The sequence below is a fragment of the Cetorhinus maximus genome, chromosome 13, assembly GCF_964194155.1.
Source record: "Cetorhinus maximus chromosome 13, sCetMax3.hap1.1, whole genome shotgun sequence".
NCBI classification, from domain to species: domain Eukaryota; kingdom Metazoa; phylum Chordata; class Chondrichthyes; order Lamniformes; family Cetorhinidae; genus Cetorhinus; species Cetorhinus maximus.
The window spans coordinates 7446157-7518245 of record NC_135891.1 but is presented as its reverse complement, the minus strand read 5'-3'; the positions used below and the strand labels follow the sequence as shown (position 1 = coordinate 7518245).

General features: G+C 42.9%; 1 protein-coding gene across 2 annotated transcripts; it reads left to right on the top strand.

The window, feature by feature from the left end:
- The first annotated feature begins 25585 nt into the window (after window positions 1-25585).
- On the top strand, window positions 25586-68293 carry oser1 (oxidative stress responsive serine-rich 1). 2 transcript variants are annotated; one of them, XM_078554896.1, is made up of 4 exons: window positions 25586-25981; window positions 57586-57694; window positions 65466-65585; window positions 67453-68293. In XM_078554896.1, exons 2-4 carry the CDS (start codon window positions 57615-57617, stop codon window positions 68168-68170), a joined length of 918 nt encoding a protein of 305 aa, XP_078411022.1. In that variant the 5' UTR covers window positions 25586-25981; window positions 57586-57614; the 3' UTR covers window positions 68171-68293. The 2 variants fall into 2 exon arrangements, with proteins under 2 accessions (XP_078411022.1, XP_078411021.1); XM_078554895.1 differs by lacking the exon at window positions 25586-25981 and adding an exon at window positions 44636-44744.
- The last annotated feature ends 3796 nt before the right edge of the window (window positions 68294-72089 follow it).

The window sequence follows — 72089 nt, the reverse complement described above, 5'->3', positions numbered from 1 at the left end:
GCTAGGCCAAGCAGTGTGTTTGTTTTTCCCAAAGGTTACTGATAATATTAGCACCATGCAATGATTTATGTTATGAGAAAAGTAAAGTTCCAAAGACATATAGGAACAATGGAATTTGCATTAAAATGGAGAAACATGTAGAAAGGAGATTGAGGTTATGTGTTAGAGAAGACATTGATAGATTTACCAGAAGTGTGAAAAGCCTCCTGTAGTTGTGCATTAAGCTGCTGTCTACAGAAACTGAAGCTGAGAAAAGCAACTTTGAATTCTACTCTCCAGGGTATTGTGTTGATTTGCTCGGATTTGTTTAAATCTATTTCTTTTACCACTGCCTTAATGGGGGTGTAACTGGAAACCAGATTATTAGGGGTTTTTAGGAGTTATTATAGTAGTAATTTGTAGACCTATGTATGTGCTTGAAATCTTTTCTTTTGTTAATAAATGTTTAATTTAGTTTTCTAAAAATCTCTGAAGTCGTGGTAGACTTATTCCTTCTGAATTCAAGGCACGCATCTCGAAATAAAATACAACTTGCAAAACCGTTGTGATCGCGTGATTAAGTTTCCCTCGTGGATTTGATCTGCCTGGCACACATCATCTGCCGCATCATATCAGCGAAGTTAAGGAAAGATTTGCAAAAAGGGTCAGCGACTGGAGCGGGTATCAGTGAAAGGCTGGTCAGCATGGGAAAACTCCATTACTGCAACAGTTTAAAAAATCAAGGCACACCTCCTAAAAGCAGCTATGGATTCCAAATTCACCATGCCACACTGATTTGGGCATATGGAAGAGCCAGGTCAAACACAGAATTGGACACGTTGAAGGAAGAAATTTTTCAGCTTTCAGATTGGACAATAAGTCTGAGGCTCAACAAGTCAGTACATTATTGTACTTTATTGGAGCAGTTGCCAATGATGTTATAGCAAGACAAGAGATAAGTGAAACATCAAAAAAAGTCAAAGATGTTTTAAAAGCCTTTGATAATTATTTTAATTTACAGAGTTACAGGATATTAGAATGAGCCAAGTTCAACAAAAGGGTCCAGAAACCAGGTGAACCAGTAGATGTCTTTATCAATAACCTGCAATGACTTTGTAAATTTGGTTATCTTAAAACTGAGCTGACACGAGACCACCTTGTAGTTGGTGTTACTGATGACACCCTATCTGACCTACTGCAATCCAAAGAAGACTTAACTTTGGAGAAGACAATAGAGTTGGTGAGACAAACCATAAACAAATTAGAGCCATACTCAGAGGAGAAGAAAAACCATGGCTCAGAAAACCCCAATGACCGTACAACTCATTAAACAAAAGAATGTCAAAGACACTCCAGGGAAGAAGACACCTAACGGAACAAAAGTTCAAAAAGCCATCAAACCATGCCACCAAAAAATTCCACAGGCATGAACAGTGTCCTGTAAGCACTGCAGGCAGCTTTCATTGTAAAAGGTTTGGACACTTTGGAATGATGTGCAGAAGTAAAACCTCTCAATACACAGAGGATAACAAGAGAATCTTCTCACACAAGGCCATCAATGAAATTGAGGAATCTCAATGTCAAGAAGAACAAAAGTGTACCTGGGGGAGATCAAACACCCAAGATACACATTCTGGAATGCAGATATTTATGTCAATGGACATTTAACTAATTTCAAATTGAATAGAGGAGCAAGCATGACAGCCTTGTCAGGCAAAGAGCTGTGGTTATTAATATAATGGCCGAGGACAACTGAAACCCACTTATATTGTAATTTGAGGGATCAAATTACAAGTCATAGGCATGTTGCAGGCAACGCTCCAATACAAGAACAAACAGATACTGGAAACATTGGGTTGAATCTTCCGGTCGGCATGTGAAGGGCGGGTCCGACACGCCGACGTGTAAAATGACGCGTGATGACATTGGGCGTGCGTCCCGACGTCATCGTGTGTCATCTCGATATTTCGTTTGGCGAGCGTGCACTGGAGTCGGCTGTGCGCCCACCGAAATGTCAACGGCCTATTAAGGCCATTAAGAAAGTAATTAAAGTATTTAAGAACGCTGCCCATCCAACCTTAAGGTTGGCAGGCAGGCTTAAAGCCCAAGTAGCCTTCGCGTTTTTCAGGAAACCTCATCCACGGGCGGGATGAGGTTTCCTGAAGCTTTTATAAAACAATTAAATAATTTTTCCCTACTTCACAAACATATCCCAACTCAGGTGACACTGTCATATTAGGGGACATGTTTAAATAAATTTTACCATCATTTATTAAAGTTTTTTATTGTCTATTCAATCTCCCTGAGGCAGCTCCGTGCCGTTACGCTGGGAGAGCCTTAATTGACAGATAGCGATCGGCTCCGCGCCCACCCCCGTCTGCTCCCGCCCAGCCCACCCACCATAGGAAAAATTCTCCCCATTATATATTTTTTTATTCATTTACGGATTGTGGGCTTCACTGGCTCGGCCAGCATTTATTGCCCACCCCAAATTGCCCTTGAGAAGGTGATGGTGAACTGCCTTCTTGAACCGCTGCAGTCCCTGTGGTGTAGGTACACCCACAGTGCTGTTAGGGGAGGGTGTTCCGGGATTTTGACCCAGCGACTGTGAAGGAACGGTGATATATTTCCAGGTCAGGATGGTGAGTGGCTTGGAGGCGAATTTCCAGGTGGTGGTTTTCCCATGTATCCGATGCCCTTGTCCTTCTAGATTGTAGAGGTCATGGGTTTGGTAGGTGCCGCCTAAGGAACCTTGGTGAGTTGGTGCAGTGCATCAAGTAGATGTTATACACTGCTGCCACTGTTTGTCTGTGGTGGAGAGAGTTAATGTTTTGTGAGTGGAGTGTCAATCAAGCAGGCTGCTTTGTCCTGGATGGTGTCAAGCTTCTTGAGTGTTGTTGGAGCTGCACTCATCGAGGCAAGTGGAGAGCATTACATCACACTCCTGACTTGCACCATGTAGATGGTGGACAGGCTTTGGGGAGTCAGGAGGTGAGTTACTCGCTGCTCGATCCCTAGCCTCTGACCTGCTCTTGAAGCTACAGGATTTATATGGCTAGTCCAGTTCAGGTTCTGGTCAATGGTAACCCCAGGATGTTGATAGTGGGGGGTTCAGCAATGGTAATGCCATTGAACATCAAGGGGCAATGGTTAGATTCTCTCTTGTTGGAGATGGTCATATGTTATTCACAATCTGGAATTCTCTCTTCCGAGCCGAAATGCCTGTGTAGACTTCAATCTCATCAAGGCGGCAGAGGGCATCACTCAACAGACATTCAATGATGATACCAGATCTGAGCCCCTCAAACTGCACTGAAGATCTGGATTGAGAAATCAGCGTTGATTTTTTGACACTCTTCACAGAGGTTAATAATCTAGCCCTTTTCCAGGAAAATGGCCAGGAGGCAGAGAGTAAGCTTATTCTCACCAAGAGTTCATGAACCAATGAGTGAATACCTGAGTGCAACCATGGGCAAAATCGTCCCAGATTTGCACTAAGTGCAGTAGCGGGCAGGTAAAATGACATTTTATCCACCAGCTGTGATGGCAGGTTTTCATGCCGTTTTGTCCCAAACTCACCACATTATTTACACATTCCCAGGAAGTATGCCATTTTCATGGCGGGTGGGCTCCAATTCGCCTGCCACGCCAGGCACCACATTTGAAGTGCAGTCATGCTCAGTGCTTCCAGCCCAGGACTGTAGCAAAGAAAACATGACCCCGACAGGCAAGGCGACTGCAGCCCTCGGGCGCCCTTTGGACAACGTGGAGGCCTGCTGTGATGTCCTCTACCCCTGCTCTGGCCGCAGGAGGGGCAGCAATATTACCACTACGGCTTGGTAGGTGATGGCAGTGGTGGCAAACAAGTCCAGAACTAGAGACACAACTGAACCAGACAATGTCCACCTCTTCCATGTTGGAAGACGCTGACCTTACTGCTACACCAGGGTTACTGGAATTTGTGGGAAAGCAAGATGTGGATCAAGTGCCTTCCTCACAGCTTCCAATTCTGCCTGAACAATCATTTCCAGTGGCAGCAGTTCAGGGTTGCCCAAGAGATCATGAACAAGAGGTTACAAGGATTTATCACTCCAGAAATAAAGAAAGATAGACAAAACCATCAAAAGCAACCAGGGTGAACTCAACAGACAAGGACAGGGAACATATAAAATGCAAAGAAAGGGATAATCCCACAAATACCAGTCATGTAGGAGAAACATCGGATCGATGGAGGTATAACAGAAAGGAAAGGAAAAAGAGAATCAAGTCTAGGTCCAGACAACAGAACCATCCATTATACATTTGGGAGAAGCAGATGTTGAGTCACAAACTGACAATGTACAAGATACTGCAACTCTCACCGAAGACCAACCAAATAAAGCAAAGAAGTCCCAAGGGGGGACTACCGATCTTACAAGTCTGACAAGTGTGATCAGGGTGAGTCGTGAAACCACCAGGCCGATTATATCTATTAAGTCAGAGGCTTGGGGGAGGGATGGGGTAGTATGTAAATCTAAATGTAAAATATATTTGGATGAAGACTTGGTGGGGGGGGGGCGGCTGATGTAGTATTAGGGTGTTCAGGGTTGAAAGATTTAATGTGTGGGACTGCAGAAACAGTACTGTCCACACGATGATGTGAGACACACATGATCAAGAGTCCAGAGGTAGAATGTTTAGACTGAGTAACACATAGTCTTGTATATCTGTTATAGTTATGTTCATCCAATAAACCAGTTATTGTTCAGACTTACCTATGTCTCAGCAATCATTCCTTAGCCAGTCACAACCTACATACAACGTAGCTGTGGTTTTTACAGAAGGGAGAACTAGATGAGCTGAATGGCTTGCTCCATCTGCACTAAAGTCGGTGATGACTGGAAGCAATGTGTTTAGAGACAGGATTAGAACTTCTATACAGAAGATTCCACAGGTGCTGTGGTACTGGAGCACCCTCTCCTGGCTGAATGTAATATCACCTTTCTTTTGGCTATCACCAGAATGACAGCAGTTATAATAACAACAACTCCGATTTATATAGCGTCTTTAATATAATAAAGCATCCAAGGTGCTTCATAGGAACATGATGTGACACTGAGCCACATAAAGAAGGAAGAATATTCAAGGCTGAGATTAAGTATATTCAAGGCTGAGATAGACCGATTTTTAATCAGTAAGGGTTATGGGGAAAAGGCAGGAAAGTGGAGTTGAGGATTATCAGATCAGCCATGATCTCATTGAATGACAGAGCAGACTTGATGGGCCATATGGTCTACTTCTGCTCTTATGTCTTATGAGATACTGGCCCAGATCATTCCTTCTCCAGACGGTCGTACCCTGGAAATACCCCGGAAGGAATACTGGGGTCCCCTCAGAAGTCCCGACTAACTACATGGGAATTGCCTGGGAAATTTCAACTTCTGTTGGACAATTACCCTGTGTCTGGAACCCTCCACAACTCTGAGTTAAAGTCGGAGACTTCAGATGGTTCTGACCTACTTAGCAGAATAATTATCCAGGAAAGGTTAGAAGGATTAAAACCATTTCTAACTCCTGGGTAATGATACTACTGACCCCCCGCACCCCCCTACCCCACCCCTCCCACCAACTCCCCACTGGAACCCTGACTACCTCCCAAACTTGCGACCACACCCTGAACCCCGATTAACTCCCTGACTATCCCCCAAACACCTCACTACCCCCCACGACGACCCTACTACCCCTCGGCCCCCTGACTACACCCTAATCCCCGACTAACCCTCCTGACTACCCCTCCATCCCCACCGACCAACCTACTACCCCCTCAGTCGCCTGACAACATCCCAGACCCCAACGAACCCTACTGACCATCCTCTCAACCACCTGACTACCCCTCGGCCACCCTACTACTACCACCTCAGCCCCCTGACTACACCCCAGACCCCAACTAACCCTCCTCACCCCTCCCAACCACCTGACTCCTCCCTGAACTGACTATCCCCACACCCTGACTACAGTCCCAACCCCCCGACCACACCCACCCCTTGACTACCCCTCACTTCCTTGACATTCAATTCATCCCCCCCCCCATGTCCGACTACTCCCAAACCGCTTGGCTACTGCCCAACCACCTGACCCCCCTCCACCCCCAACTACCTCCCACCCTCCTCACGTCAGACTACCCCCAAACCCCGACTACCCCCCGCCCCTCAACTATGTCAATGTATTAGTAATTACATTGTCAAGGTCCAATTTTCTTGTTGACTGCCGGGACAGTTGCATTGTTAATCGGGTTATGGGCATTGGCTCACCCATAAATGGGTACATTCCCTGACCATTGGGCACCATGGGGTGCATTAGTGACCCTGAAAATCACATTGATTTAATCACATTTGATTTAATCTTTGTAAGTTTTGTCTTTTTGTTGCAGTTTCCCTTTAAGGGGCTGCTCCTTTGATTAGTTCATTTGATCTTTTGATAATTTGTCCCCCTTTTTCTATTAGTTTTATCAAAAGTCATAAATGGGTACAGCTGTAACACTCCGGTGTGCAAGGGACTGAGAGTCTGCTACATTGTAGAGCTGTCTTGAGAATAAATCTGCCTGAGGTAATAGGCTAGCTTTGGATTCATTCTTCAATGACAAGCACCTATTGTGAGTAACATGGTAGCAGAGGATTAATTTCAGCTTTGGTGATTGATTGCTGTATATGAAGTTATTTGTCTCAATCCTCTGAGGGAAAAGAAGCATACTGCTGCTGATAATTTAAGTTATGGAATGACGGAAGGATGGTGCAAAATCTCAAGCTTTGACTATCCACCAATTTTTTCTGAGTCTGAACCACATCACCATTGGAAAAACAAGGTGGAAATGTGGGCATGGGTTACCTCTTTACCCTGGAAGAAGCAAGGTATGGCTTTGGCTTTATCATTACCAGAAAAGAGTACGATTAGCAGTAAGTATTTTCAGAAATGGAAGTGGATGACTTGGACAATGAAGAGGAATTAGTCCTTCTATTACTATTTTTGGATTAGTTTTACAAAAAGGTTGAGTTGTTGGAAGCATATGAAGCTTGGTCAATCTTTGATAGATTTAGGAAAATAGATGATAAGTCCATAGAAGAATATATCATGGATTTTTATCAGTGGTATAAGAGATTAGAGATTTGAACATGAAATCCCAGGGTCTGTACTGGCATTTAAGTTACTCGATTGTGCACACATTTCCCACCTTGATAGACTTTTAGTATTGACAGGAGTTCAATTCCATAGAAAGACTCTCTCCTAGACCAAATGGCTGCTGCTCTTAAAAAAGTTTCTGGGAAAACCGTTGTTCCCAGCCACTTTCTTAGCAAACATGAACAACTATGTAACAAAGGATGGAGGATTCGAATTTTGAGATCAACCAAATATTATATGAAGATTCCAAAGACTGGGTTACTGACAAAAGTCTGATTTTTTTTTCATTCATGGGATATGGGTGTCACTGGCTAGGCCAGCATTTATTGCCTATCCCTAGTTGCCCTTGAAAGGTGGTGGTGAGCTGCCTTCTTGAACTGCTGCAGTCCATGTGGTATAGGTACACCCACAGTGCCTAGGTCGATACCATCCGGTTTCATTCTTTTTTTGTGACCTTGTAGTGGTTTGATACAACTGAGTGGCTTAGGAGTTAACCACATTGCTGTGGGTCTGGAGTCGCATGTAGGCCAGACCAGGTAAGGATGACAGATCCTAAAGGACATTAGTGAACCAGATGGGTTTTTACAACGATCAACAATGGTTTTATGGTCATTAATTCCAGATTTTTATTGAATTCAAATTCCACCATCTGCCATGGCGAGATTCGAATCCGGGTCCCCAGAGCATTAATTACCCTGGGTCTCTGGATTACTAGACCAGTGACAATACTACTACGCCATCACCTCCCCAAAACGATCGTACCTTTAGCCAATTTGATAATCGAGGCAAAAAGTGGGTCTGGGACGGCGACCGTAGGCGTTTGAACCCAAAAAATGCATGGGGAATGATTAATCGGTGATTCTCAGAGTCATTACACGGTTAATTGCCCACAGCAAAAGAATCATGTTTTTGAAGTAACCCACAAGACAGATTCTTCTGAGGCTGAAAATGATTATGGTGACTGCCATGGATGGAATTGTGTTGGTCACAGAATTTGAATCCAGCGATGAGTATCTTGATGGTCGATTCATTCATTCAGCTGTGCATTTCTGGGCAGTCGTTGCACTTCCGCGGTGTGTGGGATGGATTGGCTTAACTGCTGCCTGGAGTCTCAAGGGGGCAGACCGGCGGAAGGTCAAGGAGTATGAAAGCTCTACTTGCTTCAGGTTTGGAGAAGATAACACCCTAACCTCTTCCAACAGGGTATTCCTCCCTTGCAAGATGGCAGGGATCAGTCTGTTCACCAGTACTGATGTGGTCTCTAGCAAGATACCTTTATTATTAAGTCAATCTGCAATGAAAAAAGCTCAGATGACGCTAGGCACGAAAAATGATAGCGGTTGTGTTCATGGAAAAATGTGGACCTACATTTTACCAGGTCAGGCCATTACTGCCTGCCACTAAAGAAGCCAGATATTTTTCGTCAAAAAGTTTATGCAGTTGTTAACTTCTAGAAATAAGAATTTGGTGGACAAAAAGATTATTTGGAAGCTGCATGGACAGTTTGCAGCTCCAGTGCCACAAAAACTGAAAGCTCTACTGGTGAGATGCTGGAGTGGTTGATAAAGGATACGACGACCATATTGAGTAAATCACGGCTCATTGAAATTTGTATTAAATATCGCAAGACACCACCACGTCCTGTTGTGAGCTCACCACTAGCCAGGGAATTTAACAATGCAGTGGCAACGGACTTAAAAGTATGGGACAAGGATAGGGGTATTTTTTTTTTGCTATGCTTTTATAGATATGGTGACCAGGTTTAGCCTATCCGCTGTAATACATGGCAAGGACAAATGGACCATTGTTGATAAGGTCATGGAGAAATGGGTGGGAACATGATTCGGAACACCAACAAAATTCCTGATGAATAATGGTGGGGAGTTTGCTAATCAAGAATTTCGAGACTTGTGAAAATTTGAACATCATAGTTATGCACACTGGCTGAGAGCCCATCAGTAATGGTCTGTGCGAGAGAAATCATGCAGCGATAAACGACGTTAGATAAAATATTGGCTGATCAACCAGATTGCAAATTGCAAACAGTACTGACATGGGCAATGCATGCATAAAACTATTTGAAAATGGTTAGGGGGTACAGTCCATACCAGCTGGTGTACGGAAGAAATCCAAAGTTGCCGTGGGTGCTATCAGATGCTCCCCCTGCTCTAGAAGGGACTCACATTAGCTCCACTTTTTCTGCTCATCTGAATGCTTTGCTTGCGGGCAGAAAAGCTTTCATTAAAGCTGAGGTTTGGGAGAAAAACCATCGGGAATACAGTTTAGACGAGGAGACATGGTATGTTACAAAAGAGAAGGGCGGAAAGAGCAGGAAAGGCCACTGGCAAATATAAACATTGGTTAACTGTGCAGGATGAAGGACAGGGGATAAGACCCATGGAAATGGCAAAACAAGGTAAAGATATGGAAGGCCAGAAAGCACAGTGTGAGTTCTGACAGTGGACCAGAAAGTGACCCCAGGAAAAGATGGCAGACTTACAAAAGGAATTCTGATCACGTTCGGGAAAGATCATATAGCAGTAGTCCAGAAAGGGGCGGATGTGAGTAGTGGTCGTAGCTTGACAAGAACGAGGATTGCAGAACAAGCTAGGAATGTCACTAGAAGTAGAAGTCCTTTATGATCAAAAGGTTTTAGTAGCTGCTAATAAATTGAAAAATAAACTGATAAGGGAAGCCAACAAAAAAAGTTGGAAAGGGTTTGGGGTATATACTGAAGTACCTGATAGGAAATAGCCAGCCTTATCACACAGATGGATCTGTACAGAAAAGGTAATTCCTGACAGCACCCATAAGGCTGAAGTGAGACTAGTAGCCTGAGGTTTTGAATAAAGACTTAGGATCAAGATGTCAGGGTGGACTCCCCTACTGCAGGGAAAGTGAGCTTGAAGATTTTTTTTAATAGCTATTTTAGCATCATATTCCTGGGAGTGCAAATCAATTTTGATATAAAGGCTGTGGTTTTGCAGGGTGAGAAGTTTCAAAGAGAAGATTTTTTTGAAACCACCTAAAGAAGCTGGCGATATAGAAGGGGAGCTGTGGAAATGGAACAAGTGTGTTTATGGATTGAATAATGTATCAAGAGTATGGTATTTTTCCATCAGGTCTGTCCTGTTGAAAACAGGGTGCATTCAGTTAAAGGCAGACCCTGCGATGTCTTACTGGTATCACAAGGAGAAACTAGAAGGAATCTTTATCATGCATGTTGAAGGTTTTCTGAGGGGAGGTTCTGTAGAATTAGAGCAATGGGTAATCGAGAAAATAAAGAAGGAATTCAAGGTTGGAAGTCAGGCTTCAAGGGCCTTTACATAGGCTATTAAACAGAACAAGTCAGGAGTGACAACTTCATCCATCTCTCCTTAGCTCCCACCTATTCCTGACCTTCTATCTTGTTCCACCTCTTTTTAAACAGTATAAAATCCATCACATTTCTACTTCCCTTTAGCTCCGAAGAAAAGTCATACGGACTTAAAACGTTAACTCTGTTTCTCTCTCCACAGATGCTGTCAGACCTGAGTTTTTCCAGCATTTTTTTGTTTTTAAGTCAGGAGTGACATTGAATCAACAATCTTATTTAGAAAACATTAATCACATCCCAATAAATCGGGTTAGATCCTCACAAAAAGAGGATCCTGCATCCAAGGAAGAAACAGACCAACTGAAGTTTGATTGGGCAGCTGAACTGGTTGTGTACTCAGATGAGACCTGATGGTAGTTATGACATGTTGGAACTGAGTACTATGATGAAGCATGCTACAGTTGAAATTCTGACTGCAAATAAAACATTAAAGAAATTAAATTCACAGAAATGCATACTCAAATTTCCAGCCTTGGGTGAACCGGAAGATATGGGGTTGGACATTTTTAGCAATGCTTCACATGCCAATCTTCTAGATGGATATTCTAGCACGACAGGGTTTATCACATTCTTGGTGAAAGAATGATAAATATTGCCCATTGGCTTAGGAAGCCAAGAAAATAAAAAGGATAGTGAAAAACACCTTAGCTGCTAAAACACAAACCTTAGTGGAAGTGATAGATATGGGGGTCTACTTATCCAATATATTTATGGAAATACTATATAAGGGACAATGTGAGAAAAGTTTGCCCATAGAATGCTATGTTGGTAACTGATCTCTTTGGGATAATGTTCATTCAACGAAAAGTGTAGCTGCAAAAAGACTCAGAATCGACCTAGTGAGCATAAAGGAAATGTTAGAGAGAAGGGAGATCTCTAAGATACGATGGGTTCACACAAGTCGCCATTTATCAGACTGTTTTACAAAAAGAAATGCCTGCTCTAAGAAATTACTAAATGTATTAGAGAAGAATTAGTCTTATGTTATAATGACAAAATAGAAAAGCATTTTTTTTTTGCTTTGTAATGCTAAAGGAAATGTGGGGCTGAGAAATGTGAAAATACATGGCTTTATTCCCTTCTCTTTGATTTCAAAAAAATGTTCTTGAATTTTTTTGAAAAGCTTTAATTTAAAAGAAAAGGAGGGGAATTTGTCAATGTATTAGTAATTATATGGTAAAGGTCCAATAACAACCTTGTTGACTGGCAATTACATTGTATAGCAATGACATTGTTAAACCAGTGATGGGTATTGGCTCACCCATGTGTGAAAGGACTGGGAGAGTCTGCTACACTGTAGAGCTGTCTTGAGAATAAATCTGCTTGAGGTAAAAGACTAGCTTTGGACTCATTCTTCCATGACAAGCACTAATTGTGAATAACAAACGCGCCCCCCTCCCCCCACTTGCCCCCAACTCCCTCCCCAACCCGCTGACTACCACCCATTTACCTTACGCACTTACCTTCTCTCCATAGCTTATCAAAGGGACATTTAAACTTACAGAATAAGAAGGGGGTGTGGCTTGGCTTCCCCTAACACTCCTACACTACAAGGGAAGGGCTCCAAGAACATGTACGCTCCACATTTCTCAGGAGGTCCGATGAAGTCCGGGTGAGAAATATGGAGCTCCAGTGCAAGATAAGTAAGAAGGAGCAGAGTGGCAATCTGACAGTGATTGCCACTCCTCTGAAGATTCGGCCCATTAGGACAGATAACAAAAAGCTTGGTCAATGAAGTAGGTTTTTAAAGAGGTAGAGAGAAATGATTCCTCTAACCTGCGCAGTTGTACAGCAACCCAAAAGTTCCTGCGCGGTCTGAGAATGAACTCCACATGTGTAGCAGTGCAAAAGAATTTAACAGCAGATGCACTTATCATAGAATGGTTACAGAACAGAAGGAGGCCGTTTGATGTGTTGTGTCCATGCTAGTTCCTCAGCCAATCCCACTCCCCTGCCCTTTCCCTATAGCCCTGCAAATCTTTTTCTCTTCAGGTGCAATTTTCAAGCCCTGGCAACATTCTTGTAAATCTCCTCTGTACTTTCCCCAGGGCAATTATGTCCTTCCTGCATTGTGGTGACCAGAACGGTACACAAAAAGTTACAGCTGTGGCCCATCCAGCATTTTATACAGTTCTATCATTGCATCCCTGCTTCTGTATTCAATACCTCGTCCAATAAAGGAAAGCATTCCATGTGCTTTCTCTAACAACTTATCCACCTGTCCTGCCACCTTCAGGGACCTGTGGACATGCATTCACTTCCTCAACCCTTCTCGATATCCTCCTGTTTTTAGAGTATTCCCTTGCTTTGTTTGCCTTCCCCAAACGCATTACCTCACGCTTTTCTGGATTGAATTCAATTTGCCTCTTTTCCGCCCACTAAACCAAGCCATTGATATCTTTCTGGAGGCAGCAGCTACCCTCTTCACTATCTACATGGCCAACAGCAAGGGCCCCACACTGAGCCCTGTGGAACGCCACTGGAAACCGTTTTCCATTCACAAAAAGGTACATCAACCATTACCCTTTGTTTCCTGTAGCTGAGCCAATTTCAGATCCAACTTGCCACCTTCCCCTGTATCCCATGGGATCTTACTTTTCTGACCAGTCTGCCATGTGCGACCTAGTCAAATGCTTTACTAAAATCCATGTAGACAACATCTATTGCACTACCCTCATCAATCCTCCTTGTTACTTCCTAAAAAAGCCCATTAGGTTAGTAAGACACTATCTTCCCTGAACAAAACCATGCTGACTATCCCTGATTAATCCATGGCTTTCTAAGTGACAGTTTAACCTGTCTCTCAGAATTGATCCAATAATTTGCCTACCACCAAAGTGAGACTGACCGGCCTATAATTTTCTGGCCTATCCTTCGCACCTTTTTTAAACAATGGTCGAAGTCCGCAGACCTCAAATCCTCTGGTACCTCACCTATATCTAGTGAGGAATGGAAAATGGTACTCGGAGCATCTGCTATTTCCTCCCTGACTTCCTTTAACAGCCTGGAATATAATCCATCTGGCCCTGGTGATTTAGCCACCTTCAAGGATGTCAGTCCCCCCAGTACTTCCCCTCTCATTATGCTTATTGTATCTAATATTTCACACTCCTCTTTGTCTAGAATGTCTACATCATCCATCTCCTAATTGAAGACAGAGACAAAGTACTCATTGAGAACCCTGCCCACATCTTCAACATCAACGCACAAGTTACCATGTACATCTCTGGCAGGTCCTACCCTTTCATAAGACCATAAGACATAGAAGCAGAAATTGGGCCATTCGGCCCATCGAGTCTGCTCCGCCATTCAATCATGGCTGATAAGTTTTTCAACCCCATTCTCCCGCCTTCTCCCCGTAACCCTTAGTTATTTAATGTACTGATAATACATCTTTGGGTTTTCTTTGATTTTACCTGCCAATATTTTTCATATCCTCTCTTTGCTTTCCTAATTTCCTTTTTACTTCACCCCTGTACTTTCTATACTCCTCTAAGCTTTCTACAGTATTAAGCTTTTTGTGGCTGTCATACGCTTTCTTTTTCTGCTTTATCTTGCCCTGTATGTTTGTGGGAACCAGGGGGCTCTAGATTTGGTAGTACCACCCTTTTTCTTTGTGGGTACATGTCTACATTGCCTGGAGAATCTTACTTTTGAATGCCGCCCATTGATTTGACACTGGTTTCCCTTCTAGCAGCTGTATCTAGTCCATTTTTACCAGTTCACCTCTCAGCTTTGTAAAATTTATCTTTTACTCCTGTTCTATCTTTGTCCTTTTCCATAGTGATGCTAAATCTAACTGTATTATGGTCACTATCTCCAAAATGGTCCCTCACTGCTACTTCATCCACTTGCCCAACTTCATTTCCCAAGACCAAATCTAGAATTGTGCTCCCTCTCATTGGGCTTGTTACGTGCTGGCTGAAAAAGTTCTCTTGAATGCAGTTCAAGAATTTTATGCCCTCTGTGCCCTTCACACTGTTCATATCCCAATTGACATTAGGGTAGTTGAAATGCCAACTATTGCTGCTCTGTTATTTTTGCACTCAGAAATTTGCCTACATATTTGCTCTTCTAACTCCCTTCCACTATTTGGGGATCTATTGTACACTCCTAGCAGTGTGGCAACCCCTTTTTTTTTGAGCTCAACCCATATGACCTCATTTGATGCCTCATTTAGTATAGCATCCTGGCTCACAGCTGTAATTGATTCTTTAACCAATAATGCTATACCCCCACCATTTTTATCCCCTCTCTAGCCTGTCTGAAAACTCTATATCCAGGGATGTTGAGCTGCCATTCTTGCCCCTCTTTAAGCCAAGTTTCCGTTAAAGCAATTATATCATAGACATCTACATCACAGGAGGCCATTTGGCCTATCGTGTCTGTGCCAGTCAACAAAGATCTGACTACACTAATCCCTTTTTCCAGCGCTGGGCTCATAGCCCTGGAGGCTATGGCAATGCAAGTAAATACCTAAATATTTCATAAATGTTATGAGATTCAACCATCCTTTCAGGCAGTGAGTTCCAGACTCCCACCATCCTCTGGATGAAAATATTTCTCAACTCCCCTCATAGTCTTCTACCTATTACCTTAAATCTATGCCCCCTGGTTATTGCCCCCTCTACAAATGGAAAAAGTGCCTTCCTATCTACCCAATCTATGCCCCTCATAATCTTATACGCCTCTATCAGGTACCCTCTCAAACTTCGCTGCTCCAAGGAAAACAACCCCAGCCTATCCAATCTTTCCTCATAGCTCAGACTCTCCAGCCCAGGCAGCATCCTGGTAAATCTCCCCTGCACCCTCTCATGCTGCCACGTATCAATCTATGTCCTCAGCTCATTGGCTTTATTTGCTATACTTTTTGCATTTACATATATACCTTTTAACACTGCCAAATTTCTCGGCCATACAGTTTTTAACTATTGCTTCTTCTGTCTTTCAGAGTCGCTCACTAATTCTCCATCTCCCATTCCCTGATCTGAATTTTCCTTCAGGTTCCCATCCCCTGCCAATCTAGTTTAAAACCCCTGCCAAACAGCACTAGCAAATCTCCCTATGAGGATATTCATCCCAGTCCTGTTCCAAGTGCAGTCCATCCGGCTTGTACAGGTCCCACCTTCCCCAGAACCGATCCCAATGCCTCAGAAATACGATGCTCTCCCTCCTACACCAGCTTTCCAGCCATATGTTCAATTGTTCAATTCTCCTATTTCTATACTTGGCGGCATGTGGGACTGAGAGTAATCCTGAGATTACTGCTTTTCAGTCTCCTTCCTAGTTCCCTAAAATCTGCTTTCACGACCTCATCCCCTTTCCTACCTAAGTCAATAGTACCAATGTGGACAACGACCTGATCACCATCCCCCAGAAGAATGTCCTGCAGCAGCTCTGTGACATCCTTGACCCTGGCACCAGGGAGGCAACATAGCATCCTGGAGTCATGCCTGCAGCCACAGAAATGCCTGTGTTCCCCTAACTAATGAATCCCCTATCACTACTGCTCTTCCTTTCTCTCCCTCCCCTCTTGTACAGCAGAACCGCCTGTGGTGCCACAAACTTGGCTCTGACTGCACTCCTCTGAGGAACCAACGCCCTCACCAGTATCCAAAATGGAAAACCGCTTGGCGAGCGGAACCCCAGGGGACTCCTGCACTACCTGTCCAGTTCTCTTGGACTGCCTGGTGGTCACCCATTCCCCTTCTGCCTCCAGACTTCTAAGCTGCAGTGTGACCACCTCTCTAAACATACTATCCATGTGGCTGTCAGCCTCGCGGATGCACCACAATGACTCCTGCCGCCACTCGAACTCCTAAACCCGGAGCTCAGGTTTCTGCCGTTGGTGACCCTTCTTGCACATGTGATTGTCTAGGACAGCGGTAGCGTCCACGATTTACCACATATTATAGACATGCATTCCACACGACTGAACTGTCCTGCCATGGCTTCAATTTATTTTCCTTATGTTACATTAACTTTATTTTACTCTGGTTTACTTATACAACTTTATTTTACCTGACCTTGACTTAAATTTATTTCTTTATTGCTTGGGTTTCTTATTTAAATCTAAGCAGCATCTTCTTTTAAACCGACTACGCTTTTCTAATTTTCAGCAACTCGAAGACCCTCCCTAACAGCGGTGTCTCACCAGTCAATGAACTTATGTTTCTCCTGAGATGTCACTCTTGGATGTTTTAAAACTGGGTGCTCTTGTGCAGCTTTTCAACTCCTGATCTCCTGGAGGCTGAGAAAGATAGAGAAAGAAAAATAAGAGGAAGAAGAAAAAAACACCCCCTCACCGAACTCCCATACTTACCAAACTCGCAGTAATTCCACTCTAAACCAATTGCACTATGATCATAGGTGCCTAAGACGGCACCCTAACGACTTGACATCTCAATCCCATAGAGGATGGAAGAGGCTTCAGCGCTGCCAGGCTGCACTTTACAGGGTTTCACAGACCATCTTGCAGATGTCCAGCAACTGTGCTCCCTTAATAGCTGGCTGTCTCTTCCCTTTTCACATTCCTCTGAGATTTAAATGCTCACTGAGACCACCTCTACTGTGGCCAATGGCTATTGCAGTCTCACGTAAAAGTGCACCATTAGTTAGTGGTTCCAACTATAGCTTCTCAATAAAGTGTTCATGAGTTCTCAGCTGAGCCTTCAGCTTTATGTTGAGAATCTAAAAATATGAGGCTGCCCCCTGAATGGGCCCTGGAGTCCAGCAGTGGACTCCTCCCACACAGTCTCAGACCCCTCCCGTGGAGATTTTGTTTCAGTTTTTTAAACTGCTTCATTGATTCAGGGTCCCAAGATGGTGGTGCTGCACATCTACTCCCAAACCAACTTCAATCCACCCCCTGACACCATTCCTGTCCCTCTGATCATCCGGGAACCCCAGGATGTGCAGGTAGGCCTCCCTGCAGTAATTCTCCAGTCTCCCCTAGTAACCCTGGAACCCATAGCAATTGTGGACATTCCTGCCCTCCCCCCTGAACCCATCACTGTGGATGTCCCCATGCCCCATGTGGACCTCACCCCTCCCCATCCTGAGGCTCTGTGCATGGTCACACACACAGGCAACACCCGCTTCACCACCCACAAGAGATTCAAGTACCCCACACTTTATTACATTTTCCCCATTTACAGGCTGCAGGTGCATTCCCTGAACATGACTATTCCATCTGCAGCCCAGTACCGAGCCAGCCACCCCCCAGGACCATCATTTGTGAGGTACTGACCATGCCCGGCACACCAAACTGTGCATGATCCCCTTGAGTACACAGGCTTTGCTCCTCCCTGGACCAGGACCACGACTTGCATGCCATGCCTAGCCCTGTAGCATGGTCCACAAAGCTCAGGGCTGCCTTTAATCTCTCAGCCCAGCCATTTGGCCTCAGTCCTAGCACTACGATTGTCACTCAGCCCCCTCATATCTTTCAGGACTCAACACACTACCCTTTCTTCCCCCCCCCCTTCCCCTCATGAGTCCTGTAGCTCTTCCCTCTTGTGCTACACTCACCACCCCCCTCTTTCCCTAGTCTTGATTCTGCATGCAAGCCTCCCTGTCATGCCATACGAAGCCCACCCTCCCCGCTCCCGAATCTATGTGCATCCCTTCCATGTCAGGTTCCAGCTTCCCCACCCCAATCATCCCTCTACCTGCAATTTCCCCCCCCACCTCCTACCCAACACTCCTCTGTTCCCTTCACCCTCATGTCTTTGTCAACCACCAACCCCCCACCTCAATTCTCCAGGCTGGTCTCCATTGGTAAAGTGCAGCCCTGCATGTGAAGCAGATCTGCCACTGCGAACAACCCTGCCAGCGAAGCACAACACACACTGTGAGCTCCCCTGCCTGAGACCCATTGCACCCACTGTGAGCTGCCCTGCCTACAAAGCACAGCACATACTGCAAGCAGCCCTGTCTGAGACCCGTAGCGCACACTATAAGCAGGCCTGCCTGAGACCCACAGCACCCATTGCGAATGGGGAGGTGGTGCATAGTGGTTTTGTCACTGGACTAGTATTCCAGACACCCAGGGCAATGCTGGGGTTCGAATCCCACCATGCAGATAGTGAAATTTAAATTCAATAAAAATCTGTAATTAAAACTATATGATGACCATGAAACCATTGCCAATTGTCATGAAAACCCATCTAGTTTACTACTGTCCTCTCGGGAAGGAAATTGGCTGTCCTTACCTGGTCTGGCCTACATGTGACTCCAGACCCACAGCAATGTGGTTGATTCTTAAATGCCCTCTGAACAAAGGCAGTTAGGGATGGGCAATAAAATGCTGACCTAGCCAGCAACACCCACATCCCATGAACGAATAAAAAAAATGGCCCTGTCTGGGATGCCCACCCACCAGTCTCGCCTTACACAGCTGCTTTGGCATCGGTGAAGACTCACAGCAACGCTGTTGCAGGTATTGTTGCACTCACCTTGAAGTCACGAGTGAAGTGAGGGGTGGCAGATGCACGCCATTCATACTTGGTCGTTATTCAGACATGTCTAATTTCCCACTTGCGTGACATAATTAGGAGGGAGACTGTGATTCCAGCTACTTGTGTTTTTAATGAGTATTCATGACATGCTAATGCATGCAATGGAGTTTCCGGCATGTATCAGCAGGAAAGTTGGGTTGCCATGAGAGTGCTGAGGGAAAAATTCCCACTTGATTTCCAGCTGGTGGAAATCTGACTATTGGCCTTACTCCGAATTTTCTGCTCCTGCCCGCCATAATTCCTGCTGCTGGTGGGACTGGAAAATTCCACCCTAGGACTCCAATGAAGATCAAGAAAAGCAGTGGTCTTAGTAACTGCCCCTGGAGAAACCCACCATATGGTTTCCTCCAGACTGAAAAACAAGCGTTCCCAACTATTCTGTTTCCTGCCACTCTGCCAACTTCCTATCCAGGCTTTTACTTTGCCTTGTATTCCACAGGCTTCAACTTTACTGACAAACTTGTTATGTGACACTTTATTAAACACCTTTTGGAAGTCAATGTACACCATATCAACCACATTACCCTCAACAACCATATCTGTTACATCATCAAAAAACTCAATCAAGTTAGTTAAACATGATTTGCCTTAAATATTTGTGCTGATGTTCCCTAATTAATCTGCACTTGTTCAAGTGATTATTACACTTGTTCCAGATTACTGTCTCTAAAAGCTTTCCCACCACTGAGGTTAAACTGACTGGCCTGCAATTGCTGAGTTTATCCTTACACCCTTTATTGAACAAGGGTGTTCTCCAGTCCTCTGGCACCACTCCTTTATCTAAGTAGGATTGGAAGTTTATGGCCAGTACCTTCACAGTTTCCACTCTTTCCTCCCTCTGCATCCTCAGATGCATCACATCAGTCCTGATGACTTATCAACTTTTAAACACAGCCAGCCTTTCTAATACTGCCTCTTGATCATGTTTAGTACATCTGGCATCTAAACTGCCTCCTCTTCACTATGACTTCAGCAGCATCTTCTTGCTTGGAAAAAATAGTTGCAAAGTACTCAGTCAGCCATGCCCTCTGTCTCTATGTGTAGATCCCCTTTCTGGTTCCTAATAGGCCCACCCCTCCTCTTGGAGCTTAGGAACACTAACCACTCCAAGTTGCACAGTAACACAACTTGGAAGTATATCGCCATCATTCCTTTATTATCGCTTGTTCAAAATCCTAAAATTCCCTTTTAACAGCACTGTGGGAGTACCTCCACCACACAGATTGCAGTGCTTCAAGAAGATACCTCACCACCACGTTCTCGAGGGCAACTAGTGATGGGCAATGAATGCTGGTCTTAGCAATAATCCAGAAGACCCATGGGTGAATAAAAATGTTTTAAAAACTCTGTAATCTGGTCCCTCAGTTGTGAGTTGGCCACTCTCACCTCTGAATCAAAAGGGTTATGGATTCATCATCCCATTTCAGAAACATGAGCACAAAATCTAGGCTGACATGTCCAGCAAAGTAAAAACAGAAAGTGTTGGAAAAGCTCAGCAGGTCTGGCAGCATCTATGGAGCAAGAAACAGAGTTAATGTTTCGAATCCAATGACTCAGGGGAGTCATGTTAGACTTGAAATGTTAACTCTGTTTCTCTCTCCACAGATGCTGCCAGACTAGCTGAGTTTTCCCAGCACTTGGTGTTTTTATTTAAAATCTCCAGCATCGCTTTTGCTTTTATTATGCCCAATAAAGTTCTGTCTTTCAGGTGGGATGCAAAAGATCCCATATCACCATTACTGCCTGTTATCCTGGTCATTATTTATCCCCCCGCTAACATCTAAAACAGATTATCTGGTCATTATCACATTGCTGTGAGGCCTTTCTGTGCACAAATTGGATGTTGCATTTCCTACAATTGCAACAGTGGCTGTACAAAAATACTTCATTGGTTGCAAATGCATTGGAACATTCAGAGGTTGTGAAAAGTACTATATTTAGTCTTTCTCCTTTATCTTCGAGGCAAAATTAGCCAAGTACCTGAAAGAGAACATTATCCCCTACAACTGCTAAATTGGGCTAGCTCCAAAGTCTATTCTTGCCTGGAATTCTAATGTTTCAGGAACATAGGACTTGGGAGCAAGAGTAGGCTATTCGCCCTTCGAGCCTGTTCTGCCATTCAATATGATCTTGACTGATCTGACTGTGGTCTCAACTCCACTTTCCTGTCTGCCACCACACCCCTCCCCCCCTTCCCCTCTGCCCCCAGTAACTCTTGACTCCCTTATCTATCAAAATCAGTTTAACTCAGCCTTGAATAAATTCAATAGCCCAGCCTCCACTGCTTTCTGGGCAACATAATTCCACATGCTAATAAACATCTTAAAACGGAGACCTCTTATTCTTAAACTGTTTTAGTCTCCCCCATAAGAGGAAACATCCTCCCGGGATCTCACATGTTTCAATATGATCAGCTCTCATTTTTCTAAGCTCCAATGGGTATAGGCCCAGCCTGTTCATAAGATTTCCTCATAAGATAACCCCTTCATCTCAGGATTGAGTCGAGTGAACCCTCTCTGGACTGCTTCCAACACATTTATGTCCTTTCTTAAATAAGGAGACCAAACTGTATACAGTACTCCAGATGTGGTCTCAGCCCTGTACTAAAACTTCCCTTCGTTTATAAAAACAGAAAATACTGGAAAAACACAGCAGGTTTGGCAGATTGCCAGACCTGCTGAGTTTTTCCATTAGACCATAAGGTGTAGGTGCAGAAGTAGGCCACTCGGCCCTTCGAGTTTGCTCCACCATTCAATGAGATCACAGCTGATCTGATAATCCTCAACTTCACTTTCCTGCCTTTTCCCCATAACCCTTGACTCCCTTACTGATTAAAAATGCCTATCTCAGCCTTGAATATACTTAACAACCCAGAATCTACAGCCCTCTGCGGTAAAGAATTCCACAGATTTACTACCCTCTGAGAGGAGGAATTCCTCCTCATCTCTCTCTTAAATGGGAGACCCCTTACTCTGAGATTATGCCCTCTGGTCCTAGACTCTCCCACAAGGGGAAACAACCTCTCAGCATCTATCCTGTCAAGCCCCCTAAGAATCTTATATGTTTCAATAAGGTCGCCTCTTATTCTTTTAAACTCCAATGAGTACAGGCCCAACCTACTCAACCTCTCCTCATAAGAAAATCCCTCCATAACTGGGGTCAACCTAGTGAACCTTCTCTGGACTGCCTCCAATACTAGTATATCTTTCCTCACATAAGGGGACCAAAATTGTTCACAGTATTTTAGATGTGGTCTAACTAGTGCCTTGTATAGGTTTAACAAGACTTCCCTATTTTTATACTCCATTCCCTTTGAAATAAAGGCCAACATTCCATTTGCCTTCCCTATTACCTGTTGAACTTGTAGGTTAGCTTTTTGGGATTCATGCACAAGGACTCCCAAATCCCTCTGTGCTGCAGCCTTTCTCCATTTAAATAACATTCAGCTCCTCTATTCTTCCTGCCAAAGTGCATACCTCACATTTTCCCACATTATATTCCATCAGCCAAGTTTTAGCCCACTCACTTAACCTGTCTATATCCCTCTGTAGGCTCCTTGTGTCATCCTCGCCACTTGTCTTCCCACCTACTTTTGTGTCATCCGTAAACTTGGCGATAGTGCATTCACTTCCCTCATCGAAGTCATTAACATATACTGTAAATAATTAAGGCCCCATCACTGATCCCTGTGGCACTCCACTAGTTACAGATTGCTATACCGAAAATGCCCCCCTTATCCCAACTCTCTGGCTTCTATTAGTTAGCCAATCCTCTATCCATGCTAATACACCATCCCCAACACCATGAGCGCTTATCTTATTAAGTGGCCTTATGTGCAGTACCTTATCAAACGCCTTTTGGAAATCCAAATATATTACATCTACTGGTTCCCCTTTATCTATCTTGCTTGTTACCTCTTCAAAGAATTCTAATAAATTTGTTAGGCATGATTTCCCCTTCATGAAGTCTGGTGGCTGGTGGAGAATCAGTTCAGTTTGGATGGAAAACGTCAACTGAAGTCGCCGCAGGATACAAGATCAGGACTGAGTGTGAAACTGAACATTTCAATTTATTAACATTACTAAGAGGGGTAGATGAAGTGAGAGATCTTAGTGTATAAGTGCACAGGTCCCTGAAGGCAGCAGTTCAAGTAGACAAGGTTGTAAAGAAGGCATATGGAATGCTCTCCTTCATTGACAGAGGTATAGAATATAAAAGTAAGGATATAATGTTGGAATTGTATAAAACACTGGTGAGGCCACAACTGGAGTATTGTGTGCAGTTCTGGTCACCACATTACAGGAAGGACGTTATAGCTCTGGAGAGAGTGCAGAGGAGGTTTACAAGAATGTTGCCAGGGTTAGAAAAGAGTAGCTACGAGGAGAGTTTGGATAGGTTGGGGTTATTTTCCTTAGAACAAAGAAGGCTGAGAGGTGACTTGATTGAGGTGTACAAAATTATGAGGGGAATAGATAGAGTGGACAAGATAAAATTGTTTCCCTTGATGGAGAATTCTAGAACCAGGGTACATAGATTCAAGATAAGTGGCAGAAGGTGTAGGGGGGACATGAGGAAGAACTTTTTTACGCAGAGGGTAGTGGGTGTCTGGAATTCGCTGCCCAAGTTGGTGGTAGAGGCAGAAACTTTAAAGTCTTTTAAAAAGTACCTGGATCTGCACCTAAAGTGCTGTAAGCTGCAGGGCTATGGGCCGGGTGCAGGAAGGTGGGATTAGAAAGACAACCTGGATGTTCTCGCATGGACAAGATGGCCGGAATAGCCTCTTTCTGTGCTGTAACTTTTCTAAGTCATGCTGACTGTGCTTGATTAGATTATGTATTTCTAAATGCTCTGCTATTACATCCATTATAATAGACTCCAACATTTTCCCAATGACAGATGTTAAGCTAACTGGCCTATAGTTACCTCTTTATTGTCTCCCTCCCTTTTTGAATAAGGGTGTTACATTGGCCGTTCTCCAATCCTCTGGGACTTTTCCAGAATCAAGGATTCTTGGAGGATTACTACCAGTGCATCCACTAACTCTGTAGCTACTTCCTTTAATATCCTAGGATACAACCCATCAGATCCAGAGGACTTATCAGCCTTTAGTCCTATTAGTTTCCCTAGTACTTTTTATCTAGTGAGTTATTGTGTTTATTTCTTCCCCACCCCCTTTTGCCCCTTGATTATTCAGTATTTTTGGCATGCTATTAGTGTCTTCTATCGTGAAGACTGAAGCAAAGTATTTATTCAACTCCTGTGCCATTTCTTGTTTCCCGGTAATTATTTCCCCAACCTCATTCTCCAAGAGATCTATGCTCACTTTGGCCTCTTCCTCCCTTAAGAAACTCTTACTGTCCATTTTTATATTTCTTGCTAGTTTACTCTCAAAGTTTATTTTCTCCCTCTTTATTTTTTTTGGTCATCTTTTGTTGGTTTTTAAAAACTTTCCCAATCCTCTGGTTTACCACAAATCTTTGCCACATTGTATGTTTTTTTCCTTTCAATTGGATACTGACCTTAACTTCCATGGTTAACCATGGTTGGTTTCTCCCCTTTCTTGAATCCTCCTTCCTCACTGGAATATATCTTTGTTGACAGTCATGAACTATTTTCTTAAACATCTGCATTTTCTGTTTTTATTTCAGATTTCCAGCATCTGCAGCATTTTGCTTTTTTTTCCCCTTACATTTATACCCCATTCCCCTTTGTAATAAATACCAACATTTCATTTGCCTTCCTGATCACTTGCTTTATATACGGGTCAACCTATGTCATAGGTTGAATGATACAGCGCTATAGAGAAGCCATTTGGCCCATCGTGCCTGTGCTGGCTCTTTGGAAGTGTTATCCAATTAGTCACGCTCCACAGTTCCTTATCCGTAACCCTGTAGGTGTGCTCCCTTTTCAAGTTTTTATCAAATTCTCTTCTGAAAGTTACCATTGCAGCTGCTTCCATCGACCTTTGGATAATGCATTCCCGATCACAACTCGCTGCCCATGAGAAACACATTTTCCCTTGTCGCCAGCCCCGGTTCATTCGCCAATTCAAGTCCAGTTGGGGGTAACTGACCCCCTCCCCCACCCCCACCCCCAAAATCTGCCGCCTCAAACATTTTCTCCTCATTTTTCCCCTCTAATCATAACCCTTTTCATGATAAAACTTGGGGGTAAAACAAAGCCCTGAACCATTTTCCATTGTTGGGTGGCTGTTGTTCTTGTCTCCTCCCCCACCCATTAACATTGAGCGGTTTAGGACGGTCGCGCGCATAGCAGGTTGGGCGGGAATTTCAAAAACAGCTCGAGGCCAGGGAAAGAGAGAGGGGGCGGTGGCAGCGTGGGCGGGCGGGGGGTAGAAAAACGTCATTTCAACTGACGTCATCTGTTAACGTCACGCGCTTTCTTCGCGCACAGCGCTGGCGGCGGCAGCGGCGGGGAGGGAGTCAATCCTGCCCCTGCGCGCGCGCGTGCGGGGGCACGTCGGTGCTTGTGTGCGTGCGGGTGCACGTCGTCCCTTCCTTGCGTGCGTGCGTGCATGTGCACGTCCGTCCGTCCGTCCGTACGTTTGAATGTAAACAAGAGGCGTTGGGTCAACCGCGCGCAGAAAAAGGGGGAGGAAAGGAAAAAGCGTCCGACTATTAACTCCTTTTAGCCGGGGCGGTTGCTGCCATCTCTTCCCTCCCACCTCCGGTTACTCGTCGCCCGGTCTTTTAAAAGCAGGACTTCCGACTGTGTGTCCCTCAGCTTTGTGTGTCTGTGTGAGAGAGAGAGAGAGAGGAGCAGGAGGGAGGGAAACGCGGGGCCTAGGCCTCAGGCTCCGGCCTGTTCCTCACTCCATTCCCGCCCTTCCCACACACAAAAACAGCGCCGTCACCCGGCGGCCCAGCCCTCAGGATCCCCGCCGCCGCTGCTGCTGCTCATCCACTCCTGCCTGAACAGAGGAGACCAGAAGGTAAAAACAAAAACAATAACAAAAAAAGCCTCGTGTTTTTGATTTTTATTAAAAATGTTCGCGTGTGTAATAATTACATCCAAATGAATAATTCCGTCTCAAAAATATGATCTGACTCATCGTTATAGAGCCGGGGATGTTTGTACTGAGTCAGTGCCTAAATGTGCAGTGTCATATCAAGACTTTACTTAGTTTTGCCCTCGGGTTGTTTATCAAAACCTAATTTTAATTTCAATGCCAGTGATTGGCCTGTACCGTGTTTTTTTTTAATCTTTTTGATGCAGCATAGCCGCACTGTTCCTTTAAAAAGTGAGTATTTGACAGGCTGTTTGATTGTGGGGGGCATCACTGGACCTAATGTCTGTTCCCTTGCTGTTCGGTTGTGGGAGGAAGCAAGAGGGAAATATTGTATTTTTAAAAAATTCATTCATGGGATGTGGGTGCCACAGGCCAACATTTATTACCCATCTCCGTTTGCCCTTGAGAAGCTGGTCGTGAGCTCCTTTGAACCGCTGCAGTCTTTTGGGGCAGTTTGATACGCCTGAGTGGCTTGCTAAGGCCTTTTCAGAGGGAAGTGAAGAGTCAACTATATTGCTGTGGGTCTGGAATCACATGTAAGCCAGACCAGGTAAGGATGGCGGATTTCCTTCCCTAAAGGCCATTAAAGTTGGGTTTTTAGGAGAACCCAGCAGTTTCATCATCACCATTACTGAGAGCTGTGAAATTCCTGGATTTATTTAGGGATTTGAACTGGTGTCTCTGGATTGCAAGTCCTGTAAAGTAACCAGCATGCTACCATACCCATTTGTGTATTTTCTCAGGAGTCAGATAACAACCAGAAGTGGGACATGAGCATTTTTTTGTTTTCTCTTCCCTATCCTGTGGATGCCGTTACCAGATGAAATGCATCCACTGGTTAATGTATCAAAGATTAGGGGGAGTAACCTTAACCTTCCAGGCATGTGTAGTAGCTCAGAACCCACACCTTAAGGTGCATTTACCGACTGCTACTAAATAGTGCTGCTGTTCAATTTGGTTAATATTTAACACTAATAACCATGTTGTGTATTATTGACTTACATATTGAGAGTTCCTAATCCGGACAAGTGATTAAATTATGAGAATGTATTGGCCCTGGTGTATTTTCCTGCTTTGACACAGTTGACAGCATTCTTGCCTCAACCAGAAGGTTGTGGGTTCAAGCCCCAATCCAGAGACTTGAGCGCACAATCCAGACCGACAACCCCAATGCAGACCAACTCAGCGCTATCAAAAAACAAAGAACAAAGAAAAGTACAACACAGGAACAGGCCCTTCGGCCCTCCAAGTCTGCGCCGATCATATTGCCGGTCAACTAAAACATTTTGCACTTCCGGCGTCTGTATCCCTCTATTCCTATCCTATTCATGTATTTGTCAAGCTGCCTCTTAAACACCACTATCGTACCTGCTTCCACCACCTCCTCTGGCAGCGAATTCCAAACACTCACTACCCTCTGCGTAAAAAACTTGCTCCGCACATCTCCTCTATAGTTTTCTCCTCTCACCTTAAATCTATGTCCCCTAGTAATTGACTCTTCCACCCTGGGAAAAAGCTTCTGACTATCTACTCTGTCCATGCTACTCATAATTTTGTAAACTTCTGTCAAGTCGCCCCTCAATCTCCGTCGCTCTAGTGAGAACAATTCGAGTTTCTCCAACCTCTCCTCATAGCTAATAACCTCCAGACCAGGCAGCATCCTGGTAAACCTCCTCTGCACCCTCTCCAACGCCTCCGTATCCTTCTGATAATGTGGCGACCAGAATTGCACGCAATATTCCAAGTGTGGTCTAACCAAGGTTATATACAGCTGCAGCATGACTTCCCAGCTTTTATACTCAATACCCCTGCCAATGAAGGCAAGCATGCCATATGCCTTCCTGACTACCTTATCCACCTGCGTTGCCACTTTCAGTGACCTGTGGACCTGTACACCCAGATCCCTCTGCCTGTCAATGCACTTAAGGGTTCTGCCATTTACTGTATAATTCCTGCCTGTATTAGACCTTCCAAAATGCATTACCTCGCATTTGTCTGGATTAAACTCCATCTGCCATTTCTCCGCCCAAGTCTCCAACCGATCTATATCCCGTTGTATCTTTTGACAATCCTGTTCACCATCTGCAACTCAGTGGTGCTGACTTCCCTGTCACGTCCCATGGCACTATTCGGAAAAGAGCAAAAGGCTTAAGACATAAGAAATAGGTGCAGGAGAGGGCCATTTGGCCTCCTGAGCCTGCTGCTTAATAAGATCATGGCCATGACCCTTTCCTTCCCGATCCATAATTGGTTCCCTTAGAATCAAAAAATCTATCAATCTCAGCCTTGAATATACAATATTCGAGACTGAGCATCTACAGTAGAGAATTCCAAAGATCCACAGCCCTGTGAGTGAAGAAATTTCTCCTCATGTCAGTCCTGAATGGCTCCCCTTATTCTGAGATAATGATCCTCTAGTTCTAGGCTTCCCTGCCAAGAGAAACAGCCTCTCAGCAGTATCTACTCTGTCTCACACTCTCAATCTTAAATGTTTCAGTGAGATCACCCCTCCAAAGAATATAAGTCCTTTCTCCATCATTTCTCCTCCACTAGGACAACCCTCTCCTCAGTAATCAATTTAGCGAACCTTCACTACACTGTCTCCAATGCAAGTATATCCTTCCTTGAATATGGAGACCAAAACTGTACAGGCTAATTCAGCTGTGGCCTCACCAAAGCCCTGTACGTTATCAACAAGACTTCCTTATTATTGTACTCCAACGCCTTTGCAATAAAGACTAACATACCATTTGCATTCCCAATTATTTGCTATACCTGCACGTTAACTTTGTGTCCTGTACATGACATCCAGATCTTCTACTAACGTTTAATAGTTTCTCACCATTTAAAAATATTCTGCTACCAGAGTGAATAACCTCACCACTTCCCCCACATACTCTATCTGCCACCCTCTTACCCACTCATTTAACCTATCTGTATCCCTTTGCAGCCTCTGACGACCTCTTAGTTTACTTTCTCACATAGCTTTGTATCATCAGAAAACTTGGATACACTCAGTCCCTTCATTTAACTCGTCTCATTTTCCCAGTGTCCTGGCTAATATTTATTCCTCAATAGCATCATGAAATTATCTGATCATTATCACACTGCTGTTTGTGGGACCTTGCCATGCACAAATTGGACGTTACTACAACAGTGATTACGCTTCAAAATTACTTTCTTCAATGTAAGGTGCTTCAGAGCATCCTGAGGACATGAATGGCATTATGTAAGATATATGTTCCAGCTAGAAGAACAAGGGCAACAGGTGCCCGGGTATGCTACCACCTCTAAGACACTCGGCATTTCCTTCCCTTTGGCCTAAAATATCTCCTTGCACTTGACTGCACAGGAGATCAGAACAGACTATTTTAAGTACCTGTGTACCAGTGGATATAGAGTGACTTTACTTCCTTGTGTTATGGTGTTGCAATTAAATTGAATATGTAATTGGATAGTGCAGTGTGGTAAATGCATCAAATGACCATGAGCTTCTCTTGAGTATTTCCCATTCATTTTTTTGTACTAGTTTGATGTTCTACATTTATGATTTTTAAAAATAGTTTGTTTCAGGGTGATGCATTTCTGTAAGCTACATGGATCTGCATCCTGCACAGTTCATGAGAACGATAGGCAACATCTATGCCCAATATGCATTAAATAGTTTAACTGCTATAATCCATAATTCTGGCTTTCACCGTACATTCATGTATCAATCGAATTACCTAAAATTGCTTTTCTAATGCCGTGTGTCTTCTCTTATTTAATTTTTGTTTTGGGGGAGGGTGAGGTGTCATGCTTGTTGGATTATTTGACCCTTGGAAAGTATAATATTAAGACACCTTTGAGTGGCCTGAGTTCTAAGGGGAGAGAGGAGATTGTGAGATGTGCCTGGAAGAATGGCTGGAACAGTATAATTTGTGAATAGGAGGATAAGCATTAGTGAAATTTGTATTGCTACATGTTCTCATAAGATCTACAACATGTGCAGAAGTGTTAATGTTCTGAATTCAGAACATTCACATTCTTGGAAATGGGCATGTTTGTGACAGATGCAGTTTGATATGGATAGATGTGAAGAAATACATTTTGGAGAAATAACATGGAGAGGCAGTATAATCTAAAAGGTTATTTTTGAGGAGGCTGCAAGAGCAGAGAGACCTTGGGGTGCATATTCACAATGCTTGAAGTGGCAGGGCAACTTAATCAGGGTGTTTTTTAAAAAAGTGTATGGGACATTTGACTTTGTAAATTGGACCATTGGATACAAAAACAAGAAAGTCCTGGTAAACCTTTGTAAATCACTGGTTATGCCACAGTTGGAGTATTTGTATACAGTTCTGGACAACTGAAGGAACCATGCAGAGGCCTTAGAAAAGGTACAGAGAAGGTATACCAGGATGATACTAGGGATGAGGGCATTCAGTTATGTGGAGAAGCTGGTGCTCTTCTTGGAGCAGAGAGGTTAAGGGGAGACCCTAATAGAGATTTTCAAAATGATGAGGGGCTGTGATAGTGCAAGTGGGGTGATAGTCAGAGATCATAGATTTAAACAAATGAGAATTTCATTCACATGGGGTTGTTAAGATCTGAAAGGCTAGTGGAATCAGGCTGCATAGTAACTTTCAAAAGACAATTGGATATGCGCTCGAAGTGGACTTAATTTGCAGGGTTATGGAGGGGGGAAGCTAGAGTGTGGAGCTAATTTGGATAACTTTTTCAAAGAGATGGCGCAGGCATGACAGAATGAATGACCTCCTGTGCTATAAGATTCCATGATTCTAAAATACAGCTTTTACATCCTCCTGGATGTCCCAAATTGGTTCACAACCAGTGAATGACTTCTGAAGTTATAACGTAGGCAGATTAGACAGCCAGGTCGTCCATAAACAGCAGTGATATAAGGTTCCAAATAATTCTAGTTTTAGTGATGTCTGGGTGAGGGATAAATTCTTGGCAAGGACTCCTGAACTTTCCTGGTTTTCTTTGAATAGTGCCATGGGATCGTTTTCTTGACAAGGCACACAAGGTCTTGGTTTAATGTCTCATCTGAAAAATGGCACCTCTGACACTGTAGTACACCCTCAGTACTGTAGTAAAGTGTCAGCCTAAGTTATGTGCTCAGGCCTCTGGATGGTGGGAGGGCATTCAGTGAACTGAAGCGTTGACAACATAAGGCACTCTGGGGGAAAAACATGAGAAGGTGCACTTACTAGACTCCTTTCTAAGACTCCTAAATGTGTATCTATATGCCATTCTGTCCCACTGCTCCTTGTTAGCTGACAGTAGGGCCTTGAATATATCAAGAGGGTAGTCGGGGAGAGAAGCAAAGACAGAAGGGAGGCAGTCAGTTAGCTGGCCTAGGCAGGGGAAGCAGCCTGAGGACTTGCCTGGTAGTTTGAAGCTGTTCATTGAGCGATGATCTGTGGGATATAGGTGGTTCTTTGGGAGTCTTGTAAGTGGTAGGACAAACATTTTATTGTGTCTACTACAATCACTGTTTGCTGTGATTCCAAAGCTCTGAACTTTTATAGGTTTTCTGCCCTATCCATGCAATCATTGCTCCTTTAATCCAGTGGGCTTCAATTATGCTAACAGGTTTGAAATTGGAGATGTGTTGGAAGTGGTATACCCCAGAGTCTCTTAATATAAAAGCAAAATACTGCGAATGCTGGAAATCTGAAACAAAAACAGAAAATGCTAGAAAAACTCAGCAGCTCTAACAGCATCTGTGGAGAGAAAAACAAAGTTAATGTTTCGAGTCTGTATGACCCTTCAGAGCTCTGAAGAAGAGCCATACAGACTCGAAACATTAACTTTGTTTTTCTCTCCACAGATACTGTTAGACCTGCTGAGTTTTTCCAGCATTTTCTGTTTTTGTTACCCCAGAGTCTCTGCTGTGTCCACCTATGTGTGGGTGTATGGTACAGGGGTATAAGGAACACAGCCGTGAAATTTGATCGTACAACAGTAGGGATGTTGTGAATAAGGATTGTAAAAGGATTCTGGGAGAACGAGGCAAGCAATCGATTGAGCAGATGGGCGGTAGATGCAATTTAATTTAGATATGCGTGAGATGACGCTTTTTTTTTGGAGGAAGTTTTCAGCAACTTAGATATAGGAAGGAAGAAGAGCTATGGGGTTGAATGCCTTATCGGTGTGTCCAAATTTTTCAGGTCTGTTGGACAATTAATTGATGACTTTATGCAGTGTAGTGATACCATATTTTGGCAATGCAAATAAATGTGTTTTATTTGTCACATTGATTTTTTATGAGTAATATTATCCATTACGTTGGGAGCATAAGCTGCTCCTAAATAGATCGACAAGATCTCTAAATATCTACCAGAGCCTGTCCTGCAGGCTGAAAATAGGTTTCATCCAAACGATAGCCTCAAATCTATGAATCATGACAATTGAGCATTGGCTGTAAAGTTACTTTTTTATATTCATGGGATGTGGGCGTCAGTGGCTAGGCCAGCATTTATTGCCCATCCCTAATTGCCCTTGACAAGGTGGTGATGAACTGCCTTATTGAACTTCAGCAGTCCATGTGGCATATATACACCCGAAGTGCTGTTAGGGAGGGAGTTCTGGGATTTTGACCCAGTGACAGTGAAGGAACGGTGACATATTTCCAAGTCAGGATGTTGAGTGGCTTGGAGGGGAACTTGCAGATGGTTATGTTCCCATACATCTACTGCCAGTGTTGTAGTTGTACTGGAACAACTTGGCTAGGCACAAGTCTTCAGTACTATTGCTGGAATATTGTCAGGGCCCTTAGCCTTTGCAGTATCCAGTGCCTTCAGTCATTTCTTGATATCACATGGAGTGAATAGAATTGGCTGAAGACTGTCATCTCTGATGCTGGGGACCTCCGGAAGAGACCGAGGTGGATCATCCAGTCAGCACTTCTGGCTGAAGATGGTTGCAAATGCTCCAGCCTTAACTTTTGTACTGCTGGGCATTTTCATCATTGAGATGGGGATATTTGTGGAGCAGCCTCCTCCAGTGAGTTGTTTAATTGTCCACCATTCACGACTGGATGTGACAGGACTGCAGAGCTTAGATCTGATCCGTTGGTTGTGGGATCGCTTAGCTATGTCTATCACTTTTTGCTTATGCTGTTTGGCACGCAAGTAGTCCTGTGTTATAGCTTCACCAGATTGACACCTCATTTTTAGGTATGCCTGGTGCTACTCCTGGCATGCCCTCCTGCACTCTTCATTGAACCAGAGTTGATTCCCTGGCTTGATGGTAATGCTAGAGTGGGGAATATGCTGGTCCTTGAGGTTACAAATTGTGTTTGAGTACAATTTTGCTGCTGCTGATGGGCCTCATGGATGCCCAGTCTTGAGTTGGTAGATCTGTTTAAAATCTATCCTATTTAGCACAGTGGTAGTTCCACACAACACGATGGAGGGCATCCTCAATGTGAAGGCGGGACTTGGTCACCACAACGACTGTGCGGTGGTCACTCCTACCAATAATGACATGGACAGATGCATCTGCAGCAAGCAGGTTGATGAGGATGAGGTCAAGTATGTTTTTCCCTCTTGTTGGTTTCCTCACCACCTGCCGCAGACCCAGTCTAGGGCTCGGGCAGTAGTGCTGCTACTGAGCCACTTTTGGTGATGGACATTGAAGGACCTACCCAGCGTACATTCTGCACCGTTGCCACCCTCAGTCCAAGTAGTGGAGGAGCACTGATTCATGAGAGAGGGTGATACGTGGTGGTCAGCAGGAGGTTTCCTTGCCCATGTTTGACCTGATGTCATGAGACTTCATGTGTTCCGGAGTCGATGTTGAGAACTCCCAGGGCAACTACCACCCCGCCACCCAACTATACCACTGTGCCACCACCTCTGCTGGGTCTGTCCTTCTGGTGAGACAGGACATACCCAGGGATGGTGATGGTGGTGTATGACTCAGTAAGCATGACTATGTCAGGCTGTTGCTTGACTAGTCTGTGAGACGGCTCTCCCAATTTTGGCACAAGCCCCCAGATGTTAGTAAGGAGGACTTTGCAGGGTTGACAAAAGTGCGTTTTCGGTCAATGCTGGATGGTCCGCCCGGTTTCATTCCATTTTTGTGACTTTGTAGCGGTATGTTACAACTGAGTTGCTTGCTAGGTCGTTTCAGAGTCAACATGTAGACCAGACCAGGTAAGGACATTAGTGAACCAGGTGGGTTTTTACAACAATCGACAATGGTTCAATTAGACTTTCAATTCCAGATTTTTATTCAATTCAAATTCAATAAACCCATCTGCTGTGGTGGGATTGGAACCTGGGTCCCCAAAGCGTTACTCTGGGTCCCTGGATTACTAATCCAGCGGCAATACCACTACTCCATCACCTCATTTAGCATTGGTAATGCCACTGAATGTCATGGGGAAATGGTTAGATTCTCTCTTGTTGGAGATGGTCATTGTCTGGCACTTGTGTGGCGCAAATAATCATCAGACTGGAAACTTAAACCTGCTGTTTCATTCTCAGTCAGGAACAGTTTTACACCAATCTCTGATTTGACAGCACATTTCCAGCATTCACTGTTGTTCTTCCTGACTCTAAACACAGTTGTAAAGGAGCCTTCTGTTCTGTGTCTACGAGCTCTGAACCATGGAAGTGAGCGGCTGTGACACATTTCTTACACACCTCACGATTAACCCACAAGTTCAATCCTGGATGTGATTAGCAGCAGCAATAACAGAATTCAACTCCTGCAGTCATTTGTGTACTCGCTGGGGTATCAGCAGGCTGGATGACTGCGTGAATCCCTTCCCACACAAAGAGCAGATGAACAGCGTCTCTCCAGTGTGAACTCGCTGGTATGTCAGAAGCTGGTATGACTGAGTGAATCCCTTCCCCCACACACAGCAGGGGAATGGAATCTCCTCAGTGTGAACTTGCTCATCACCAGCTTGTCAGATGAGTAGGCAAATTTCTTCTCTCACACAGAGCACCTGAATGATCTTTCTCCGGTGTGAACACGCTGGTGTGTCAACGCGCTGGTGTGTCAACACACTGGATAGCTGAGTCAATCCATTTCCACACACACAGCAGGTGAATGGTCTCTCCCCATTCTGACTGCGTTGATCAGTTTCCAGTTCAAATGGGGAAATGAATCCCAACCCACTATCCCCCAATTTCACAGATTCGCCAAGGTGCCAGTGTCCTTATATCTCTCCAGGTTGGACGATCAGTTGAAGCCTTACACACACAAAACAACATTGTACAGTCTCTCCCCAGTGTGAATGGTGCGATTCTTTTTTCAGGCTGTGCACCTGGTTAAAGCTCTTTTCATAGTCAGTTCACTCTCACTCGGGTGTGTGTGTCTCGGTGCTTTTCCAGTCGTGCTGATGCTTGAAATCTTCTCCCATGGACAGAACAAACATTTCTCCTTTGACATTCAAAGACTGATGATATTCAGGTCCTGATGAATCTAGTGACTGTCAGATCTCGACATGATGTTTGTTATGACTTTCCCATCTGGAACTCCTCCCCATGTAACCCCCTGTAAAAGGAGTTTACAGAAGTTATCACTGTAAACACAGGATAGAAATTCAGAACTGACAATTCTAGTTTCTATGGAACATTTCCCCCCTTTCTTTCCTCCAAATCTATAAATCTCTGTCCCACACACTCCTCTCCCTCTCTGCTCATTGTTCCAGATTCAATGTCCACTTATTATTTTCTCCTCCCCAGATTCTCTCTCCTCCTGTCCTTAAACACTGACTCAGACTGTGGGCCAGTCCCACTCGCTGATTCTAATTCTGCCAAAGAATTTGGCTCAGAACTGTTTATGAGGTTGCACATAAGGCCAATATTATAGGGCATGGAAATGTCGGAATTGCAACACGTATATTGATTGACCAGTGAAGGTAGACATGCAGTAGACAGTAGTAGAGAACCCACTAGCAAGTATCTCAACCACCACGATGAGGAATGGGAGCTCATTTGACTGCTCCATTTCAAAGGTAAATTCGAGCTCTGGCTGGAACCCATTAAGGCGTGTAAGGAAAATCTTACATGCAGCTGCAAATTGAAATGTAGCAAATATATCATCTATGCCTTGGGAATACGCAAGGGGTAGGGGTTCTCTCCAACAGGATTTCAATTGGTCTCTTTCACCATGTTCACCTGAAGAAGAGTCACACAGACTCGAAGCATTAACCCTGTTTCTCTCTTCATAAATGCTGCTAGACCTGCTGAGTTTTACCAGCGTGTAAAATTAAAGCACATGGGATTGGGTGCAATGTATTGAGGTGGATAGAAAACTGGTTGGCAGACAGGAAACAAAGAGTAGGAATAAACGGGTCTTTTTCCAAATGGCAGGCAGTGACTAGTGGGGTACTGCAGGGATCGGTGCTGGGATCCCAGCTATTCACAATATATATTAATGATTTAGATGAGGGAGCTAAATGTAATATCTCCAAATTTGCAGATGACACAAAGCTGGGTGGGAGGGTGAGCTGTGAGGAGGATGCAGAGATGCTTCAGGGTGATTTGGACAAGCTACATGAGTGCGCAAATGCATGACAGATGCAATATAATGTGGATAAATGTGAGGTTACCACTTTGGTAGCAAAAACAGGAAGGCAGATTATTATCTGAATGGCTATAAATTGAGAGAGGGGAATGTGCAACGAGGCCTGGGTGGTCTTCGTACACCAGTCATTGAAGGTAAGCATGCAGGTGTAGCAGGCAGTAAAGAAGGCAAATGGTATGTTGGCCTTCATAGCGAGAGGATTCGAGTCCAGGAGCAGGGATGTCTTGCTGCAATTATACAGGCCCTTGGTGAGACCACACCTGGAATATTATGTGCAGTTTTGGCCTCCTTATCTGAGGAAGGATGTTCTTGCTATAGAGGGAGTGCAGCGAATGTTTACCAGACTGATTCCTGGGATGGCGGGACTGACATATGAGGAGGAATTGAGTCGGTTAGGATTATATTTGCTGGAGTTCAGAAGAATGAGGGGGATCTCATAGGAACCTATAAAATTCTAACAGGACTAGACAGGGTAGATGTAGGAACGATGTTCCCAATGGTGGGGGAGTCCAGAACCAGGGGTGACAGTCTGAGAATACGGGGTAGACCATGTAGGACTGAGATGAGGAGAAATTTCTTCACCAGAGTTGGTGAGCCTGTGGAATTCGCTACCACAGGAAGTAGTTGAGGCCAAAACATTGTATGTTTTCAAGAAGGAGTTAAATATAGCTCTTGGTGTGAAAGGGATCAAAGGATATGGGGAGAAAGCGGGAGCAGGCTATTGAGTTGGATGATCAGCCATTATCATAATGAATGGCGGAGCAGGCTCGAAGGGCCGAATGACCTACTCCTGCTCCTATTTTCTGTGTTTCTAAATGTTACTTGCCACTTGTCAGCCTAAGCCTGGATATTGTCCAGGTCTCGCTGCATTTGGACATGGACTGCTTCAGAATCCGGGGAGTTGAGAATTGCGTTGAACATTGTGCAACCATCAGCGAACGTCCCCACTTCTGACATTATTATGGCAGGAAGGTCATTGAAACAGCTGAAGATGGCTGGGCCTAGTTACTGTTTGGTAAAACATGTTGGGTAGTGGTTTGAGGAAAGAGATAAACTTGATGTATTATTAAAAATTACCCTTAATTTTATCTTGGCGTTTTATATCAATTCACTTTCTGTGCCAACAGTAGATATTCTGTGAACAATTAGCAAGTGATGTGCTAGATTAGATCAAACCAGGATTCTTGTGTCAAATGCACATTCAGCAGACCAGCTATTACACGTTGTCCTGTTGAACGTTTTCAAAGTTTCAGAAATAAATACAATTGAATATTCTAATCTGCCTGACAATTTTAACTGGTTTATATTGGCAAAGCACTTTAGGATCAGTTTGATGTTGGCAGTTGTATTGTAATGGGAAGGGTAATGTTACTTGAGTCTGTAATATTGGAAAATGGAAATGTTGTGGTTTCCTTTTTACCAGGTACTGACCTTTGCAGATGATTCAAATAAATGTCCTGCAATTTAGACAGCAAGAAACAAACATTCACTTTATCTGGCTTCCCTTCCCTCTCCAACCCCATTTTTCAGAGCCTTCCCAATCCTTCCCTACGATACAACAGTAATTATTACATTTGCCACACTTCAGAAGTGATTTTTTGCCCAGCAAATGCAAGATCTTTCTTCGCTTTCACTTGCCTTGGCCCTGTATGAGGAATTTGTCCACTTTTTAATTATAAATATGTTGACTGGTGAGTATCAACTTGCACATACTAATGGCAGGCGGTAAGAGCAGGAGCGTTTCCTGGTCAGCCGTGTGATGGAAAGAATGGAGCTATCCATTGCTCCAGACTGCAACATGCATGTAAAAGTATACGTTGCCATAGCAACTCAGCCTTCCTGAGTGAACTGTTAACACACCACCACTACAGCAAGCAATTAGTATGGCAGATGTTGCGTTGGCCTTTATTGCAAAGGGGTTGGTTACAAGAATAAGGAAGCCCTGCTACAATTGTACAGGGCTTTGCTGAGCATACACCTGTAGTACTGTATGCAACTTTGGTCTCCGTATTTAAGAAAGAATATACTTGCATTGGAGGTGGCACAGTGAAGGTTCACTAGATTGGTTTCTGGGAGGAGAGGGCTGTCCTATGATAAGTAACTGAGTAAATTGGGCATATATTTTCTGGAGTTAAGAAGAATGAGAGGTGATCTTAGTGAATCAAACAAGATTCTGAAGGGACTTGACAGGTAGACACTGAGAAGTTGTTTCCCTGAACTGGAGAATGTAAAACGTGGGGGCATATTCTCAGGGTAAGGGGTTGATAATTTAGGACTAAGATGAGGAAAAATTTCTTTACTCAAAGGGTTATGAATCTTTGGGATTCTCTACCTCAGAGGGGTGTGGATGCTCCATCGTTGAGTATATTTAAGGTTGAGACAGACAGAATTTTGGTCTCTTGTAATCAAGGGATATGGGGAGTAAGCGGCAAAGTTTATTTGCGACTAACGATCAGCCATGAATGGCGGAGCAGGTTTGATGGACCATATGGTCTGCTCCTTCAAAGGTTGGTAGGTTGGGATGAACAGTGGAAGACAGACATTACCACTTGCGTCAAATCAGAGTGTGTACATGAATATTTGATACTAAAAGTGAATGAAAGTGTTCCAATTTGTAGTGCATATATCGCAAAGCACTGTAGACATTTAACAAAAAAAATGCACTGTGGAACTGTTGTGAATTTGCTCCAGGGCTTTTATAGTCATTACCTGTGTGGTTCAGTCACTAATTATTGTCTGTCTTGAAAGGTGTACTGATTCAATTGCCACACCTGGATCTGAGCTGTAATCTAGGCTGTTGCTTCAGTATGGAGATACCAGCTGAGAGAGTGTTAAACTGAGGGCTTTCCATTGCTCCAGTCATGCATTCAGCTGCCTAGGCCCTAAACTCTGGCACCCTCTGCCTCACTGCACCTCTTTCTTTAAGACCCTCCTTAAAACCTACCTTTTGATCAAGCTTTTGGTCATCTATAATACTACTTTGTATTGGCTGTGTCAAGTTTTGTTTTATAATATTCCTTTGAAGTGCCCTAGGGCACATTATATGTTAAAAGGTGCTACAGTCAAATATCCTTTATCTGTACATCCAGAACCAAACGTTTTTTTGAACGGACCCTAATGTGAGCCAACGTGAGCCTCACTGACTTTTTGCGCCGGAATTCTGTGACCTGAGCTGACATGAATCTCGGCGATTGGACCCCACCTTTAGCACAGGAAGTCTAGTTGTTCATCTGCACGGTTTACAGTCATACACTCTTGCCTTACCTTGTGACTTTTATGGTTATTTAGTGCTTTTATTGCACTGTGAACATGTCAAAAATACCACCAGATACGCTTATGGGTAACAGTAGGAAAAGGAAGCATAATTCATAATCAATTGCTAAGAAAGTGGAGTTGTTGCAGAAACTTGACTATAGTGCGCCTGTGAGGCAACTGAGTGAGGAGTATGGGGTGTGTAACACATTTGAAAACAGAATATCTGAATGCCGAAACGCAATCGGCTTCAAGCATTTCGAATAAATAACACTCGACCTGTATGTAAATGCAAGTTGTTGTTTTGTTGTCTGTGTTATGGACATCAACATAAATTTAGTGAACAGTAGAAAGTTAGCTTGGCAAATTTCCTCCTTCAAAAATTCCACCAAAGAAACCACTTAAACTGGCTATTTGTGGAATTGACATAGATTGATTACTAAATTTGCTCAGCAAACGCATTGCACTTTAAAGTTGTTTTATTGTGTGAAGAGCTTCAACGTTTTGCAGTATACCATCAAAGGAATTTTTTTTCAAACAAATTCTTATTGCGAGGTTCCTAACATTGCACTGAATTGAAAATTCTGCTGGCACTGCAAATTTGACATCAAGCAGGTCTGATGTCTGTGGAAATGACTTCTAGCTGACCCTTCTAGTTGATGCAGTTGCTATAGTGATCAGTCCATGTTAAACCTATTAAACCAAAATATCAATAAAAGAACATGCTATACTTCAAGCATGTAACTGCTGGAGATATTATGTTACATATTTCTTTTTTGAGGGTGTAAGCACAGATCATGTGCTGCATTCGGTGTTCTCATTTCCTGACCACCTAGAATTGACCTTGTTGGGAAATGGTACAGCAACTCACCCCACTGCCTGTAAACTAACATCCAAATCCTTCGGTGGTTATTAGCAGGCTATTTGAAGTGAAAAGTGTCACTTCGGAAACTAACCTTATCCGTCTTCCCCTACTATGTTTGCAGAGGCACATTTACAATCACAGGAATCTTTGCTTCTCCTATCCCCTCATTCCACTGGTACTGAGACCAATTATAATGTCTAACCTGAGATCAACTAATTTGACAGCCTAGAAATTTGCTGTGGGTTTCTAGTCTGTATAAGCTGTAGTACTGAGGTTAGTGGTAGTAGTGCAGTTATGAAGTTTGCCCACCAGGGAAACTCATCCAATATTTAATATGGTCTCATTGTTGCTAAATGCATTAAACTGGCTCAAGTGTAGAACTGGAGGACAGCATTTAATCTACCTAGTTAATTATGCTCTATTCTAATTCTGTAACATACCTTCATCTGTATAGCACCTTTAATGTAGTAAAAAATACTAAAGTCTTATTAGTAATCTTGTAAATAGAGCCCTAGCCATTTGCTCACCTTGTGAGCGTGATGCAAAACTACAGCACATCAAAGCTATCCTGCGTGCCAAGGCTACCCTGATCAGATTATAGTTTGTTGTTTATCGCATAAAATCACAAATGGGCCAAAGACTTTTGGGCATGAAAAGTGCCCGACTACCTCAAATTACCCTGGAAAGACACAGTTTCTCAAAAATCTGAACAGCAGGTTAAGCAAGCTGTTTCACACTGCTACTATGCAGTGGCCATGTCAACATTACTTTCCACTAACAGGATGCTGCTATCGGACCAAAAAGATGTTCTGCCTACCACACAATGAGCAACGTTGTGAATGAATTTCAGTGCTGGTGCCATGCCAGGTACATAAGCTGTACGCTCCAGCGATTGGCTGATCATAATAGGCAGAGTACAGATTGGACTCAACCAGCCCCCGCTTGCAAAACCCAAACAAAACATCCACTGTTAGATGTGATTCTGTGATTGGGCAGCACTTGCTGAACAATCCTGAGTGCATGAATAGCTACACCAACAACTAATTTAAGATGATCAGTCGAGCTCTGGGTCCATTATGTTGCTTCTAGCGAATGTAACATTCATACACAGGGTCCTGTTCTCTGTAAACAAAAGGAATATATTCAAACACTTTTTTGAATTACCTGGGAGCGTGGGGAGCCTATAGCTCGCCATTGCTTTCCCCATGGCAATACCTCAGCCAATCAGAGTCAACTTGCCAACCAGTCAGCACTTTTTTTTTCTCCTGTAATATAAATTGTTGTGGTATTTTTGAGTTTTGTCCTGATGAGTGCAAGACAAAAAACTTTGACAACATGTCTCCCTTCAGCATCATCCTAAGCTGTTTCATAGGAGCATATCATTTTCACATAAGCAAAGTAAACTAATCATCAGATCTGGTGGCTCCCACAAAGTGCCTTCTGCATAAACTGGACACCTCTACTTGAATCCACCACCCAGAAAGATCACTCCTAATGTCATATTTTCTGGCTTCACACTGAAAGGAAGGGCTGTTGCTCATTATTTCAACCATTTTTCTCTCTATTGTGCCATAAGCTGTAAGTGTGCAATGCGACAGTGAATGGTCCTTTTATATGACCCTGTATGCTGAGGTAGAGGACAACCTTCTGTATTTTATTACAGGGGTATTGCTCTGGATGTCGAGATACTTTGTGTGAAACTTTACTATTGATGTTTTTAATTGAGTTTTGGAAGGGCACAGTTACTGTTGTTCCAGTTTCTCTTTTAGGGTAAATTGTAACATCATCCAAAAACATGCCTAATTCCTCATGTAAGCTGACTCTACCTCACCACCATCTCTCTTGACCACTCCACTGTCTTTAATTTGTCACATGCTTGTTTGACATCCAGTACTAGATGAGTAGAAACTTCCTACGAATAAATATTAGGAATACAGAAGGCATTGTCTTCAGTTTCTGACTCAAACTCTGTTTCTTAGCCGCTGACTCCATTCCGGTCACACTCTTGAGGCTAAACCAGTCCATTTGCGAACTTGGCTTCCTATTTGACCCTAAGATAAGCTTGCAGTCCCATATCCCACATTACCAAGCCCACTACTCATACTTCCATAATGTCACCTGTCTCTGCCCCTCTCTTGACTCATCTGCAGAAACCCTCATCCCTGCCTTCTAAGTGTTTGTTATCTCTGGTCCTGACGATTGTAAAGTTCTCTTGACTGACTTCTCCTCTTCCACCATATGTAAATTTGAGCTCATCAAAAACTGCCCCTTTGCTGACTTGCCTCAAATTCTGTTTATCCATCACCCCTGTGGTTATTGATCTACATTTGGCTCTTGGTTCATTGGTTTTAATGTACTCATCATTGTTTTCAAATCCCTCAATGGCCTTGCCTCTCCCTGTCACTGTAACCTCCTCCAGCTCTATAACTCTCCTCATTCCTCTAATTGTAACCTCTTGCATATTCCTGATTTTAATCTTCCCACTATTTGCGGTTGTGCATTCGACTGTAAAGGCCTGAAGCTCTAGAATTCCCTTCCCATGCTGCCACCCTCTCTCTAGCTGTATCTCTCTATGATGCTCTTTTGAAATCTACCCCTCTTGACCAAGTTTTTGGTCACCTGTGCTTGTGCATCTCTTATGTGGCTCGATGTCCAACTTTGTTTGATAAGACTCCTGTGGGACTTAAGGTGCTATAAAAATACATGTTATTGTGTCCAAACAAGTTTTCAGCATTCCATTTATGTTTTGAACTTTGAGCTTAATCCAATTTTAATAAAATTATAATGGAAAAGGCTGGAACCAGACAAAAAGTTTATTGATCTGAAAAGAGAAAAAAAAGGATTGAGATTTTGGGTGAAACTCCTTCATTGGAACTTGCTGAGATATTTCCATCCAAAGCAGCAACCTGTTTTCCCTTTTTCAGATTAATAGCGACTCTGATTTCCAGAATTCAGTGTTTTTATTTTTACTTCATTTTACTACAGGACTTGGGGAAAAGTGCCTGACATCTAAAGGATCAAATTAAAATCCACCAAGAAAAATTACTTTTTCAAATGAGTGCATTTTCATGTGTTTTTAGTTATAAAATTGCATCTGATCAAAATCTGTTTTCTATTAACGTTGTTCAGTTGTTCAACATGGAAACTTAATGCATCCTTCTTGACTGCATACAAGCAGTACTTTTGATCTCATACTTATTTTAGACACTGCACTTTCCTTGTGTTCATGCCAATTCACCTGTTATTATACCTTTTTTTATTTGTCCATGGGATGTGGGCGTTGCTGGCTAAGCCAGCTTTATTGCCCATCCCTAATTGCCCTTGAGAACCAAGTGGCTTGCTTGGCCATTTCAGAGGGCATTTGCGAGTCAACCACCGTGCTGTGGGCATGGAGTCATGTGTAGGCCAGACCAGGTAAGGATGGCAGATTTCCTTCCCTAAAGGACATTAATGAACCGGATGTGTTTTTACAACAATCGACAATGGTTTCAAGGTCATCATTAGAAATTCTGCAGGTAGCTACTGTGTTCCTATATAACTTTAGCACCAATTAAAGTAGGGGCTCCCATTTTGCACCATTAACAACGGAACCCGGTTCCATTAGGCATTATATAGCGCTACCATCTCACAATGTTTAATGTGGCACCTTATGTGGAGTCAATCTGTACAAACATGATGATAAACCAAGCTGCACATTTTGATGCATACTTTGATAGAGGAATGCAAAGTAGAAATTTTACTGTAATGTCAATTCTACCATTGGTGGTATATGCTATTTGCTGGATTTTGTGATATAGAATTTCCTGTTCCTGTGCTGAAAATTAGGTTTTCTTTTAGTTCATTTTTAAAAATGTCAAGTTGTTCATTCACAAATTTCTCTCTCTCTTTCACATGCAAGGATAACTAGTCAGTGTTTCACCAGGCTGTATAGAAAATGAAATTGAGAGAGAGATTAAGATCAGGGACTTCGAGAAACTAAATGAGGGAAATTCCAGTTGCTTGTCCGACTGCGTAAAGGTAGGACTGAAATTGGGGAAGGAAAAGAAAGAGAAACGGACATTTACTTGAAGATAAATTGATGTCATTGTGATATTAAAAGAAAAATCCCTAATCTATTTTAAACAAGTATTTATTGGGCAAGGGGAGAAATGTAAGATTTGAAAGGAGTAACAATTCTATTTTGATACTTAATTGAGATCCACTGAGCAAAAACCAAAACTTCTCTTGCTGCCAAGGCTATCAGTTTTTTCTTTTCCTTGGTCTTCTGCTACAGTGCTTATTCTGTGTGCAGTGTTTGGTAACTGCTTTGTATGCAGCACATGGGTTCGGGCTTGTTATTTGCATACTGACCATGGATTACGTCCCATACTGACGTACCATTGGGCTGAATGCATTGTATGACCACCACACCACAAGTTGTATGATCTAGTTAAGCACTGACTAATATGAGTGTGAAAATGTTACAAAGGAACTAAATGAGAAATCAGCCTCGTTTTGGCACCAGGTTTTGGAATGGTTAGGTTATCAAAGCTGGCCATTACGTGTGTTCCCGCAGCCTGGGATGCAGTTGCTGGCAACCAGTTCTAGTGTGAGGGCTCTGTGCATCTGGAATTCATTGGTGGTACGTTTCACCTTCACAGCTTTGGGCCGTAAACTCACAGTGGATCAAGCACTCATTATAGAAACTGCCTGATTTTCGTTTGTACAAGCAACTAAACTGCATCCCAGGCTGCAGGAACACATAGCTGCAATGGTCACACATGCAATAGCAAGCTTTGATGACCTAACCACTCAAACCTTGTGCCAAACAAGGCTGATTTCTCATTTAATTCCTTTATAACATTTTCATACTCACACCCAATCGGTACTTAACTAGATCATACAGCTTGTGGTGTGGTAAGTCACACAATGCACTCAGCTAACTGGTATGTCTGTGTGCATGCCTCTGTAACCTATGGTCAGTATGGAAATAACAAGCCCAGACCCATGTGCTTCATACAGTGTTGTCATCAAAAACTGCACACAAAATAAGCACTGTAGCAGAAGACCAGAGAGATGAAAATTATACACGTTCTAGACAATCCACTCTTCCAGTTTACTGCCAAATCAATGGGAATAAGCCACGCAGGCTCTAGAACAGGCAAAATATCCCTGCATAATTTTTTGGTTTGCAGCAGTTTATATGAACTGAAAAATGAAACTTTTCTCTCAAAGTGGGTGGTAACAGCTGAAGTGGGAAACCTTGAAGTAACTTATAAACAAGGTTTGGAAGAGCGATGTAACACTGCACCAATGACTAATCTTACAATTTGGGCTTTTCCCTTGATGCTTTTGATTTCTGTTCATAACCTGTTGTTTGTGGGAGTTCCCATGAGCAGCTCAAAACTTTTATGAATAGAAATAAGTGCCCATATACATCCCCTGCGCAGGCTGTCTTACACTGGGTATAATCTTTAACCTCTAATCATTGTTTTATTATTCATTGGAAAATATGTCCAATGCCCCGGAGCAATTTTCCCAACTCTTTCATAAAGCGGAAGGCTGTAAATATGCCATCAGAGGAATAAATGCAGGTTAAAAGTTGGTCAGCTTTATTTGTTAAATACATGTGAAAAGATGCAGCAACATAGTTGCTCAAAAAGGAGTTGAATGTGTCCTTTGTGGAACTGTATTTAGAGTCTGATCAGCAACAAGGCTTGGCTCTTGGTAAACCTTCAAATTGAGATGTTTTATATGGACAAAATGAATTCTACAGAGTTCAGCGTCTTTGACAAAAGCTTTAGCTTCTGGAGCTGTGATTGATGACAGGCTTTCATCTTAGTCATTGCTTTGAGTATGCAAACCAGCAGAGGTTGGCATTTTTTTAACATGTTGTGGTATTAAACATCTGAAAAGTGTACTTTCTTTTTATCTATCTTTCTCTTAAATGGGTTCTTTCTCTGTATAATGGAGTCCCCTGTGACTCTGTTCAGTATGATTCGAGGAAGGTCCCTTCATTACCTGTCAAGCAATAACATGGCTATCACCTGCTGGCTTGCCCCCAAGGCTTAAGTGTTTTTTATTAGTTTATATGATTTCTCCTTTTTATATTGAGTGTTTGTTGGTATGTTGTAACTGAGGGGGAACACAGCTGTCAGTTTAGTTCCACCTATCGAGGGTGGGATTAAATAAGGACACTAATTTCCCATTGTCGCATTCACAACGTTTTAATACTGCTTGTAGAATCTAAGTTGATTTTTATAGGTCTGCTCAGCTATTTCATATTTTAAATCGTTTTTTTCAAAAAGACTTTGTTAGAATCACAGTATTTACTCAAGGATACTAAGGCCAGTTGTGCTTTCCTAACACTAATCACTGGCATGTATAATTCAGCATCATGCAGCGCTATACTTTCAAGGTTGTAGGAAGGTCATATTCATTTTAATATACTAGTTATCTCCTAAGATCACTTTCTCAGTTACCATGTCCCCCTTCTCTGGCACTCCCTTCACCTTGCTACCAGCGTTTGCAAAAGCTTCCTCAACTCTTTTTTTCAGCCCTCATGGGCACCTTGCCCTAAATTTGTATTTTCCCCCCCTCCAAACCGAGCACTCTGCCCCCTCTTTTTGTAAAAGCACTTTGAGATATCTTTCTCTTTGGGAGGAGCATCTTACTCTGCATGAGGTACATCCTATAGCAGGTTTTTATCACACACACTGGTGAGCTACATTTTCAAATATTGCAATGATTTTGGGATAAAGTGTGAATGAACCATTCAACTCCTGTTCTACTGGCAGCTTTCTGGCTGAATCAGTTAGGTTAAGCAATTCATTACCCCTTTATAAAACTGAAGTCATGTGATCCAGTGGGAAGGTAAAATTCCACATTTTATCAAACTTTTTTTTTTGCTGGGAAACTCCAAAGTTGCTGATGTATCTCAACTAAAGAATGTACAAAGTGCATTATGAGAATTTACACACAATCCTGCCGTTTGCGACTCCCTGGTTCGCCTTTTCACTTACCCGCACTTTGCACACACAATCGCGTGAGCAATATTCGCTCATCCGCGGTTGCTTCATCCTCTTTTTTTTTTCTCCCGTGGAGACAACAGCCATAACGGAGCAGAAACCGAAATGGTTGCAACTGACGTGCAGCCCGAACGCAAGGATTAACACGGAAATGTCTGAGTCTCGCTGCAATAATGGCAATGTTCATTTTGAAATCTTCACCGATATATTGCTCAGAGGCTCCCCCCGCCTGTCGGATACAGGCACTGCACCACAAGAGTGGAGTTACTGCCCAAACTAATGCTCCTCTCGCATGCCTGGAACCTATCTGATTCAGCCCCATGGCAAAGCATGTTCGTTGTTCGCGATTTCGCCGTTTTGTGGGAGCATAACGGCAGGAGTTTACTGTATAGCATATTTCCTAGTTAGCTATGCATGCCGTAAAGGAGAATTAAATTGTATATTTAGTTTTTTGAATCTTCTGTCTGTTTAGTGGTACGAGTGCGGGTTACTCTTTTGCAAGTTTGGGAACATAAATATGAAATTTTAAAACGTTAAGGTTACATTAATGTGGTGAAGATGTAACAGCCTATTACCAGCTATCACTAAGATCTCTCCATCAATGGTTTCCAAGGCCACTGTGTCTCAAGCGGTCTGAGAGACCAGTGCAGGCTTTGCCTTCCTTCCAGGATGGGTTTAACTGGGTCTGCTGGCAAAGATACCCCTTGCTCTGTTACCATGTGGTACCCTGACGCCTGTCTTTGGTTTCCTTTATTGCTCCAACCAAACTCCACACCAGATTCAGGAGCAGTGTCTTCTTGCCTTTCTCTCGAATTCTGTATCTCAAGAGTCACAAGATTGACTTTAGTAACTTGACTTGTACTCACTGTACATTGCTGGAAGAAAAATGGAAATATCTGAATTCAATATCTGAAGCATGTCAATTTCTGGGCGTTTCCTCTGTAAAGGTGGAGTTCTGGGCTAGGGCACTCATCTGTTTTGTCTCTCTGGTACTACTGGACAGCTAGATATAAAATCTCAGCTTTTCACCATTTTAGCTTCTGTGTTCACTTGCACCCTTTGCCTCACTGAAATGATCTTTTGTATCATTTAATAGGACCCTGTTTCTCTTCTAAAACAGTTTGGAGGTCATTCAACTTTAGGTGATAAGGAAAGTTTTCCCCTTTCCTCTTTAAAGCATCATTCCTCTCTCCATTTCCCTCCATCCCTCTTTCCTCCTCTTTCTTGTTCCAGCCACTGTTACTGAATAGGCTTAGTTATCTTTCAGCTGTGCAGCTTACCGGTCATCTTACATATGTTGACTGACCTACTGTGGCATTTTCTGCACTTTTTTTTTGACTGGTTACACACTGAATTTTAAAAATTCCATTCTCTGGGATTAAATCAATATATACAGGTGTATCCCATGCACAACAGTTTGACACCCACTGTTGCAGTAGCCAGTAGGTGGAGCAATGGAAAATTGCAATACAGAGCAAAGCTTCTGTACGGTATTGCCTGGTGGCCACAACTGAATACTGTATAAAGTGGATAAACATCAGAGTTCTATTCACTGAGACCTTAGCTTGTTTGATTTTACCCCTGTGTAAGCTGAAATAAATACAAAACTTGAACAGGTTTAGAAAAGCCTTTGTAAAAAAAAAAAATATCAACTGTAGATGCTGGAAATCTAAAATGGAAAATGCTGGAAATGCTCAGCTGTTCAGGGGGGAGATGGGTTAGAATTTGCTAGAATTCAAAATAGTGAAAGATTTACCAAATGTATTATGTTATTAAGTTAAGACACTGCAGTCTGCAAATTTTGATTGGCAATAGAGTCAAAGGCGATATTTGAAAAACAACCCAGAGAATTATGGGCTAGAATGCACTGCCTGAAGGGTTTGGTGGCAGCAGATTCAATAATTTGCAGAAGGAAGTCTTGAAGGAGAAAAATTTGCAAGGCCATGGGAAAGTGCAGCAGAATGGGACTAATGGACTTTCCAAGCACAGGCATAATGGGCCAAATAACCACCTCCTGTGCCATATTAATCAGTGATTCTAAATAAGACTCAACTGTTGCAATTTTGTTATGTCAGCATAGTTTGAATGATCTCTGATTGGCCCTGAGGACTGAAATCCCTGACAGACCTGTAGTATTTTTTTTAGAGCCTGTGTCAACTCAGTAGTACACAAGCAAAATACTGCAGGTGCAGGATGCAAATTATGTTTGACCAACTTATTGGAGTTATATTGAGGCAGTAACAAACCACATGGATAAAGGGGAACCTGTGGATGTGCTGTACTTAGATTTCCAGAAAGCAATTGACAAGGTACCACGTCAAAAGTTACTACGGAAAATAAGAGCTCATGGTGTAGGGGTAACATTAACATAGAGGATTGGTTAACAGGAAACTGTAAACCCAAAAATGACCCATTTTTGCTATCAAGTGTGGCTCAGTTGGTAGCACTCTTGGCACCGAATCACAAGGTTCTGGGTTCAAGTCCCACTCTAGGGCTTGTGTACAAAAATTAAGGCTGACGCTCCCGGTGCAGTGCTGAAGGGGTGCTGCACTGTCAGAGGTGATGTCTTTGACGACTTGGTTGAAACATGTAAGATCCTAAGGGGTCCTGACAGGGTTGATGTGGAGCGGATGTTCCTCTTGTGGGAGAATATAGAACTAGGGGTCACTGTTTAAAAAAAGAGGTTGCCCATTTAAAACAGAGATGAGAAGAAATTTTTTCTCACAAACCCCCCTTCCTCAAAAGGCAGTGGAAGCAGAGTCTTCAAATGTTTTCAAGGCAGAGGTCGATCGTGTTGATAAACAAGGGGGTGAAGGGTTACCGGGGATAGGTGGGAGGTTACAGTCAGATCAGCCATGATCTTATTGAATGGTGGAGCAGGCTCCAAGGGCTGAGTGGCCTACCCCTGCTCCTAGTTCGAATGCACATGTTCGTATGTGACGAGTGGAGTGCCACAGAGATCAGTGCTGGGGCCTCAAGTATTTACAATTTATATCAATTACTTGGATGAAGGGACAGAGTGTATGGTTGCTAAGTTTGCTAATGACATAAAATATAGATAAGAAAGTAAGTTGTGAAGAGGACCTAAGGAGCCTGCAAAGGGATATAGATAGGTTAAGTGAGTGGGCAAAAATTTGGCGGATAGAATATAATGTGAGAAAATGTGAACCTGTTCACTTGGCAGGAAGAATAGAAAAGCTGCATATTAAATGGAGGGAGACTGCAGAGCTCCGATTCCTCTGTACTTCAGAGTGTCCTGTACATGAATCTCAAAAGAAAAGTATGCACGTACAGTAAGTGAGTAGAAAGGAAAATGGAATGTGTTTATTGCAAATGGAATGTTAAAAGTAGGGCTATTTTGCCACAGTTGCGCAGTTGGTGAGACCACATTAGGAGTACTGTGCAGAGTTTTGGTCTCCATTTAAGAAAGGATATGAAGGCATTAGAAGTAGTTCAGAGAAGGTTCGCTCGACTGATACACCTACCCCACAATCCCAGGTGTGGTATGAGGGAAGATTGGACAAGCTGGATCTGTATTCATTGGAGTTTGGAAGAATGAGGGGTGACCTAATTGAAACACATAAGATCCTGAGGGGACTTGAGAGGGTGGATGCTGAAAGGATGTCCCTTGTGGGAGAGACTAGCATTAGGGGACACGGTTTTAAAATAAGAGGTCTCCCATTTAAGACAGAGACAAGGAGAAATTTTTTGAGGGCCATGAATCTTTGGAACTCTCTTGCTCGGAGAGCGGCAGAGGCATGGCCATTGAACGTTTTTAAGGCAGAGGTAAATAGATTCTTGACCAACAAAGGAGTCAAAGGTTACCAGAGGTAGGTGGGAATGTAGAGTTGAGACCACAAACAGATCAGCCATGATCTTATTGAATGGTGGAGCAGGCTTGAGGGGCTGAATGGCCTACTCTTGATTCGTATGTTCGTTTGTACGTGTGTATGTCCGTGTAATGCTGGAAGTTTGAAATAAAAGGAGAAAATGTCGGGAAAATACTCACCACCTGTGGAGAGAGAGAGACAGACTTAACATTTCAGGTCTGTCATTCTGATGAAAGGTCATTGACCTGAAAAGTTAACTTTCTTTCTCTCTCTCCAGAGATGGTGCCAGACCTCCTGAATATTTTCAACGTTTTCTGTTTCTATTATAAATCATTGTTTGATTTATCGAGAACTTTTATGAATTTTTGATATTAACTCGCTAGTTCAGCAAAGAAGTTAGAGAGAGGAATAGTGAAAGATATTCAAATTGGGACCTCTGCTATTAATTTTGGCGGCAGGGGAGAGCATCACTGGATAACTCCAACCTTCGGGAGAGGAAGTTGTGCATAATTATGCTGCTGTTTTGTATGGACTGCATCAGCTACGTTATTACTGGGGAGTGAGGTTGCAGATTTGACAGCTCTGTGAATTTGATCTGGTCGTGTGAGGCTACCTCAGCATATCAGCTTGCACACTTTCTCTGTTAATGACTTTTTAATGTTAGGACAGGCAGCTCTTTACTATCAGGCCATTACTATCGTTACAAATTCAACTGGCAATGCTGATGAGCAGAAAGCCCTGTGCAGTCAAGGATAGAGAAGGGGGCTTGCAGGACTTCAGGCTTGTAGTATAACACGACTGTTAATGGTACTGAGCGTTCTCTGATCAGGACTGTCTGTTTTCCTTATTCCCTGAATCTGTTTCTACCAAGTTTCTGAGAAAATTCTGGTGCCTGCTGATCTTCAAAGATTGATGGCAACTGTTTCTGCCCGACTGTCAAAGGCCCCTGCTTAGGACTGACCTCATCAGTTCCGTAACTATTAATCTGCAGTAAAAAGGAGTAACTTTGTTTGTGCACACAATTGTCTCCATTGTCAATTGTTTAACCTTTGACAAGAAAATATTTACTTGGAAATAAAAACTCTTTGTTTCAAGGGCTGCATCATTTCTTTATTTTCATTTTAAATCAGTGAGATATAGTAGCAGTTTATTTTTAACTACATTCACATGACAGCTATAGAAAAAAATTGTCCCCTTACTGTAGCTGCATGCATGGTATTTAATGTCAGACTATATTAAAAAGCGATGGTCTATCCTTAAGGTGGCAAAACATCAGTCATGTGGGCCTTGTACTGTGTCTTGCATTTTTTAATCTTCCCCTTAGAACATAAGATAAACAAGGATGAAGACCAGACCGTTCCATCTATTTTATTTTGTCCAATCATAAAGAGTGTACTCATGTGCACGCCATCCCTCCCCATCAGTCCTTAAATGATTAAATTTTTCACCTCATTGCCCTATACAAACGCCAAATCCAAAAGTAATTTTTATGAAGAACTTCCTGAGATGATGCTATGACTTCTCGGGATTTTGAACCCATGTTCTTTGTATAATTTCAGCCTCTCCGGGTTTTATAATAATTTATCACCATCTATTGCTCCCATCATTTCCTCTTTAGTCTGGTTGTCTGCCCCAGTCTGAGCCAGATGGCCGCCTCCTGTGCTGTGTTGTTCCACGATCAGACCATCCTGGTCACAGTCTTGGCCACAGCCCTCTGTGATTGCAGCTATGATGAATGATCCCTTTTGGATGTTTGACTTGTAACCACCCACACCTTCCTCATGCATCACACTACATCCATGGTCTATGGCATTTCCTTTGTCTATTTCTATTCCTAATTGTTTCAACATAGCCAGAACATCTCCAACAATGGTTTCTGTGCCTACATAATTACCTCTGGTTTGACTTGATGTTCCATCCCTCGACCTCTCCTATCTTTATGTTCCCTCTATGCTGCATTATTCATTAATATACAATTCGTGGACAGTTTAGATAAGCATGCCAATGATACCCAGCCATGCCTTTCCTCCACCAACCGCTGTCCATCTGGCTGCCACCATCTTGGATGAGTGAGATCATATTGCAGTTCAGCATTTATAAAGTTCAAGCCACCCCATTGAGCTCTTGCCCGATCTCACCCACTGTCTGAGCTGCTACCTGAGATTTGACCTGAAGGTGCACAACCTCAGGAGTTCTCTGTTTGACCCTAAGCCGAGCTTCAAATTCCATATTTAGTTTATCACCTAAGACTGCTGGTACCTGTGAAGACTTACTACCTTCCCCCACTGCCTCCAAAACCAAACCCACTGGTTAAATCTCCTTGCCCAAACCTTCATTTCTGTGCTGAATATTCCATGGAGCTGAGTGGCACATATTGTGGTGTCCATCTTATTCAGAGTTCCAGTCTCCAGCTTTCTAATCACTCCTATCCTCACTGGTCTGCACCAGCTTCCCATTATTCCAAAATGCTCATTTAAAACTCCCTCAGTTATCTCATCTTAGAAACTCCTTCCAGCCTCATGACCCTCTTCACATATGGCGTTTTTCTGACTGAGCTTCCTCTCCCTCTGCTCCACCATCAATTGGAGGGCCTTGAGCCTACTCACTTCTGTACTTTAAAATTATTTTTCTTTAAATTATATATTTTTCCTCAAAGCCTGCTTTTAAAATATGTTTGGCTGTCACCACCTTTAACACCATAATCCTTGGTCTGGTCTGAATTCCTGTGCTTTTTTAAATTTATTTGTTCATGGGATTATGGGCATTGCTGGCTAGGCTAGCATTTATTGCTCTTGAGCCTTCACCTTGAACCACTGCAGGTACACTCAACAGTGCTGTTAGAAATGGTTCATCTACAAAAGTAAAATACTGTGCTACAGATAGAACATACTGGAAATACTCAGCAGGTTAGGCAGCATCTGCGGATGAAGAGTCATTATTGACCTGAAGTATTAACTCTATCTGTCTCTTCACGTATGCAGCCTGACCTGCTGAATATTTGCAGCATTTTCTGTTTTTATTCCTTGTCCATCTACCCTGCTGCCTAACTCTGTAAAGCAGCTTGGGGCTCTTTGCAATGTTAGACTCAATGAATGGCAGAAGAGGATTGTAACTTTTAATGGGACGTGAACTTGGACTACACAGCCACGATATGTATAGAAAGAATGGGCTGCTTTTTTTTTCCCTCAAGGCGGGTAGCAGGGTTATCAGGAAACTTTCCTGTTAAAACACCTGACCCCCAGGTAAAACATTGCCTGATTGCAATCTTTGGCTCTCTGATCTATGCTGTCAATTGAAACCTCAACCTTGTTTAATAAACATTACAAGTGTTTGCAGTTTCAGCTGTTGAAACTTTAAAGGGTCTGGATGATTGGAACTATTATTGGCCTATAGTAAAAAGGAGTTTTTTTTTAAAGTGGAAAGTTATCAGTGAATGACTTTATTTAAAGCTTTTTTTACACATCCTATTTGTTGTATACAGTGTGTAGTGGGTGAATGAGCATGGAAATGCCATAGCTTGGCAGAGGGGCATGGAGATCATTGGTGGATGGGGGACATACCATGGCATCGGGGTATGAGAGGTCATGGGGTGGATGGGGGAGCATGAGGAGTCAAGGGGTGTGGGTGGAGGGGATGCATGAGGGGTCACTGGGAGGGTGGGGAGGGATCCCTTGGCATGCGGGGAACTTTTTGAACTTGCCTTTCAGTAGATTCCCTCATGCAGACTATGGTTCATGATACCTCTGAAGTGCCTTGAACTGCGACTCTTTGAAAAGCTGGCCCGCCTCTATGAACATTTGCAGAGAACTAGATCTTGCCTATCTCTGTGAAGGAGCTGACCAGGTCAGGAATGTAGGGTATGGACTTGCAAGCTGAACCAGCCTGCAATCTTAAAGTACCCTGGAGAAAATTGGAAACCCCAGGAATAGTGTCAAAAATCACGGAATTGGGTCCTGGCCTCCATTTTTAAAGATCCACTGACTCCCAGCCCAATGTTTTTTTTAACAAAAATACTGCCTTCAATTAAAATCACTATTCATTTTCTCCAAGAATATCTTTTTTTCTCCCCATATCTAATCTACCTGTGTATTGAGGCAGCGTGGCTAACTGCCTGAATGTCACTAATCAAATCACAGAAACATTACAGCAAAGAAGACCATGCAGCCTACTGTGGACTATCCAATTGGTCTAACTCCCCTGCTCTTTCCCCATAGGCCTGCAAATGTTTTACTTTTCAATTACCTTACTGTGATGGTGGCCACTTGCAGTTGGTGGAAGGAGTTAAAGATACTTCAGCTGCCCTGGAATGATATGTGATTGCGATTGAACTAACAGCCAAGCCAGTTGGGTGTTTTCATTCTGCTGAAAAACTGCTGTTCATTTTGTTGGCCACAAGATGGCACCAAAACTTCAAAGACCATCAGAGATTCTTCATTTCAAATTTACAAATTTACACAACTTGCAATTATGGAATCAGAATAGTACAGCACGGAAGGGTCAGTATCCTGGAACACCCTATTTAACAGCACCGTGGGTGCACCTTCACCACAGGTACTGCAACGGTTCAAGAAGATGCCTTACCACTACCACCTTAAGGGCAACTGGGGATGGGCAATAAATGCTGGCTTTGCTAGCGATTAACACATCCAATGAACAAATTTCTTTAAAAAAAAGGCCATTTGATCCATCACGTCTGCACTGGCCGGTTGGAAAAGGGTTGTGGTTAGTTCCATTTCTCTGCTCTTTCCGCATTTACCTGCAATATTTTTTCCTCAGCTATTTATCCGATTTCCTTTTTGAAGAGTGATGTATAAGCTACTGGTGAATCCCTTATCACGCAGTTAGTGCATTCCAAATCCATTTGCTGTGTTTACTTCTCCTCCTCCTCCCCTTGCTTCTGGCTATTTTTCCCAGTCACCTTAAATCGACCCCTCTGGTTATTGACCCTTTTTGACATAATGGAAAAGTTTCAGTGCAGATTCACCAGGATGCTGCTAGAATTCATGAAATGCACATCCAGAGAAAGACTTAAATGCCTGTGTTCATTAGAGTGGAGCAATTGGATAGAGCTGTATGAAATTGTGTGCAATCAGAGTAGGTAGAAAAAAAAGACCTGCTTCCAGCAATTGAGGTGTGTAGAACAAGAGGTCATCATTATACGATTGCATGTAAAAGATTTAGGAGGGAGAACAAAAGAAAACATCACACAGAGGGGGGTTGTGAGGCTGTGGTGTGCTACTAAAGTTGGGCATCTTTAGCATAGAAAAACATTTCAGGGCACTTCATAGAACTGTGACCAAGCCAAAGTGAGAGATATTAGCCGCAAAGGCTAAAAGCTCGCTCTAAAGAGGTTTCTTAAAAGAGAGAATTAGGAAGGGAATTCCAGAAATTAGGACCTAAAAATTTGAAGATATGATCACCAGCGGCCGGCCAAAAATTGTGTTCTCAGAGGAGGTTAGAGATGGGGAGGGATGAGGACCTAAAGGGATTTGAACTTTAATTTGAGGAATTGGAAATCGGGTCGGCAACTAGAGGAATGATGGGTGAGTTGCATTTTACACCTTAAAAGCTCTGTGCTCCTAGTTACCTAGGCACTTCTTAAAAATCCAAAAAAGATTTGGTTCTATATAAATGTTCTTTTGATGTCCTGGGAAAAATCCAAGCAGCTAAAAAGGACACCGCACAATATTTGAATGGCAGTCACACAGATCAGGCCTGAAAATCAGTGATTAATAAATCTTAAATCCCAGGAAAAGGTTGAGATCAGTTTCTCCATCTATACTCTCCATGTGTTTGGCAGGAAAGAGAATTATTTTGCCAAGTTCAACTTTGGCTAACTTAATTTAATTTCAGTGTTTTGAATTTAATTAGGTGGGGGAATTAACAGATTGGCAGTTGGAATCTGTGTAACATTTTTCCCCATTGATTTTTGGAAGTCCTTTTGAAAATGCAAAACACATTTTTCGAGCCTACTTTGAATTGGTCCAAAATTGAAAGCGTGCTTTTTATTCTCTGTTCCAGATTGCATCTCCCAAGCTGTTTGCCCCAACATGGAATCAGAGAGCAAAGGTGGTGAGGACGATGAGAGCCTGCAGATGGCATTCAAAAAACTTAAAGTGGACTCTGAACGGTAAGTACAAACGGCAGTGCATGAGTATCACCTGTTAATCTCATTGTCTGCTAATGTCAGGGATTCTGAACCGGATGACCACCCATTGGAGATGCAACACAGAAGCGATGAACTATTTTGGGTGGAGAGTCAGAAACCCTATGGAGGGAGGTAGCTGTAGCAGCGAATGCCATCTCCCTGACCTCCAAGATTCTTATACTGCCTGCCTCTTCTCAATATAACCCAGGTGGTGTGTAGCACTTCATATATGTTAGAGGGGAGTTTGACCACTACTTGAGTCCTGAAAATGGGCCCATCAGGTCACTGGAGGAAAGGCTGAGGATTGATGCAGTAGTGGGATATAAGACCTGCTTAAGTGGCAGCATTGGAGGTAGAAGTCAAATCGAGCAACCAAGATCGCAGCAAAGAAGATCAGCTGATGTTATGGATTCTGACCTGAAGGTACAATACTGAAGAACTGTTTTCAGGTGGAGAGTTGGAGACCTACTTGAGGGAGGTGGATATATTAGCTAATGCTACCTTCCTGACCACCCCTTTGCACTTTAAAGAAGCCTGGGGTAGAAGATAAAGGTTTAATAGCCTTAGCAGAGCAGCGAAGGTGAGCTACCACTTTCTGACTCTTCCTTCTGGTCCACACATCTGTAGAGCTCCATCGTTTATTATCCCCACAAGATGGGCGGGAGGGATCTCACTAGTGAGCAGTGTACGTAGAAGACGATCCTTGGTTCCTGAGCCTGTAGACTCTGATCTCTAGAATCATTGTCTAAATAGGAGGCTGGATGATCACACTTGTATGGAGGCACTGAGAACACTTCCAGAGGATCCTAGACGAAGCAGAATCGAATATCAGCATCTGTGCCGAGCTCCGAGAGGATGCAACGTCACCCAGTGCTACCTGAGCAAATGGCGGCATCTTTACTCCCTAATGGAAAAGCCTCTGGACCAATCATTGCGTCTAAAGTGGGTGCTTTACTCACTGCCCTTCATGTTTTGGGCAACAGTTTGGTGAGAGAAATGAGCTTTTGAGAACTTTGCAGTGCCTTCCATCGACAATTACAAAGCCCGGCCAACGTGTCACAGATCGGAAGACACATGACCCGGGCCCAGCACAAGTGGTGTTACTGGAATCTGCTTTAATCTGTTTGACAGCTCGTGGCCTTTGAGTTCTAGGGCTTAAGCCCTGAGACAGGGGCAACCTTAATCCTAAACAAGGCAAGCATATTCTCTCTGTGCACGTCTCTCTCTCTCTCTCTCTCTCTCAACCTGTTTGCACTTGACATTATATGAAGACTGCCTTTTTGATCTTCCCCTGCCTTGGTGCAAACTTCAGGAGAAGTATTACTGTGGCCTGTAGCAATGATCTTTTTGTCATTAACTTTGTGAAAAACTTCTTAATTGCAGCTGTTTGATACAGGCCAAGTGCACTTAAGAGGTTTACACTTCTTTATGCGGAAAGAGGATTGGAGATTAATTGTTGTAGTGATGAAATCAGCTTTTCTTTTCATTCATGGGATCTGGGCGTTGCTGGATAGGCCAGCATTTATTGCCCATCCCTAATTGCCCTCTAGAAGGTGTTTGCTTTTATTTAACTTCATTTCTATATGCAACCTTGAAACATTAGGGTATATTTTATGACTTGCCTCTCTGGGTTAGTGCATGTTGGTGTGCTCCCTGTACCTCATGTTGTTTACCCTGTAGGGTCTGTCCATCTTGTCTCTCTTCATGTCCCTGACCAGTAGAATGTATAAAACACACAAGAACATAAGAAATAGGAGCAGGAGTAGATCATATAGCCCGTCAAACCTGCTCTGCCTTTCATTATGACCATGGCTGATCTTGGGCTTCAACTCCATTTTCCCACCCGCTCCCCATATTCCTTAATTTCCTGAGATACCAAAAATCTGTCTATCCCAGCCTTAAATGTATTCGATGATGGAGCATACACAACCCTCTGGGGTAGAGAATTCCAAAGATTCACAAATTCCCAAATGAAGTAATTTCTCCTCATCTCTCTCCTAAATGATTAGCCCCTTATCCTGAGACTGGCCCCATTCTTTGGGCTTCCTAGCCCACAGAAACAATCTCATGGCATTTACCCTATCAAGCTCCTTCAGAATTTTGTAGCTTTCAATGAGATCACCTCTCATTCTTCTAAACTCCAGAGAATATAAGCTCAGTTTACTTAGCCTGTCATTATAGGACAACTCCCTCATCTCAGGGACCAATCTAATGAAATTTTGTTGCAGTGCCTCCAATGCAAGTATATCCTTTCTCAAATATGGAGAACAAAATTGTACACAGTACTCCAGGTGCAGTCTCACCAACACTTTGTACAGTTGCAGTAAGGTCTTTATTCGTGTACTTCAATCTCCTTGCAATAGAGGCCAACATGCCATTTGCCTTCCTAATTTCTTGCTGCACCTGCGTGCTAACTTTCTGCATTACTTGTGCGTGTACACACGAGTCTCTTTGAACATCAACACTTACAGGTTTCACACCTTTTTAAAAAATATTCTGCTTTTCTAACGACCTGACTGAATAACTTCACACTTACCTACATTATACTCCATCTCTCATCTTATTGCCACTCATTTAACCTATATCTCTTTGCAGCCTCTGTGTCCTCCCCATGGCTTATCTTCCCACCGAGCTTGGTACCATCAGCACACTTTAATGCATTATTCTCTCTCTCTTCATCTAAGTCATTAATATAGATTGTAATTAGCTGAGGCCCCAGCATTGATCCTTGCGGCACTCCACTATTCACTGCCTGTCAACTTGAAAAAGCCCCATTTATGCTTACTCTATGCTTCCTATCCATTAACCAGTCATCTATCTGAGGAAAACCAACCATGGTTAACCAAGGAAGTTAAGGACAGTATCAAATTGAAAGAAAAAACATACAATGTGGAAAAGATTGATGGTAAGCCAGAGGATTGGGAAAGTTTTTTAAAAACCCACAAAATATGACCAAAAAGAATTAGAGGGAGAAAATAAACTTTGAGGGTAAACTAGCAAGTAATATAAAACTGACAGTAAGAGTTTCTTTAAATGTATAAAAAGGAAGAGAGAGGCCAAAGTGGACATAGGCCCCTAGAGAATGAGGCTGGGAAATAATAACGGGGAACTAGGAAATGGCAGAGGAGTTGAATAAATACTTTGCATCCGTCTTCACGGTAAAAGATACTAATAGCATTCCAAACATACTAAATAATCAAGGGGCTAAAGGGGGGAGGAAATAATACAATAACTATCACCTAGAGAAAAAGCACTAGGGAAACTAATGGGGCTAAAGGCCAATAAGCCCCCTGGACCTGAAGGGTTGCATCCTAGGATATGAAAGGAAGTAGCTACACAAATAGTGGATGCACTGGTAGTAATATTCCAAGAATCCTTAGATTCTGGAAAAGTCCCAGAAGATTGGAAAACTGCCAATGTAACACCCTTATTCAAAAAGGGAGGAAGACAAAAAACAGACAACCATAGGCCAGTTAGCTTAACATCTGTCATCGGGAAAATGTTGGAATCTTTCATAAAGGATGTAATAGCAGAGCATTTAGAAAACCATAATATAATCAAGCACAGTCAGCATGGCTTCATGAAGGGGAAGTCATGCCTGACAAATTTATTAGAATTCTTTGAGAGGCAACAAGTAGGATAGATAAAGGAACCAGTTGATGTGATATATTTGGATTTCTAAAAAGTGTTCAATAAGGTACCGCCCATAAGGCTACTTAATAAGATAAGAGCCCATGGTGTTGGGGGTAGTATATTAACATGGATAGAGGATTGGCTAACTAATAGAAGACAGAGTTGGGATAAGGGGGGCATTTTTAGGATGGCAATCGGTAACTAATGATGTGACACAAGGATCAGTGCTGGGGCCACAATTATTTACAGTATATATTAATGACTTAAATGAGGAAAGTGAATGTACTATTCCCACGTTTGCGGATGACACAAAAATAGGTGAGAAGGCAAATGTTGAGGATGACGTAAAGAGTCTGCAGAGGGATAGAGACAAGTTCATTGAGTGGTCAAAAAGTTGGCAGATGGAATATAATGTGGGAAAATGTGTGGTAATCATTTTGACAGGAAGAATAGAGAAGCTGATTATTATTTACCTGGAGAAAGACTGCAGAATGCTACAGCACAGAAGGACAGCACAAATCCCAAAAAAACTAACATACAAGTTCAGCAGGTAATAGGGAAGGCAAATGGATTGTTGGCCTTTATTTCAAAGGGAATGGAGTACAAAAATAGGGAACTCTTTCTGAAACTATACAAGACATCAGCTAGACCACGCCTAGAATACTGAGAACAATTTTGGTCCCCTTATCTGAGGAAAGATTTGGCATTGGAGGCAGTCCAGAGAAGGTTCACTAGGTTGATCCCGGGTATGGGGGGATTTTCTTATGAGGAGAGGTTGAGTAAGTTGGGCCTGTACTCTTTGGAGTTTAGAAGAATGCCTCTCGCAACCTTATTGAAACATATAAGATTCTTAGGAGCTTGACTGATTGGCAGGATGTGATGAATGGAGCTCCACAGAGGTTTGTACTGGGGCCTCAACATTTTACAATTTAGATCAACGACTTAGATGAGGGGTGTGAAGGCATGGTAGCTAAATTTGCAGATGACACAAAGATAGGTAGGAAAGAATGTTGTGAAGAGGACATGAGGTTGCAGATGGATTGAGTGAGTGGGCAAAGATCTGGCAAATGGAGTTTAATGTGGGAAAATGTGAAGTTGCTCACTTTGGCAGGAAGAACAAAAAAGCAGAGTATTAATTAAATGGAGAATGACTGCATAATTCTGAGGTGCAGCGGGGTCTAGGTGTTCTGGTACATGAATCACAAAAAGTTAGCATGCAGGTACAGCAAGTAATCAAGAAGGTTAATGGAATGCTATAACATAAAAGTAAGGATGTTACGCTTCAGTTATACAGGACATTTGTGAGACCACAGCTCAAAGGAGGTTTCCTAGATTGATACCTGGAATGAGTGGGTTGTCTTATGAGGAAAGGTTGGACACACTGGGCTTGTTTCCACTAGAGTTTAGAAGAGTGAGGGGTGATTTGATTGACGCATACAAGATCCTGAATGGCCTTGACAAAATGGACGTCGAAAGGATGTTTCCTCTTGTGGGTGAGTCCAGAACTAGGGGGCATTGTTTTAAAATTAGGGGTCACCCTTTTAGGAAAGAGATGAGAATTTTTTTTCTTTGGGGCTTGTGTGACTTTGGAACTTTCTGCCTCAGAAGGTGGTGGAGGTGGGGCTCATTGAATATTTTTAAGACTGAGGTAGATAGATTCTTGTTAGACAAGGGAATCAAAGGTTATCGGGGTTAGGTGGGAATGTGGAAATCGAAACATAAGATCATCAGCCATGATCTTATTGAATGGCGGAGCAGGCTCAAGGGGTTGAATGGTCTACTCCTGTTCCTATTTCTTATGTCAGGGTAGATGCTGAGAGGTTGTTTCCTCTTGGGGGAGAGTCTAGGACCAGAGGGCATAATCTCAGAGTAAGGGGTTGCCTATTTAAAACAGAGATGAGGAGGAATTTTTCTCTGAGAGTAGTGAATCTGTGGAATTCTTTACCGCAGAGGGCTGTAGAGGCTGGGTCGTTAAGTATATTCAAGGCTGAGATAGATTTTTAATCAGTAAGGGAATCAAGAGTTATGGGGAGAAGGCAGGAAAGTGGAGTTGAGGATTATTAGATCAGCTGTGATCTCATTGAATGGCAGAGCAGACTCAATGGACCAAATGGCCTACTTCTCCCACGTCTTATGGTCTATCCATGCTAAAATATTGCCTCCAACTCCATGAGCCCTTAGCTTGCCTATTAACCTTTTGTGTGGCATCTTATTGAAATTCGGAAATCCAGGTATACTGCATCTACTGGTTCACCTTCATCTACCCTACTAGTTACATCCTTAAAAAAACTCTAATAAATTCGTCAAACAGGATTTCCTTTTAGTGAGATCATGTTGACTAGTTCTACTCATACTATGCTTTTCCAAGTGCGTTGTGAAGACTTCCATATTTTCCCAATGACCGATGTGCTAACTGGCCTGTAGCTCACCGTTTTCTCTCTCCCTCCTTTCTTGAAAAGTGATGTAATATTTGCCAATTTCCAATCTAGTGGGGCCATTCCTGAATCTAAGGAATTTTGGAAAATCGTAGCCAGCAGATACACTATCTTTTTTAGGACCCTAGGGTGTAAGCCATCGGATTTTTGCCCCTCAGGTTTTTCCAATACTTTTTCTCTGCTGATATTAATTTCCTCACTCTTTAGCCCATAGGTTGCCGTCTTTTTCTGGTATGAAACTTGTCTTCTACTGTGAAGACAGACACAAAATATGTGTTCAATGCCTCTGCTATTTCCTCATTCCCCATGATTTCTCATGTGTCTGCTTCTAAGGAACCAATGTTTACTTTAGCTACTTTCTTACTCTTAATATGCTCGGATTAGCTCATACTTCTCTGAGTACTGATGCCAGTGCCCCGTAATTGAAACCCCTTCTCCCCACACCACTCTTTGAGTCACGCATTTAATTCTCTAATCTGCTTGACCCTATACCAATTGGCACGTGGCTCAGGTAACAATCCAGAAATGATTACCTTTGATATTCTGCATTTTAATTTGATCCCGATTATCCTTCAGTTCTCTTAGCAGAACAGAATTCCCGGTTCTACCTATGTCACTGGTTCCCACGTGGGCCAAGACAATTGGACCCTTCCCTTCCTACTCCAAGTTCCTTTCTAGCCGCAAGGAGATGTCCTTAACCCTGGCACCGGGCAGGCAACACAACCTTTGAGCTCCTGGTAACAGCTGCAGAGAACACATCTATCCTGCCAACTATGCTGTTTCTATCACTGAAACATTCCTCTTCACTCACCACCCCACCCCCCCTTCACTTGAATGACACCCTTCATCAAAATGCCATGGCCAGCCCACTCACCCACCTAGAGGCCCTTCTCATCCACACAAGTAACAAGCACACATACCTGTTGGATAAAGTCAGGAGCTAAGAATAGCCCATTACTACATGCTGATTCCCCATACCTACCTGACTTGCAATCGCACCCTCCTGTCCCTGACCATTAACCAATTCTAAGGTTCTGCCTAACCTAAGGCTTGTGACTGCCTCCTGGAACAAAGTGTCCAGGTAACTCTTTCCCCCCCCACCCCGCCCTGATGCCCCTCAATGTCTGCAACTCAGACTCCAGCTCAGCAACTCTGAACCGAAGTTGCCTAAGCTGCAGACACTTACTGCAGTTATGGTTGCCCCAGGATTGCAGAGCGTTCCACAAATTCCCACATGTTGCAGTCGCAGCGCACCACCAGCTCTCTCTTTTCTGTCCAACCTTATTTATTTAATTAGTCAATTACTTAATAATTTACACACACACAGTATTAGAAAGATGCACCCACCTAGCTTGGAGACAATGAAGAAAACTCACCAACTCCTGGAGACTGGGAAAAAAAGTAGAAAAAGGAGCAGCTCTCTGCCCCCGTGCAATGAATTCCCACCTGAACCAAATTCCCAACTGCACACACTGTCTACGTCTCAATCTGGCGGAGTATCCTCTTCACGTAGAGGTATCATCTTCAGTAGCAGTGAAAAGGTTAATAGTTCACGATCCCAGACTAGTTTCAGTATGTAGTGAACAGGGCTTGCCTTTGGAAGTTTCTGCTGGGCACAAGAAAGAGAGAGTATTTGGAGCATGCTAGAATCTTAACATTGCCTTTGTATGTGTTTCTGCTCACAGTGCTGCGCCTGCATCAGTCCGCATAAATACCGAAACAACAACTTCAAGGACGTCTGTGCGAGGCAGTCCCGATGGAGCTAAAGCTAGGACAACGTGTGCTTCCAAAGAAAGCTGGCACGGGTAAGCAGCTGATACTTTACAGTCTATCTACTTAATCAGTGCTTCTACAATTCTGCCTGAGGTTTTTGAAAACTCGTCCACTAAGCCAATTGTAGTCTGTGGTTCTATAATGTTCCAAATATTTTCCAGTTTAGCTGAAATCCCTATGAGCAACTCAAGGGTGGCTAGTGTTTTAGGGAGAAAACTGCAGAACCAATAATTGTATTAAGGTTATTTAGAATCAAGCCCTTTTTGTTTTGTATTCTAACCAAATCCAGTTTCCCTAGTATCCCCATGTTGAGCAAACCATGCAGAGATCCTCAGAACAGCAAATAAAGACCACATAAAAAGGGAGAGTGAGAACCATAAGCAGCATCCAGGCCAGATAGCAAGGTAGAGGAGATTCCTCATATCTTGCCAGCTTCTAAAGCTGCCTGAAAGCATCTGTGCTCTCAATGACTTCCCCCACCATGAAGCAACCTAAGACATTACAGAGCACTAAAGGCACTTGTATCTTTTTATGCGGTCGTACATTCTCATTGAACCTTTGGCATTAGTGACCAAGCAATCAAAGTGAATATTTGCACTGAATTTTAAACCCTGTGCTTGTTCCTTGAGTACATGGGAATTCCTGGTCTGCATGTATGTCCTCGACATTCAGCTCTTTTATGCCACAGGCAGAGAACAAGCAAACTTGAGTAACCCTCTCCACTCACTGTGGTGCTGCTGTCTCTGCCTGTGATAAGTCCTACCCTTCACAGGAGCACCTGCAGGAAACAGTTCATAGTAGAGATTACTGGATAGAATCAACTTCTTTGTTGCCTGGATTGGATTTTTAATTGGGCTAGAAAGGACTTTCCTTATATACATAACAAACACAGGAAGCTATTTTATACCCCATTTGAGAGGAACCTTCCATCTTTTGTTCTTTTAGCTTCTATATTGAAAATTCCTTTAAATAGAATTCAAAACTTAAATCGAGTGAGTGGTTCGCCCACTGCTCATTGTTGCTTGGAGCTGGTTTAAACAAATATCCCATAACCAACATCACTATTAGTTGCATCATTTTGTGGGATCTTGCTCTGCACAAAATAGCTGTTGCATTTCTCTACATTGCTTCACAGCCAATGAAGTACTTCTAAAGTAACCTGGGACGTGAAAGGTGTTATTTAAATGCAAGTCCCCCCCGCCCCCACACCCCCACCTGTTCTTCCCCACTTCCTTGAAGAAAAATATAAATGTGCAACCACTCGGCTAATCTTTGGATATTGGTGGTCTGCCTTTCTCTCGTTTGGACTAGATCAATGAAATGGAGAACTGGCAGTTTTCTCTCTTGCAGTGAGATGTCAGGTCAAACTGCTGAGCAGGTGCCTGCCCACAAGGGCAAGAAAACAGTACCACGTTCAAAGATGTATACCACCCTCGGGGCCATTGCAGAGCAGCAATGACCAGCACTACCCTTGCCAATGTCAGCTTGCCTTAATTGATAGAGCTTTTGTCCTGTGGTCGATGAGCGTTTTTTTAGGTTCAGTCCCCAGCTCAGAGCTTGAGCGCATAATGGTGGCTGATTTCCACTGTATTGTCAGAGATGCCATCCTTCAGATGAGACAGTTCATTGATGTACCATCTACCTGTTCAAGAATATGTTAAAAGTAGAAATGGAGTGATAGCATCAAATGGGTGAAAAGTTTGTCTTTCTATGAAGCTGTCGTGTGCAGGCTTGCCACTATGCTATTGTGTTTTTAATGTCTCTTAACCCGATAAGGGCAGGTTAGAGATTTTAGGACTTTGGAGTTTTCACCTACTAACAAAGTTAAGCCAGCTGTTGTAAAATAACTTTTTTTTTTCTCTTTTCTTACCTACACCTGGGAAAATACAAATGATGCAGTTCTACCAGGAAACCAGCACGGGGCGCTATCAGAACACAGCGAAGACGACGCTCTAAATCGCCAATTCTTCATCCTCCTAAATTCACCTATTGTAGCTCTGCAGTTCCTGCAGCCAGCTGTCAGGTGAAACACAGCAAACAAACAGAGGCTTACCAGGCCCTTGCCGTCCAACCTCCTAAAGAGAGCTGCAAAGCTGGACAGCCGGAAGCTGTGTTCGGTGCTAAAGTTCCCACCGTCTTCTCACTGGAATCATCTGAAGAGTCTGCTGGCGGAAGCAGCACCGAATCTCGCAGCAGCTCCCCGCTCGAGTCTCCGAAACTGGCGGTGGCAGCAGCCCTGGAGTCGAGCCAGGTGTCCAAGCCCACCTCAGATTTCCAGTCCCTGTCGAAACTTCACCAGACCGACCCGTGCTGCTGCTCACAGAAGGAGAAGGAGTGCTGCTGCAAGCGATGGCAAGACGTTGAGGTGTACTCCTTCACTGGGCTCCGCAGCGTCATATCGGAGTGCGAAAGAGGCACAGCCGAGGCCAACCGGCACACGTCGCCTCGCCGAAGAACTCAGATGGGCTCCGGGGTCTCTGGTTCCCCGCGTTCCTGCTCCGAGGAGGCCAGGACATTTGTTGAAGACATCACAATCGAAGACCTTTCGGGATATATGGAATATTACCTGTACATCCCAAAGAAAATGTCTCACATGGCGGAAATGATGTACACTTAAGAGAAGGATCTGATCCTCAATGGCCGATTATTTTCAAACTAACGTGACTGGAATGAAAACGAGCTTCAAGGAATACTGGCTTAAAGGAATTATGCAAGACCTAATTTTGATTTGATGATTTTTTTTTTTTAAAAATTCTGCCCTCCCCCACCTCCCACTCCCACTGTTTTTGTTGGCCCTTGATGTAGTTTGGAGGTTTTGTGTAAGTCACAAGTAAAAACATGAAGCTGTTGGACTAATGTGTTTTTTTTAAAGGACACAGGATTAAGATGTCTGAAGTTAACTGTTTACATAATAAAGCCAGCAAGCGACTTGATAGCAAAATTTTCTTGCAATTCAAGCAAGACATTCAGAGCAGACAGACGACTCGTTTTACCAAAAAAAAAGAAATGGGCAGTGGGAGGTTCCCTGACTGCTTGCAGCCGGTCACCTGGGTGAGCATTTTCCTCTAACAGAAAAATGTCTTAATGCCCCTCGGTTTAGAATTTTAAAGCTGCATTGATGTATAATTTAAATCTAGTGATCCCAAGAGAACTTCGCTTGTATGACAGCTATTTCTGATTACACATTTTCCTGTAAGTATCAAATTGAGTGGCGCCCAAGCCTTGTAACCTTCACTCCTCTCTGAGCAGTGTTTTTTTTTTAATTGAGAAGGGAGGTAAGGGCTGAGTATTGGCCTGTTCTAATTTATTAACAGAAGTTGGGTTTCTTCAATAGATTAAACTTTGAAGCTTTCTAAACACAACACAAGACTGCATATTTTTCAGCAACTTGAAGTATTTCTGCCACTCGTGCCACATATGTTCCTTTGACTTTTTAAGGCACGTAGACCAAACATTGCAATTTCAACAAAGTTGTGCTTGACCAGAGGCTGCCAAAAATGACAGACTGCATTGAGCCCAACGCCACCTCTTGGTGTCTTTTTGGGGAGAATGGGTGAGGGGTGGCGGTCACTCGTACCCTATTGAAACACGTTGAGGCTAAGCGGTTTTAAAAAAAAGTTTGCCTGCTCTCTTAGCATTTCAATGCTCTGTATAAAATAAGCTGGAGCCATTCAAAGGAGAACTTTTGGTCTTATCTGTTTTGTGATGGATTAAGCTATTATAATAGCTTTAAAAAAATCATTTTAGCATCTGGTGGGCTGTGAATTTTTTCTTAGCGTATGCAGTAGTGGTACAAATAGGCAAAGGTTAAGTTGTTGTGCATCAGTGAAATGTCTCACATATTGGAGCTGATTCCTGTAATTCTGAGATTTCTAGAACATCTCTATTATGAAGCCGGCTTTAGCCAGGCAGAACTCAGAAAAATATTCACTTTGCCACAGCTCACCATTCAAATCTCAGAATAGCTTGCGACTGCCATGTGGCAGCGAGCTAAAATGCTGCTTTTTACCATCTGAGACTTGGCTTTAAATCCAACCCATCCTGGGATGAAGACACTTTGCATCCCTAATGGTGGCAGAGTGAGAATGAGACAATGTGAAATGAAGCTAACTGACTTTCAACAGTTCTTACTCCATGTTTAACCAGGTGCCTCCAATAGTACCAGAAAAATGGCTGATGTCAAAAGATGTCAAATATTACAACTCAATTCAGTGGTTAAACCCTTCTATGGTGAGTTGAAGCATAATGTTGGGGGCAATGTCAAAGGATTTTTTTTGTCCTTTCTCTCCCTTTCTCTCTCTTTTCCCCACCCTCCCCCTTACAGCTTTGACATACCAGACTGGAGAGGCACTTACTAAGCTGCATGCCAATTCCCCAGTATAACTATTAAATATAGAACAGTGATTTCTCTACAAAATAAATATTGAGGCTGTGCAAAACTGTGGCCTGAGTGACAGAATTGCAATCTAATTGAGAGGTTTATATATTCATGATCTGCATTCATGATATTGCAGTGTTACTATGATCGATCTCTTTTATTTTTATATCTATATATAAATAAACATAAATTTATTGGGGTGCTAATCTATTTTGAGATGGATCTTTGCTAGTGTCAGCTACCCCTGATGTCAGAGGATGTTAAGTGTATTAATACCTTGACAGCCAATAGAGCTTTGATTTGGGATTTGGTTACCATTGGATAGATACTGTAACTTGCACTTACCTGACCTGATCTAATCTGTACCCTCCAATTTTTGAAGAGCTTGATATTGAAGTTTGCTAATCTGGTTAAATTATTGAGTGGCTGAGTGAAGCAAGCCAAGGGATGAATGTCCCGGGTTGATTCCTCGTTTGCTGAGTTAGATGATCTCAACTGGGCTGACACTGTGCAGATGCTGTGGTTGATTCTACTACTCCTAGAGTTTGCATGTTTGTGTGTGTGTAATTCAATCGTAGTCGTCTGCACTCCTGGATTGCAAAAGTGATGGGGATTATTCAATAGATTGCCATAGTTCAAATTTTAAGCAAGTGCAATGCTGAGAACTGATCTAATTTGGAAAACGTAGCTTAAGAATTTTGTCCAGTCGATCTGTTTGCAACTTGCTCAGGATTGTGACTCATGGCAGTTGGAGCTGAGTCAGTTGAATTTAATTGTTTCCAATTTCCTGCTTAAAGCTGAATTGACGCAAGGATAATGTGCTCTGATGTGATCTATTGAGTATTAAAGCCACCTCCTCTGGTAGCTCTCAGAAGTAGTGTTAAACTTAGTAAAAATTCTGAAGTAGTCTTGAGTACTCGGTGGATCTGTAAATAGTTCACTGTCTTTTTTGCACTAAAAGAAATTTAATTCACATCATTTTGAATGGACTAGCAGAATTTAGCTGTGGGAAAGGATGGAAGTCTTCATGCCTCCAAAGGTCTAAACTAACATCACGCTTTGGAATAAATTTCACACTTCCCTTGTCCAATGGCCTCTGTTTGCTCTTAACAGGAGTGGTGGATTGACTGAAATCATGTGCTTGTCCCTGACCAGAGCTGCTGAGATTCCTGTCGCACTGCTGGCTATGGTTTGACCACCTATTGGGGTGAAGCTTTTTTTTTTACTGTAGAGGAAAATTGTATGGTAATGCAGCTTTAACTTTTTAAACACCCTGGGTATGGGAATCAGTAGCTAAGTTAGCATATATTTTCCACCCCTTAAGTTTCTCTGAAAAGGCAGCAGGGTGGCTTGATGCAACCAAATGGCTTGTGAGGGTTGCTTCTGAAGACAGTTCAGTCAACCAGAATGTAGCCATTCTTGAATTCTAAATTGAAAACCATGTTATCACTAATAATATTTGTAACTTTATACAAGTTCACCGTTGGTGGTTGCTGTGCCCATACATGCCCAGCTTCATCCTGTTCCTCCTGGAAGCTGCTGGCTATATAAAAATAAGACATCAACATGATGAACACTATGTTTAAACAATGTGCCAAAATTACTATAAGGATACAAACTAAATTCAGGATAACATTCTAACAGGGGCAGTGGCAGGGATGTGGGGTGCAAATGGACTTTAAACACATCAGTTGCAAAGTGATCAGGGTTGGATGCAGCCTTTTTTTTTAAATAAAACGCCCTGTACATTTTTTTTGAAAAATGTATCACAACTTCATATAACAGTTTAATGATGTGTGCTACCTAAGCCTGCGATCCATTGAAATTTGAGAACTGCTTTCCTCTTGCGCGTTTTGAAAATTTGCATCACAGCAAATAGATTTCAGTTCTGCAATGCAGTGCTAATCATTTCCAACCCTAGGTGATGCTGTTTGCAAAGTGTTTGCATTGTGCACGGTTTGTATATTCATATCCCAAGTGAGATGGGGCCTTAGGACTTGAAAAGTTAGATTCTGGAGTTTGCACTTTTCCAAGTGTGCGGTAAAACTTTGAGTTCCCATTTAAGAAAAATTGCAACAATTCTCATGACAGCTGTTAAGGATTGATGTGTAAAATGTTCACTGTATAGATTGCAGCGTGACATCCTCTGAACTGTACA

Coding starts and splice junctions, on each gene's coding strand:
- oser1 (XM_078554896.1), top strand. CDS start 57,615: ATGGAATCAGAGAGCAAAGGTGGTGAGGACGATGAGAGCCTGCAGATG. Junction 57,695..65,465: donor CTTAAAGTGGACTCTGAACG/GTAAGTACAAAC, acceptor TTCTGCTCACAG/TGCTGCGCCTGCATCAGTCC. Junction 65,586..67,452: donor TCCAAAGAAAGCTGGCACGG/GTAAGCAGCTGA, acceptor CAAATGATGCAG/TTCTACCAGGAAACCAGCAC.